The sequence below is a fragment of the Zeus faber genome (assembly GCF_960531495.2).
Source record: "Zeus faber genome assembly, chromosome: 5".
In the NCBI taxonomy this organism is placed as follows: Eukaryota; Metazoa; Chordata; class Actinopteri; order Zeiformes; family Zeidae; genus Zeus; species Zeus faber.
This window is the reverse complement of record NC_137192.1, coordinates 14738863-14810951: the sequence shown is the minus strand read 5'-3', so window position 1 is coordinate 14810951 and position 72089 is coordinate 14738863. Positions and strand designations below refer to the sequence as shown.

The 72089-nt window shown below is 43.2% G+C and overlaps 3 protein-coding genes and 1 pseudogene across 4 annotated transcripts; 3 read left to right on the top strand and 1 right to left on the bottom strand.

Annotated features, from left to right (window-relative positions):
• Window positions 1-12130: 12130 nt before the first annotated feature.
• On the top strand, window positions 12131-16095 carry synprb (synaptoporin b; the record flags this gene model as incomplete). Its single annotated transcript, XM_080000990.1, has 5 exons — window positions 12131-12154; window positions 13611-13735; window positions 15046-15244; window positions 15404-15595; window positions 15718-16095. The coding sequence occupies 5 exons, from the start codon at window positions 12131-12133 to the stop codon at window positions 16093-16095; spliced, it is 918 nt and encodes a 305-aa protein (XP_079857116.1).
• A 21598-nt stretch (window positions 16096-37693) lies between these two features.
• On the top strand, window positions 37694-39493 carry LOC307230553 (green-sensitive opsin-like; the record flags this gene model as incomplete). The annotated part of the gene is made up of 5 exons (XM_080000989.1): window positions 37694-38081; window positions 38235-38403; window positions 38674-38839; window positions 39050-39289; window positions 39386-39493. 5 exons carry the CDS (start codon window positions 37694-37696, stop codon window positions 39491-39493), a joined length of 1071 nt encoding a protein of 356 aa, XP_079857115.1.
• Window positions 39494-46680: 7187 nt separating this feature from the next.
• On the bottom strand, window positions 46681-55656 carry LOC307230552 (green-sensitive opsin-like; annotated as a pseudogene). Its single transcript has 7 exons — window positions 55645-55656; window positions 55284-55525; window positions 54457-54528; window positions 53958-54300; window positions 53710-53863; window positions 51964-52050; window positions 46681-47036 (listed from the first exon to the last, which is right to left on the bottom strand). The product of its transcript is annotated as a green-sensitive opsin-like (transcript).
• A 3268-nt stretch (window positions 55657-58924) lies between these two features.
• Window positions 58925-60702, top strand: LOC307230551 (green-sensitive opsin-like; the record flags this gene model as incomplete). Its single annotated transcript, XM_080000988.1, has 5 exons — window positions 58925-59312; window positions 59469-59637; window positions 59883-60048; window positions 60259-60498; window positions 60595-60702. The coding sequence occupies 5 exons, from the start codon at window positions 58925-58927 to the stop codon at window positions 60700-60702; spliced, it is 1071 nt and encodes a 356-aa protein (XP_079857114.1).
• Between the last annotated feature and the right edge of the window lie 11387 nt (window positions 60703-72089).

Here is a 72089-nt window from a genome sequence, read left to right as displayed (position 1 = left end):
TTACATTCATTCCATTTTTTTTTTTTTATCTCAGACTTTATAAGGAACCGCCATTCAGTGTGTTAAAGGTTAGAAATCCCATTGGCTCCACAAATGATTTCATCATTGAACCACTTATTGTCACACAAACATAACTATAATGTCCACTGAACGGAGGGTAGATGTTTTTTTCTTTTCCTTTTCACTTTTTGAAAGGCAGGATTTTATTATTAATGGAGTTGGAATTAGCTGAGGTTCAGGAGCGGAGACCACACCCACTACTAATCAACAGTATAAGTATACTGTATATACCCATTAGAACCACCCGTCACTGGGCTGTCTTAGCTTCCACAACCCATCACCTGCCCGGCCTCCACCTCTCTCGCGCTCTGTCCTATCTTCCCTCCCTTAGGAACCGCCAGGGGGATCCGGAGGCACGGGTGAGGCCTGATGCCCTTTAGATGCATTTCCCCATCCGGAGCTCCTGGTGTTCCATCCTCCATCAAGCTCACCATCCATCATCCCACCCATCAGCATGCCGAATCACGAATTCACCAAAATCCTACCCTCCCTCTATCTCTTTTCTCATCATAAAGACTGCAGCAAAAACATCACAGTTGCTCAAACAGCTCTTGATATAATAGCGACAGCGTGTTGAGCTTCCAAGCAGCATCTGTTTTGATGGTATTTTTAGGACAAAACCCACTTGAACGCACAGAACATTGTGCTTCCCCTCCCCAGCTCGTGAGTAGGACCACACAACAACTTCAACACAGCATACACAAGTAGAAGACAACTGTAGTGTTCGAGAGTGTAAATCACTGAGCTTATTCTGATCTTTAGGTAGTGAACAGAACTGTGTGGGTTCCTTCTTTCATAAGGTTAATAGTAATAACTGAGTCACCCTTCAATTCAAACAACAGATTGTGGCATGAATAATTCCAGTCCTAAAGATTACAACCAACAAACTTACCTCATACTATTTTCTTAATACTCTTTGTGTTTTTATTGTATATAAAATGGTGCAGTGCAAATATGATGACTTGGGTATAGAGTATAGAGTATAGACTTGGGTATAGACTGATGAAAGTTAAAGGATATTTTCACTAATTTTCAACTCAGGCTTTATTAAAATTGGTTGAAGATGGTTTCCCTCATTTATGACTGCTCATCACACAACGTTGAATGATTTGCTAATGAATAACTTACCACTCTGCTGCAGGTTGTCACTGAACTTAGATTAAGTCCAACAAGGCAAACACTCCAGCCTTAAAATTAAGGTCAAATCTCCTGGGTTGAAAAATGGTGAACCTGTCATTTTTGAGTTCTGGCAACTGACGATGTAGAGATGAATCCAGCAGTCGACTTTGCTGTTGATAGGTCGTAGCGAAACAACGCACCGTATGGAGGATAGGATGGCTTCTGACAGGGGGCTCTGGTAAATTGGGAATTATTGATGACACTGGCCTTGGGAGAACAAGATAACATTTGACCGATAGCTTCATGATGCATATCATTAGCAACAGAGGAACAGGGGTATTTAATGTTTTGTTGTGCTCCAAACAATTCAATTGTATAATGAAAATGGAAAATTTGATTTATGACTTAATAGCTCAATAATATTCGATAACTAATATCACAATATGACTATCAACTAAACCCACTCAGAGTGCATGGACAGGGGCATACTTATATTTATCCACTTATATTCTATATTTTATATATATTATATATTTTTTCTTTAATCCATGTTCTTTTGAATACACACTGTGCTGTAAAGCACAGAGTGGGTAGTAATGGAGTATGGAGAGAAGCTCCACACTCCATCAGAAGTAGCAGAGGCACCCCAGCCTATAAACAAAGAGTGTTTTGGTACCAAAACCCCAATAATCTTGGGGCATTAACTCAGGAGATAGAGTGGGTCGTCTAGTGGTCGAAAGTTTGCGGGTTTGATCCCCGGCTACTCCTGGTAGCGTGCTGAAGTGTCCTTGAGCAAGACACTTCACCCCCTGACTGCTCTCGATGAGCAGGTGTAAGCCTTGCACTGCTGCCGCCGCCATCAATGTGAGAATAGGTGTGTGACGGGGTGAATGTGAGGCACGTACTTTATAGCAACAGTAGTCGCAAGATTAGGATAGACCTATATAAATGCATTCCATATACCAGTAAGAGGAGATCACTGTGTGCTCCTGTCAATACTATGGCGCTACAACAACTTTGTATACACACAATCCATCCCCACTGATCAAAAGCTGTTTAAAAATTCCAACACGGTTGCAAAGTTCAGTTTCATAATGCTTCATTTCGTTCATACTTCAAAAGCTAACAGGTTAATATTTCATAAACATTGACGTATAATTGATCAATCTTTAGCAAACCATTTCAACCTTGAGTAATTCTTAACTATTTAAACGTTAGAGTATTGGTACCTCACACATCTACAATGCATAAACAAACTACATAAATTAGCCATTTACATGGGATGGTCGTTTCAACGTGTTATCTTCTCCCCCCACCTCCACCCCGAGCTCCGCCGACAGAGCTCTGCCAAACTTGTGAGCTCAGCATGTAGGGCGGGCGAGCACCCTTGTGCGCCTTTCGACCCCGGGGACGAAATTGTTGGGCAGCCGAGGCGAGGAGTTGTTGTCCAGACTCCCCTCACCTCTCAACAGCAAGCAGCACTACAGCGGGTAATGCCGCCTTTAAGGGCCCCGCCCCCATCCCGACCCCCTATTCTGCGTCCCACCGCCCCACTCCTCTCCGTCCGCACTGCAACCCCCCCGGCGTACCCTCTTCCACTCTCCTGGCACCCCATGTGCGGAGCGCGTCCCCGGGCTGACCTCTCATCGCTTCCGTTCCCGCGGAGAGGCCGAGCGCCAGCCCCTGCAGCAAGTTCCCAACAGCCTTTACGAACATTAATAATTGACTGACGTCCTCTCCGCCGCGCTCCCACTTTTAACCGGAGCGTGTGCTCACATTAAATGTTGATGTGCTTAAAGGTAGCACAATACGGGGGCCGCCGCAGAGGATGCGCTGGAGTCGACGAGATCTGTCGATTCGGGTCATTGAAGACGCTGGATTTGGTTTGATTTTGGTGTTGCTTTTTGAAGAGAATGCGGTTTGAAACGTTTTTTCTTCACACTTCTTATTTTCATATCCACTGTCCCTTTAACAAAAGGTCACATCACATGACTCCTGGTCACATGACCATTTGAAATCCCAGGCAGCGCTAATTACTTGAGCTATAATTAGAAGAAGAAACATCATCTATGCAACGACATCATTAAATTCAGTGATTTTGGAGTATTTGTTCAGACCGTGCATGAACTTGACGCCGGTTTCGTACATTTTCCCTAAATCTCAGATCAGCGCAATCACAGTTTACTTCACACTGGTCATTTTAACATAGGCCCACATGAAGAAATCCCACATGTCCTCCACTACAGTTTAATTAAGGAACAATTAAGAGAAGGGTGTGTCCGAATGAAAATGATACACACACACACACACACAGAGAGAGAGAGAGAGAGAGAGAGAGAGCGAGAGAGAGAGTGAGCTCCTCCGGAGTTAGCCAAGGAGCTCTTTGAAATATTAAAATGCTGGGAGTGTTTTAATGTGAGATTGATGGAATAGGGTCAGTGTTGGCAACACAGCAACTATATCCATCTGACAGAATGCGTCGCACCAAGTGGACCGACGACAACACCCAAATTCCTCACAAGGAAATCATTTTCACATCCCGTTTAAATTGGGTATTTTAAGACATGGGCGCGGCCACAGAAGATTCATTTTATTTGTAGCGCTGCTTCGGATTGTTCATTTCAGACGGAAGACATAGGTTCAACGTTTCCAGGGCGGAGGAGTACTGTTTCTATCTCTCAGGGCTGATTCACCTTCTGTCTTTCTTTCCAGCAGCAATAACTTCCAATAAGAGGTACAGGTGCCGGATGCGTGCAATGGACACAGTTCCCTGGCGACCGTGTTATCAGTGAACTCCACATACTTCCTGCAAATCAAGAGACACCTTTTTACTTCAGATTAACCCGAGGCCTCGGCAGACGCTCTGCATCAAATCGAAACGACAGCATCCAGCCCTGAGACAGAGTCGTTTCCATCACGTTTCTGCGTCACAGAGGGAACAGAACACACTGGATTCTGCTGGTTCCTTCCTCCAACACATTTTTTCGGGGCGGAGAGGGGAGATGGCGCCAGGAAAAGATTCATTAATAATGCAAGGAGTGGCTGAAGCCTCCCAGCTTCACCGGTGCACAAGCCTCCGATGGAGACCAGGACTTTCTCACGAGCTGCCCGGTTATAAGGGGGCTGAAATAAGGGAGAAGCGGCGGCGTCCTGCGCATCGTTTGCGGTCAGAAAAAAAGCAGTGGAGGCTACATCTAGGGAACCGGAAGATAGGAAGGCTTCAAGGAAACGTTGCGCTCGTCACTGCAGCATCGTGTGGTTTAGTACTGCCCTCTCTTGACGGTAAAAGCAAAGGTGGTATTGCATTGTATTGCTTGACGGGGGATTCATTTCCTCGTCTCAAAATAATAAAAATGCAAATCAAGATGAGCGTCCATAAAGCATGTCGAGCACCTGAGAACGGAAATGCTTAAGGGTTGAGTTCACATATTTGCAGGAGGATTTCATATATTTATTTTTTTTCCACCTGTGCTGTCAGCATGCTGGGCATACAACACAGAGTATTTGTGCCATTGCATTTATGACAGTTAGTCTGCAAGTGGAGTTCAACTTCTCAACCTGCAATGCAACTCTTTATTCATTCTTTAATCATCAAGAACTGCTGCAATAACTGTCCTGTGGACGACCTGTGGGATGACAAGAGCACAGCTTTTTGGTCACTTTGGAGAACAATTTTACCATGTTGGGGTCTATGAACAACTAACCACTACCCCAAGAGGGGGAGAATCACCACGGGTGAGACAAATAAACACTAAACCAAACAACAACATGTACATGGAAAAACATAAACATAGAAACAACATGTACACGGAAAAACATATACATCGGACGACAACATGTATTGAAAATCAGAGTTAATTAGGTCCAGGAAAACTGGAACAGTACTTCGGCATGTGGCCTCTTCCTGTCATAGTTATGGCGGTAAATGAGGGAGAAAAAGAGAGGGATGCAACCAGGAGGATGCCGGGGTGTGTTCAAAGCAGGTGCTGGTGGTGTGAGCGCACCTGTATGTGTGTGCGTGTGTGTGTGTGTGTGTGTGTGTGTATGCAGGAGGATTTCAGGTGTAAATCTTCCTGCAAACATGCTCTTACTGAAAAGCATGATATCCTGAAGCCCACCAATTCAATTGAAACCACAATTATTATAATTATTTCATAGAGCTCAAAGCTTCTGTTAGCTAGTTATCTAGTGTGTCTGGAAATGGTTTTAAACGGCAGTTGAATTGATTCAAACACTTTTCAGATATTGTCAAATATGAAGAGCACCATCCGCACTTCTGATATTCTTCTTACAGAATGTCCCAGATTGACTTAGATTCTGTAGGTCCAATATTTTTCTATTAATGCAACGTTTGCTTCTTATGTGCTGGCATTTTTCCTGTCTTGTAAACATCAGCTCCAACCAGGTTATACTCCCCTCTGTTGTGCCTTGTGACCTTTCCTGTAAATGTTGTTTGAAAGTTTGGTCGACCTGGAGATTTGAGTTTCTCAGATGTGTTTTAAAGTCTCTCTCTCTCCCTCTCTCTCTCTCTGTATATATATATATATATATATATATATATATATATATATATATATTGTTTTTACCCAATGTGTTTGTTATATGGAGCCTTCTGACATGGCTGCTGGGTTCAGAATCGCTTTAACTGACAAGAAATTGTCGAATTTCACACCAGTTTATGTTGCTTGATTTTCTATGAAGTAATTGAACGCTGAGCAAGCGGCGTTAGTCGGTCTTTAACGACGATGTCAGCCAATTGTCCTTTTTACATAATTCCAAAAGTCTTAATAATTGTGTGACATTATCAGTTCTCTTTATGCCTATAATAATGGCTGGTATTACTAATAGGAGGATTATTAGTATTAGCTGTGGTATTTTACTGCTACTAATAGTGTTTGTTGTTGTTTCTCATGACCATTAGTGTAATAAACACTGATTTAAAGGTTCTTTATACTGCAATTGCATGACCTTCAGCTTGTCGACGTCTTTGAAATACTTTACAATCTACCGGTCTGTACAATGAGGTCGCAGTTTCCGTACTGGTGCACTGGCACGGTGTGTGTATGTGTGTGTGTGTGTGTGTGTGTGTGTGTGTGTGTGTGTGTGTGTGTGTGTGCGTGCGTGCGTACGTGCGTGTGTGCGTGCATGCGTGCATGTGTGTCAGTGTGTGTGTGTGTGTGTGTGTGTGTGTGTGTGTATGTGTGTTTGTGCGTGCGTGTGTGTGTGTGGGTGTCTGTTGGACTATCTGACCGCCTGATTTCCTCTGGGGCTCTGTGTGCGTCACACCTGGAGAAGGCCATTCTAATGTATGTAATGCTTTCCACTCTATGAACGTTCTACAGTCATCCCGTCACAGGAGGTGAGCGACAGACTTTTCCTCAGGTGATTCCATGAGCAGAAGGACCCGAGCCCTCACATGGATGCACACACCTTCAAACACACAGGAGTACAAAAATATGTAGAGGTACACACTTGCATGCACAGACACACAAACGATACCTCACAGACATTACTTGCAGCCTCTCTCGCTCTCTCTCTCTCTCACACACACACACACACACAACCACACACACACACACACCAATGCACCAGTACGCAAACTGCAACCTCATTGTACAGACACACAAGAGAGATAACTGATAAAAAAAAAATGCAGTTAAAAAGAATTTATTTGTGAGTCTGTGTGATCCATCATCGTTCAAAGGCTTGATGTTTCTTTTAATGCTTTTTTTTCTCAAATGTACACTTCAAAATCCAATAGAAGAAAAGTGTGTCTTGTTAATGGTCATAGCAAGGCAAAAACATGGCAGTTCAGTAGAACAGAGTGCATTCTCTACATCATACCATGAATAAATAATGTAGATAAAATAAGTTGTAAATCAACTTCACTTGGTCACTGAGACTGTAATACAGCATTCTGGCCAGCAGAGGGCAGTGGAAGTCTTTAAATAAACATCCATGCCGTTAGATTAAAATGGTGACGAAGAAATCTGCTTATATTTGGAAGGTTGTATTAATCTTTAAATTGATGGCTGACTTGTTTTTTAATTTATTTATTTAACCTTTATTTAGACAGGTAATCAAAAAAAATCCTACATTTTCATTAGCAGCATACATATTAGTTCTTGCTGTTAAATATGAGATACACAATATTTATCAGGTTATTATAACAATATTCGATTAACACATACATTTGAAATATTTCATTTTGTCGAACTAAAGCCCGTCGCTTATTTCCTCTCATGCAACCTTGACTACAGGTACTCCTCACTCAACGACCTCTCTGTTTAACGACCGTTCGGACTTACAACCAGCTCTCTAAACAGTCTGTGTGGTGCGCTGCGCTGCGTGCAATACCACGGCGTGCGTGCGGAGTCTCAGCGTCAAGCATCTCATTGCGCATCACCCTTTATATACTACATTGCATACACTATATACTGTGCACTATATATGGTATATACACTATGTATAGTATGTACGCTATATGCACTATATATACGATATACACTATATATACTATATAAACAATATACACTATGTACACTGTATACATCTCATCTCATCACCGTTCTCGGTCTCAGTGTCATTCCCGTAGTCTGTCAGTATTCACTACTCTAGCGTTCACAATGGCCGCGCCCCCTAACCGTGAAATAATGCTTACCGCTCAGCTCGCTCATGGCTTATTAGCTTATCGCTAATAATACCCTCGCTTATCGACCAATCCGCTTAACGACCTGGTCCTAGGAAACGGAACTGGTCGTTTAGTGAGGAGTACCTGTATTAATTGAAGAGATTCTTAGAAACCCTAACGTTCCTCAATAACACATTTGATTGAATTAACCCTGAAAGGGCCACGGTGGCAAAATGACATACATCACTTTAAGTCATCCTTAAAAATTCTGTAAATCTTTTTTTTTTTTTTTTTTTTTTTTTGTTAAGATCGCGGGTGCTATAGTTTATCCTCACAATGCTATTGGATAGTAAATGTGTTCATGGATCCGGCCACATGGCCATGAACTCACACAACCTGCAAACTTTCCTTCAAGCTCACCTCTTTGTTTTATTGGGCTGGATTTGTCAAGATTCAATCACGTAAAATGCCACTGCCACTGGACGCACACAAGGACGTAATCGCACATTTCCCAGTGAAGAAGAAGAGAGGACGCTGCAAACACTGCAATAGAGGATACACCAACACGCTATGCAGCAAGTGCAATGTTCATCTTTGGGACTATCATTGCAAATGAAAATGGCTGAACACTGGGTTTAAGACGAAATTCAGTTTTCTAAATACAATTTAATCCTGTTTTTTTTTTTTTTTTTGTTGTTTTTTAATCATTTAATGAGTATTCATAAGAATTATGACCGTTGTGTGATTATAATTCATGAAATAAAAACTACTAAAACGTAAAAAAAAAAAAAAAAAAATCAAAAACCCTGCAATTTCTGCATCAGAGGCCTCCTACAACATCTGTAAGATGAAAAACTATGTTCGCTCACGTTTTTTTTATATTTGGGATTTTCAGGGTTAAAATCAAACAGACATCAGGTAATATTGGCAATTTGTTGAAATTGCCATGTACCAAAACTACAAAGAAATTGGAATTGGAATTAGAATCATTCTGGATCAGTGATTCCCAATCTGGGGTGTTTGACACCCCTGGGAGATCGCAGGGGGGCCGCGATAAGTTCAAGTTCAGTACAGTAATGTAAACGGTTTAGTTATATTAATACAGCTGCAGGCAGCAATACACAGGGTCCAGTTTGGTCATGTTAGGTATGTATTACAGGTTTTGGCGGTTCCGAGGTTCCCCAATCTGCGCTCTATGATAGTGTGCTGGGATGTTTGGAGCAGAACGAGGGACTCTCCCAATCTACAGCGATTCTGTCTTTCATCGCTCCCCTTTAGTGGGGATGGGGGCTGTGTTGGGCTCAGGTTGGGAGTGCGAGTTCCAGTTCAAATTGGCGCTTTAGGAAGACCCGCCGCGTCAGCTCTGAAGGCCTCATGCCCGCTGAGTGCTGGCAAGCGGAGGAAGCACCGGCGCTCCTGCTGTACGATCGGCTGTTTGTGTCACATTGTTGTTTCCCTGTTGTTTCCCATTTTCTATAAGTTACATTTCCATGGACTACTGTTTTTCTGTTTTTCATGAATCTGGAAAAAGTAATAGGGACCAAAGAGATAAAACATCAATAGAACAGATCCACAGACACCTGCCAGGTAAGAAAGTACATAAATACACACGTAAACGCATATTTTTTAATGTTGAACCAGAGTCTACGCCGTCCAATGGACATTCTGAATCAGAATCTGCAAATAAGAACAAATATGAACCTGCAAACCTGTAAATAGTATGATGACATCATAAAGCCCCTGTTACAGCAAATCTCATCTTGTTCAATTGCTTACAAATGACGTGTCAGTAAACACGACCAGCTGAATATTTGGGATCAAAGTTGTTTGCTTCTTCACTAATATCTGCTCCTTATGTTGATCGATTTGGATGAAATTTAAACCACAAAATCCCAGTGACATACCAGTTTAAACGACACCTTAACCCTGTTCCTGGTGTTACAGAAATGAAAGGGTCGCTTTAATCTGCAGTTTGTCAATCGGTGGGTTTAAATAAAGAGGCAGACAGACGCTGGTTTTTACTTGTACAAGAGCAAGAACAGTTTATTTTCAGGGAGTCTGAGAATATACGGTCAGTTTGGCGTCACAGATTCATACGCGTTCAAGATAAGGTCAACTCTGTGATGCGCAAAGGACAACGAGGTGTTGTTCCTGCTCTCGCAGCTGCATCGCGGTGAGGCCGAAAACAATGATAGCAGTGGCTAGACTCCCAAGGTTGTAATGTCTGTGAATTAACACCGTGTGCTGAAATAAAGATATGTGACTGCGGACAATATGAATATTGTGTTCTTCATTATGTGTGTGCATATATATAGATTATGTGATTTCATAGATTTAGATATTTTGTTATGTCATTGTTGTGTTCCATAGTTTTAGCCGGGTTCAACATATTTCGGTGTGAAATGCATTGGACCACGTCAGTGATATAGATCAAATTTGGTCGGTTTTTCACAAATTTCTGCTCCGTATATGGATCAATTTGGATGAAACTTCAACCACAAGGTGTTTGTCACATACCGGTTCAAACAAGACGTAAACCGTGTTCGTAGGTTCTGCCAATTTTGTGTTCCAGATAGTTTTTGAATTCAAAATTCCAAGAAGTTTTCCGGAACAATAACAAAATAAAAACAGCCCCATGGGCTGGACCCCTAATAATAACAATAATAATAATAATAATAATAATTCAACTTTCTCCATCAATATGTTACAAATGGTCTGCATGATCCAAATGGAATTAACACACCTTACAATATTCACCAACAATGGCTGCTTTATAAAGGGGCTGCTTTAATTCCTCAGTTGCCATGATCACACAACATGGTATAGCAGCTATTTATTTCCAGTATAATGTTATTACAGCACAACAGTACAGTAGGAGGCTAAAATGATTTTATTTCTCACCATATTCTTGCTATGCTTTTTTTTTTAAACATGCTGTGGTGTTTCTCTGCATATCTCGCTATGACTTTAGTATTGATTTGGCCTCCATGAACTCCATGACCTGTTGATAAAACAATTATCTGTAATGTCCAAATTCTCTGCGATTCAAATGGTGGATGTTTTAGAAGCCCAAAGAGACCTTTTACTACCCAGCTGGGCGGAAACAGGAAGATGCCAAAAGGCCTCATTACTCTCTAATTACTGTGATTAAGACGCCCCAATGTCGATCAATTGCCTAGATGCAAGAGAACAGATAATCCAACATGATCCAGATTCCAGAAGCACATTATAGTCTGTTTGAAACAATAACTACTTCACATCTCTAGAAAATGTTACTGTTTTAAAGTTGAAGATCAAGATCAAGGATAATTTGTCCAACATGCATTCAAAAGTGTATACTGGTACATTGACATGGAGACAGACAGACAGACAGACAGATAGCTAGATAGATAGATAGATAGATAGATAGATAGATAGATAGATAGATAGATAGATAGATAGATAGATATATAGATAGATAGATAGATAACATTGTCCTTTATCAAATTTATATATCTAAATTGCTTCCTACCGTTCAGGTATGGAGCTTTACTGAATTTGTATATTATGATAAACCCTTGCTGTCACATTTACCATAATCAAATAGGGAAATATATATTAGTTGTATCATTATACAGCAAATGTTTTATTTGTATTAGATATTTAATTCGATCATCTTCTGTAGTTGCAGCATCATTTCAATCCAAATGAACAGTGCATTTGCACTGAATGATAAAAACTTTGGGTGGGTGAAAGCTATAGTGGGTCAGGTCAACATACTTTCCATTCCTTTATGCACTAACCGGTGCTACTCAGTACTGTAAACATGTGTAAGAGTACACACAATTAATGTAAGAAAAGTATTGCTCAAAGATGCTGTTATAAAGTAATATATATTGCTGACAAAGATAAACTTAAGCTTAAAGAGTTCCCATGGCATTTTCAGAGGAAATACATGGATAATTATTGCACAATTGTATGGATACTTTAATTATTAACACTAAAGTCAAAATGTTATTATTATATAATTTATACAAAATGATGAAACTCCAAAGTGAACGGTTACTATACACAGAAAGGGTCCAGGTCAAAATTCGGTGTTGCTTCATGTAAACGACACAGTATTTAAAAGAAGACAGAGAAGGAGAGAGAGGGAAAATGATAGCAGTGATCTTGAGAAAGAAAGAAAGGGTACAATTACGTCAGGACTCAGTCTCCTCCCCAAAACACTGTCTCCCCTCTCTCTATCTGAGTTCCACGTACATCAGGGACGTGGCCACAGTGGGGTGAGACGCTGCTGTCAGACTGCGTGGAGTCGCACTCGAGCTCTGTGATTTTTAAATGTGCATGGTCATATTTGCACCGGTAAGTTAGGCTTCTTAAACTCTCTTTTGTTATTTATTTTTGTTGAAGTATTTCAGATTTCTTTAGGGACGTCGCATTGTTACTAAGCTTGTGTTGTAGTAATTGATCGACTAAAAGGTGATCTGAACTGTGACGATGACTCCATGCTGATCATTATAGCCTGACTTACATGTTGTAATTGTTTCTGTCCTTTTCTATCAACACAAATTGAAAAAAGTATCAAATGCTATGTCGGTATAAACGATAAACGTAAAGTAGCCCAACTAATGTAATATTTATAAAGTAATGTGTATCTGACGAACTAAAAGTAAATGTAATATGTATCAATACAAATATACTGTGTGTGTGACTATATCAGTCTCAAAATTGACTATTTATTTTGTTAAGATGTGCAAATGGAACAGGGGTCCCCACTAACCAAGTTTGATTACTCGGACCTTACTATGATACCAGTACAACAATGTGTGTGTGTGTGTGTGTGTGTGTGTGTGTGTGTGTGTGTGTGCGTGCGTGCGTGCGTGCGTGTCTGTGCTGGAAATAGGGGGACAGGCAGACAGACAGATAGCCGACAGCTGTGTGTGCCTGTACCAGTGAAGTCGCAGTGTAGCACTGAAGCCCCCTCCAGTGCACAGCGAGCCGCTCTGTTTGCCGTCATCCTATCTTTTAATAATTCAGATGTTTTGTTTTTCTGAAAATCACTCACAAACCTTGATCCTCCGCCTGGTATTTTATTGATGCCTTTATTGATGCATTTGAAGCACTAACGAACGACACAACATCCTCCCCTCTCTGGATAAGTGCAAATATGTTTCCATTTAGGTAATACTGATCAATTCACTCAGACAGAAATGGACTTTATGTACTCAATGCGCTGGCGAGCGCTTTTTACTTTGGAAATACCATAGCAATACTGTAGGATACTGTAGGATATTCCATATAATATTTATATGGATAATTGTAGTGAGATAATTATAGTAAGAAAATAGTGAGAATATAGAATATAGTGAGAAAATACTATAATATCGTGCCATTCTAGATCTCATTCTAAATCTTATGATAATAACCTTTAATAATAACCTTTATTTGTATACAGTAGCATCATCCATACACAACATGCAGCCCAACGTGCTTTACAGATATAGAAGGCAATCAAATAGAAACAAAAAAAAAACAACAACCAAGCAAAATGATAATAAAAAAAGGTAAATACTACATCATTTTCAGATATTCAATTCTTCGTATCATTTTAACTCATGTTCAATTAATGTGAAAAAAATAAAAACATTAACAACCAAACTAAGTTACCTCAGTAAGTAACAGTCAGAAAATGAGGCAGTGACATAAAGATGTCTCAAACCCAGGTTTTACCTTGAAAAATGTATTTGGGCTGAGTATTTGGAAGATATCGTTGTTGGAAAAGCACAATGGGAGATGATGATGTGTTTTTCTTTCATAGATTTTTGCCATTTGTGCTTTTGCAACATGTGGAGGATATATCGGTCACCTGCAGGTTAAAGTGGAATGTGCAGACAGGAGGCAGAGCAACCTCAGCATCAACATTGATTTTGGTTATCCTTTCAGGTAACATTTATTCCGTTTTACTTACTTCCTGCAGGTTTCACCTGTATTGTTGAAAAGTAAGCATTGCAGTTGTTTTGCACAAAGTATCTATAAAAGAAGATAGATATGCATGCATCAAATGTTACTTCTGTGATTGAAAGGATATCAAATAAATACATAATATATAAATAAATGATCTAGAAAATACATTTGTGTAATTTAGTGTGGTTGGAAGTTGCCCATAGAATACCAAAAACACCAAATACCGAAGAAAGGCTTTCTGATGAACCAAAAGCAAACACAATACAACAACCAAAAAAGAATACAATGTTTATCAAAATAAAAAATAGGAACTTTTAAAGATCTTTTAAGTCGATAAAAGATGTTCGATATATCCAGGGAATTTTAAAAGCAAAGCTGCTATTCAGCCCAAAAGGGTTCCCTCTGCATAACAGCGTCCTACATTTGTACCACCCTATATCTAAGCTCTCCTGTCCAAAATGCTCGAATCACAGGATATTTGACAACGTTGTACCTTGCTGGCATCCTTCTCTGGCCACAGCAATCTTTAGATCCCGCCACAGTGCAATAACTGATGCAGCTCCAGACTCCCTGATCTGTTGCTCTGGATAACATTATTTAATGTTAATTATTTGGATGAACAACAACATTGTGCATACTTGGTACCGTTGACCATTTTGTTAAATAAGTCGCTCTCCGTGGGGATGGTGATTCTGCTTAAATCTGCTTGGACTCATAACTCACTGGAAGACCTCAGACTATTGTCAGTGGTGTTAAATACAGCTTCCGATGATCTATTAGCGGAATATGTAAGTACTGTACTATACCCTAAATGTAGTCGCAATTGATACTAGCCGGTGATGTATCAGATGCCACCTTGGCATTTTGTTTATTTTCTATCCTGAATTTCCCTCTGGGATTAATAAAGCTTTATTTCATTGTATCTGTATTTGTTATTAATTTAAATCATACTTTTGATTCACCAAATAGCCTAAGAGTGAATCATGTCGTCTTTAGGACTCCACGGTCGTACCTCAGAATAGACTCAAAATGTGTCCTGTACAAGGTGAAGATCTGTATTCCAAATAAAAGGAAAATTATTACGTTTGGATAAGAGGCAGTCAACATTCTGTCAAACGTTAGCCTTCATTTCGCAACACCAAATGTACAATACGTCGCCACCGCTTGACAAGCAAGCAGTTTAGTCGTATTATCTTTTGGATTGATGCCCCCCCCCCATACACCGCAATTATTAATTTCCTTAAGAAAAACAAAAAAACCCTGCTGAACACGATTTGTCTGTCTTGTAGACTACAACAGGTGCATTTCAAAGCTCCATTGTGTGAGAAGAAAAGACAAGAGATCCTCTTCCTGGAGGGGGATTTTTCAGCCGCAGCTCAGTTTTATTTGACTGTAGGTGTGCTGGCCTTCCTCTACTCTCTGCTGGCCACTGTTGTGTACATCTTCTACCAGAAGAAGTACCGAGAGAACAACAGAGGCCCGTTGGCGGTCAGTGAGCTGTTATCCGTTTCATACACTGCTTCACTATTTCCCAAGCCCTGTGAAACTTTGCAGAATTTACCGTGCGAAACATGCAGAATTGATCTGTTTTCATCGAGGTAATAACAGTATGTCGACCGCTTCCCTTCCGTTTTCTCTCCTGAACAGGATTTTGTTATCACGCTGATCTTCTCCTTCATGTGGCTTGTCAGCACTTGCTTCTGGGCCAAAGTTCTGTCTGATATCAAGGCGGCCACGGAACCAACCCAAGTACTTCTGCTCATTGCTGCCTGCCGAGCCAAGGAAAACAGCTGTGCCGTTACCCAGGAGCCTCTCTGGTCGCATCTTAACACCTCGGTGGTATGTAGTCAGAACTTTAGTCAGCGCATGGCCAGTCAAAGGTCATTTATTGTCAAGAAAATCATGTATATATACATATATACAATTTATACATATATACAACTGTGGCCTTTTCTTTTTAGGTTTTCGGTTTTGTTAATTTAACCCTCTGGGCTGGAAATATTTGGTTTGTCTACAAAGAGACAGGCTGGTACAAGACTGGTCAGCGATATCCAACCATAAGTGCTTCTGGGAAACGCGCCAGCGGGATGAGGCAGCGGCTTTACAGTGAGAGCAGCTTTGACCAACCGGGAGAAGGTTTTGGCCAACAGCTCTACAGACAAGAGAGTGTGACTCAGTCGGATGGAAACTTTGGTCAGCAACTCTACAGACAAGGCAGCTTCAATCGGTCCCTGCGAAATTTAAGCGTGCCGCAATCCCAACTAGGCGCCCCGGTAAACTACAGTCCAGAGAACAAACTTCACGCCAAAGGGCCCATGATATTTGTCAATGAGATCTAGATTTAGTGGTGGCGATACGTCATTTTTATGGAGCTAATTTGGAAGCAAACATGGATACAAACCTTCAGATGAAGAGTTTCATGTCAAGCTAAGATTAAGATAGCGTGTCAAATAAGATAGTGTGTCCTCCGCGCCAAATGAAGTTGACCGCACGTAAGGTACAGTCAGGTTCTCATTGCTCCAAAATGTGATCTTCTGTGAGTCTTCTGTGACGACCTTACTCAAAATGCTGTGTAAACTTATTGATTCAAGTCTGTAATTTGGAGTTAATTCTCAATTCTAATGGGTGGCTCTTTTCCTCTTTAATTCCGCGCATGCACAGGTAAATGATAGAATTTTTGGCAGTAAGGAGTGTGCGTTGGAGCTGGGAGTGGAATAAAGATGCAATGAGGTACAGAAACACCCCTCATAACTATAAACCCCATGACCTCAACCTTTACCTCATCGTCATCTCATAGTATCACCATCTCAGCCAATTTATTAGTATGTACATTTGGCGAGGCTATCCAAGAAGATCAATACATGAACAAAAACCATGGTGTCAGTAACACGATTGTCCATGATTGTCGGGCTAACAATCATTTTACTGTAGTTTTAACATTAAAGTCCCCATCATATGGATCACATCTTTGACCGGACCCAGGCTGACCCCACCAAACCCAACTGTGATCAAAACACACATATTCTAGGGATTAAATGGCAGGTCATAATCGTACGGCCACAAGTCAACAACCAACACTAGAATTTACTTTTTTAAATGAGATTCTTGTGAGACGTGATGTCAGGATAAAGTGTCATAGAAGAAATGCAGAACCGTTGCCTTTCATCCCACCTTGAAAACCCTTTTTTATCATTAAAATACACAATTTGCTTGATAACTTCAGGCACTACTCTGTTGCTCTAGCAACCCGCAGGAGAGGTTGCTGTTGGGAAGTCATTTCAGACAGTAATTTAGATTATTATGATTCAATAACCATGCCAGAAATTGTACAATATCTATGAAAGATAATGCCTATACAAAAGTGTCCAACACCTTGACTTCTCCCTTTCAAGCAGTTGCTGCCGCCCAAAGTCATCCATGCGGAGGGAAATTCAAACTTGTGTGTCAAGTCAGTGACACCGGAACCCTTATTGAAAATACATTTCTAGTGAAAATATGTAGTTGACTGAATAAAAAAAAAGCCTGTCCCTCATATAATATAATAATAATTGGAAATATTATACAGTATCTGCAACGATTGGCTGCCTTTAACTGCACAGCCTTGTGGCTTTGGGTGACCAATTCGATATGTTACATACACATACTGCATGAATAAAATCTTCACTCTTAGTGCTTGGATTTGAGGTTATGGACAGAGACCATCTGATTTATTTCAGCATTTCACTATTTACATGTGATTTACCCTATCTCTAGGAACAGTGAAAATTATAAATTGTAGCTCTTCTATAAGAGCTTTATGCATGTATCCAAGTTGGAATTTTGACCACATTTTTAGGGGATCTACTTTCAATGGTACCTCCATTACTGCATTTGACCAAATCTTCCCTCTTTTTTTGGTTCATTCTGCATTCTGCATTTGCTCATTTTTTGACACTGTAGTTTTCCAGGAGTGGTAATATGCATAATATGCCAAATCTACTGTATATTCCTCTGTGTTACCCATATTTCCTGTCAACTCCTTGAATTCAGCCAATATGTTGACTCTACTCTCTCTCTACTCCATGGATCATGGACAATCACATTCTTTCACGATATGCTCCAGGTTTTTTCCTCAAGGTTTTTCTTTCCCTTTGCCATTGTCTCTTGACTGCAGCACTGATGCCATCTACTAAATATGCTACTTAGGCTCTGTAAATTTGGTCTCGAAACTTTCTCTTCCTTTTACATCCCACCAAGGAACTCTATGTATTGTAAGATCAACTATTTTAAACCTAGATGTATATATAACAATATATAATATATACAATTAGCAGTTGAGGCCTCTAGAGTTATTTATAGCACTCTACTCAAATAGGGATAGTTATTTTTTAATGGCCTTTTATCATACAGTATATTCTCAAAATGTTCACCCGAATTAGGGACAAATAGATTGGCTAAAACTATTCATCGGTGTACTTTATATCCTTCAAGTATATCATGCTTGAGGAATGTGTGTAGTATAAAATGAGAACTGGACACTTTTAAAAGAGCTCTGAATTAGAACACACAGGGGGGCTGTTAAACTGTAATTATCCCATAAAAGGGATTCATGACAATAAAATAATTTCCAGTTGTATTGTTTTCTCAGTAATGCAATACCAAATCATAAAAGGTAACATAAAAAAAATGATTACCACGTGAAAAAAAATATTTGAGTTCAGAGATTAACCTCAGAAGTCTAAGTGAAAAAAGTCAGTATTCTCAAACTAAAGTCCAAACCCTCAGTTAATTCTCAGAATTTCTGAATTCCGACTTTTTTTTGATAAAAAGTGAATAGTAAACCTAATTCCCCTTATGTTTGTTCATTGTAAAGTACCATAACTCACATATCAACACATAACTGTCATTATTTAAAATTCCAGCTGCTCAGAGTAATCATTATATTGTAAAACTTTTCAAGCATGCATTTTAACTTAACCTCACAAACTAGTATCAAGTCATCACAGTATTAATAACCTTTTTGCGAGATATTTTCTTCAGGAAAATATTTTGTTGTTGTTTTTGAGGATGTTAACTCATCACATACTGTGAAGTGTTATTGAGTTAAAAATCATTGACAAGTTGTTATATATAGCTGGAAAAAACATATTTTTCCCCATGCAGATGTAATTTAGTTTTGATGTCACCAATGATGATGCTATAGTTTTCTCTAATTCTAAAATGTCGTGGTGGTTGATATTGTTAGAATTACCACAGTATTGTAAAGTATCTTTGTCATGTATTATATTTGTGTTATTTATAAATGATATTGCATTAATTGTTTTATTTCACAGGTATTGAGAAACTGGCACATTTACCGAATTAATAAAACCATTTGTGTCGTAAGTTTGCAACTTAACAATTGCCCTTGGTGTCAATATAGTATAAGTTAATAAATATTGAAACTTAGTGTGTGAAAATAAAAAAAAAGTTTAAACATATATACACATATAAACACATAATAGTTGCTGAAAAGCTTCGAAGACAGCTTTTTAATTTAAGTTTGTTCATTGAAGATTAAGTGTGAGTGTAATTTTACCTGAAGACCTATGTTGCATGTCTTGCTCTATCTCTATTCCACATTTTGTGTTACTAGACAAATTATATTCTACATTAAAGTGTTTTGACGAAAAAAGTTATGTATGACGGCATTATCATGATGGTCCATGTGACCCATTAATGAAGGTGTTTCTTTGAAAGGGTTGATTAAGAAATGGATTGTCTTGTTTCAATTAGAATTGGGACATTCTAAAAGAGTGAATGTAAAAACAGCTTGACCAGGAAAAAAAACAACATTTTGAAGAATATTTCTGATAGTTTATACCCTTGTTAGGGCTTTGTTTTTTGATAAATAATTGTATTATATATTTTCATCTTTGAAAGAGAACTCTCTTGGCAGCAACTTTGAAATGTATTCCAGACATGTCAAAGTTTTTCCCCACGCCGTTACAATTAAATTCATTAAAGAATTTAATTGCTGTAAAATCGAGTATGCTTTACCCAATTGCTATCCCAGTGTTTCGTGCATGTGGGAGTATTATCGTTTTTTATGGTTAAATCATTTTTGCCTCATTAAGCTGTTTTCACAGCCAGCCTTTCTGTCTGTCCCTGATAATATTGTCTCTGAGTTTTCATTTTGAATACATAATTTCACTGACAGGTGATTTCATTTTCCCGCAATTGAATAAAATATCAACGCAATCATTTCTATTGTGAAACTGATAACATGACAATGCATACCTTATTAGTTCAGGGGGGTTTAGGGGGGCAGTGGCTCAGGTGGTAGAGCAGGTCGTCTAGTCATCGGATGATTGCCAGTTCCATCCTCGGCTCCTCCTGGTAGCGTGCTGATGTGTCCTTGAGCAAGACGCTTAACCCCCTAACTGCTCGAAAGGCACCACTATATGGCGGCCCACTGCTTCTAGATATGTCAGTTCCAAGACTTTAGGATGGCAAATTAAACTCAAGACCAACCAGGTTGAAATTTAAAAAAAGAATGACACACTGACTGTACCATACTGTACAAACCTGACCAAAGTACCCATAACTGTGTGTCTCACAGTGAGATTTGTGTTCAATGATGAGACTTGAACCGCAACCTTGACCCTGAAATAATATCTGCATATGTACTTATCTGAATATCTGCATATCCTTTTCATACCAGTATAATGGATGACATCAGTTGTGTCTGTCAGTGAGTCCCTTTTATCACCTGAGACAAGTTCAATCTTATTGATCTCATTAGAAGCTCAGCTGGACTAAATACTATTTTAAATTACACTGTTGAAATTTACACAAGTGGAATTAGTTCAATGTAAATGTATCTTACATGTACAGAAATCTAATACATTGACACTCAAGATTTTGTTTATATCAATAAAACACTCCTCATAATACTTTTAGCATGCCAATAAAATGCAGAGATGAAACAAGCATGTTTGAAATTGATGTAATCGAAAAATACAGTAAATGTAAATTTAATGCATGGAATAAACCTAATAATATACCCAAAATGTAATCTTTTCTTGTTTATAGAAACCCTATAGGCCTAGATAAATAAATAAAAACTCCTGTAGTGTTATTAAAACATATGTACAATTCTGTACATGGTTTTGAGTATAACATTATCTTATTTGTTATGGTTTGGTTGGTGACGGCTACTGTATATATCTGCATATAACCCCAAATACATACAGTATGAGCTCCTTCCATGTATTCAGGGCTGGCCCGTGGGTCTGTTGTGCCCTAGGCAAGATCTCAAAAATAAGCTCCCCTCCCCAAACATAATCCAACCCCTACCCAGCAAAATCTGCCCCGGCAGTCAAAACTTCTGACTTCTAAATGATAACCCCAACACACACACACACACACACACTGATGGGGGAACAATAGTGTTTTTACTGTAATGATAACAAACCAACATAGGCCTTTTCCCTATTTAACTTAATAGCAGGCTAACAAATAATAACAATGGACAGTTGAAGAAAGATAACGCTGGTATTGGCAGGGCCACCATTTAGTAACCATTTTCATTCAAGGCTTAAGCACAAAAACGCACAACATGGTGTAAGGATTGTGAGTCAGGTTTTATTTATATTTTATATTTAAGCTATAATTTACTTTGAACATCAGCACACGTCAGCCTACAATGAGTGGCTGTGAAGTAGGCCTACAATTAGAACACATCCTGAGCTTGAAAGGGCCTGGTGTTTTATTGATGCTTATAATTCAAAAAACACTAAAGGCATCACAGGCAAACTATAAAAGGGCTCCAGCAACATAATCAACTCTATTCACTCAATGGAGATTTTGAGTGAATAGAGTTGATTACTTTCACCCTTCGATTTTAAAAGGAGAAGGAGGATAAATACCGGGAAAAATACTTTTATTATAATCATCTAGACCCCTAACAATTTGAACTTGAACATTATGAACTGTACCAGTGTTTTTTTATTTTACTGATTGCGTTGTTTCGTCCCAGACTCCATCTGTTCTCTGTCCATACAAAAACGATATGAATGATAGTACATAAATAAATTAATGTAATGTAAACTGTAGTATACACACATATAGTTTTGCTATCGAGGATAAATTCAATCTGTAATGTTACAGTTATAGTAGTATAGTTATATGTAGTATGTTATAGTTATAGTATATGTATATATTTATATATTTTTTTCTCACATTACTCACAGAAACAATACTTTTTTCATGTTTCATGGAAACGTAACTTATTGAAAGTGTGATCCAGGAAAAAAGTCACCACTAAAATACATAAGTTCGACTACAATTGTAAATCTCCATAAATACGTAAACCCGCATAAATACGTCATCATTGACCCAGACGAGACCCAACGTCACCTGCTGTCACTGAGACTCCACATGTACGTACATACAACAAGGTTAGTTATAACAATGACAAGATGGTTTCAAGTAAAAAATAACCTTTTTTTTTATTTTATAAATGTCATGTATAAACAGTTTCATACAGCAAAACACAGCAGATTTAAATGAAAAGCCAGAAAGTGTTAAGTATTGACAAGTTGTTCGATAATAATTCTAATGATAAATTAATGTTAAAGTTCCCTAAATGTTGTCTGCATTAAAATATAGACAAGTAATCTATCCAACTGAATTTTCTAATTGTACATTGTTAACAAGAAAAATACAATAAAGTAGTAATAACAACTAACATATATTTATTATATTTATAGCTTAAAATTGTATTTATTGTTATTGTTATGAAAAGTAAATACAAAGTTTGTTTTTGTCATTGTACAGATGGTGAAAAAATTGCCGAAAAACGAAGACAATAGAGAAGTCATTGTCCAAAAATCCAGTCCTCAAGGTCAGTCACAATATCCAAAAAAAAAAGCACTATGGATGTAACTGCCCTGAAAACGCATGGGCCCCTCACCATTCCATGGCCCTAGACGATTGCCTATATTGCCTAATGAACGCTTCGGCTCTGCATGTAAATGTATTTTTTATACAGTGGTACCTTGCTTCGTTATGTTAGTGCACTAACATAACATAACCTCGTATGTTAGTGCACTAACATACAAGTTTTTCGAGTTACGAGCCGTTTTTTTCTAACCATGGGTATAAAGACAGTAAGTGCTGAGAAGAAGTGGGTGATGTTGATTGAATTAAAGCATGAAATCATGGAAAAACATGAGCGATTCTCTTCGACATTCTCTTTTATTATGTTTTATTATTTTTTTATACAATATTTGTTATTTTTAAATACATTTTTCTTATTTCAAAACACGTAACAAACACTAATTGTGGTGGTTTTTGGGGGGCTGGAACGGATTAATGGCATTTCAATTTATTTCAATGGGGAAAATTGATTTGCTACACGAGCAGATTGAATTACGAGCTCTGTCACGGAACGAATTAAACTCGTAAGTCGAAGTACCACTGTATATCAAATTACATTACTTAATATAAGCATCTAGAGATAATATAAGCATAAAATAAAGCACCCATAAAATCCATAAAATGAATATGCATTCATTTACTTTACGCCATTACTTGTCTGCAGCATTTCAGATAATGCAATCTCTGTGTAATCCAGAGCTTCTCAATTATTTTCTGTTACGCCCCCCCCCCCCCCCCCCCCCCTTTTTAACATTGTTTTTTAGTCTGTAACAGAAGAAGACCTCAAGTGCATCAATTTGCCTGAAATGTAAAAAAAAATGTCAATACTTATTTAAACTGTAAACATTTTTTGACCATTTTATACTGAAAAATAAAGTTAAATATAATCAATAAATAATAATAAATTCAAATTGATCAGCAACATGAACTCAGGAGCACAGTATATGAAACACTTTGAACCATCTGATACTGAAAAATAAAATAAAATTTAATCAATAAATAATAATAAATTCAAATTGATCAGGAACATTAACTCAGGAGCACAATATATAAAACACTTTGACCTATAAAACAAAAATGAACAAAACAATTTGTGCTGATTTTTTTTTTATCAAAATGATGAAGTCAGGATTAATGGCTACAAGGAGCACGTTTTGCAGTGCACAGCTTTTCAAAGCGGGGTTTGAAGCATGATACTGCAACTCTCAGCTCCTGCTCAATGTTTAGCTGGGACCTGTTCTTGGTCTTCAGTGCAGCAACAGCAGGGAAGCCAGTCTCACAAAGATAAGATGTTGCAAAAGGAAGAAGAATGCCCATGGCCCTCTGCCCTAACAGTGGATACTGCCTCTCTACACACCAGAATTCACTCAGTGTGACGTGAACCTCAGTCTCAATGTGGAGTCAGACGTCATATCAATGAACTGGTCCTCCTCTGCAGAGCTGAAACCAGTTGGAGCTGGTGCATTGAAAGGATCTCCCACCCAGTCATATTGGGAACTGTTTTCAGGGAAGTACTTTTTAAAGAATCCCATCAGTGATGTAATATGCTCCTTAATATATAGAATCACTGAGGTGGCATCATAGTCAGTAGGGTCAACAAATTCAGGTTCTCGAATTAATCAGTATTTCCTTCATCGAGTCGCCCGCCCCACATTGCAAGCTTTCGAGTGAAAGAGCTGATCTTGTCTGTGACCTGAGGTGTTTATCTTTCCCTTGAAGCTGTAGATTTAGTTCATTTAGCTTTCCAAATATGTCACTCAGGTAGGCCAGTTTTGCCAGGAAGTTCTCATCACTAAATTTTTCTGCGAGCTCATACTTGTGCTCCTGCTCCAAAAACATTCTTATCTGCTCTCTGAGCTCAAAAACTCGGGACAAGACTTTTCCTGGTGACAGCCACCTCGCTTCACTGTGAAACAGCGCAGCTTGATGTTCAGCTCCCATCTCCTCACAGATAGCAGAGAAGACTCTTGTTTTTAGTGGTCTGGTCTTTAGCATTAGGTGAAGCCTTCTTGATAAGTGCCCAAAGTCCTTTTCTCATCCCTGCCACGGTCTGTGCACCATCAATGCAAACACCAATGCAGTTCTCCCACTTTAGCCCATTCTCAGTCAGGAAGCAGTCCAGCCTTTTGAATAGCTCTTCAGCTGTGGCTCTACCTCTGACATATTTACAAAAAAGTAGATCCTCACACAGGGAGTTTGTCATGTCATTTATATGTCTGGCGACAATAATTTATTTGGCTTCATGCTGTCCGCTGCCAACATTTTTAGACACAGTAAATATACCGGTCTTTCCTCGTCTCCTACCGTAGTCACAGTGAAGCCAAGTGCTACATTCGCTTCGTCATATTTCCTTGTCTTAGCTTTCGGGAGACATACGTTTGCCTCATTATCTCCATCTCTCTCCGCCTTTCTTTTCATCCCTGTTAAATATTTTTCCATGGTGTCTGTTAAGGGTTTGTTATCTGCACTTCATATCTCCTGCTCTGTGCTGTGTGCTCTTGTTCGGTGCAAAAAATCCCCACTCCCTGCGGCAAAAAAAAGCATGTTCCCCGGGGTCACACGCGCCTCCCCTGGCATCGCTCCGAGCCCCCCCAGGGGGGCACGCCCCACTATTTGAGAAACACTGGTGAAGTCTAACCTATAGGCTCAATTAACATTCATTCTAATTAATTCACTGTCATTTCACCTCTTTTCATTCTCAGAAGTCAAGCTGTAGGTTGAACCTATAAATTGAAAGAGTGAAGTATTATACCACAAAGTTAGTTTGTTATTCAGATTGAAAGTTCTGAGCATATATAATCTCTGCAGCATGTATTTAACCGATGCAAGGAAGTTTAACAACTAAACAAAGGCCCTATGGTTGTCTTTGTTTGCCAGACCCCCAATAAAAGGCTAAATGCCTGCAGGTGTCCAGTGCAAGCTCAATGAAGGAAATTACAGTGGGTGCGTTTAGAACACAACAATTACTGTCAGGTTATGGAAAAGGGGCTGACCTTGCTTTTCAGCTTCTATTTGGAATGAAATCCCTTTTATGATACAGCACATCACAGGCTTGTATACTATGCAATGCTTGTTAACGCCCCCACTACAGACACCCTCTTATCACCACACAGGCGCCCAAGCACACACACGCACCCACGCACACATTTATACACACACACACACACACACACACACACACACACACACACACACACACACACACACACACACACACACTTACAACAAAATTTGCACACGCATATCAACCATCTACAAATAAAATGTACAAAAGTTGTATGACCATCAAGCCAATTTTTTCACTACATGTTGAATTAACTTAAGATTCCAGCAAGGGGCACCATCTACATTTACAATTTAGTCATTCAGCAGACGCTTTTGTCCAAAGCCACTTACGGGACTTGCTAGAAATTATCAGCGCATAGATACATACAGTACATACATTGACCATTGGAGCAACTTCAAACTTAAGTGCATGAGGTAAATGTGTGCACAACCTGAAAGCTTGGAGAATAGGATGTGAGAGCCTGTAGAATTGTTGTAATCACATATTTGTGCTTGTAATAAAAAGGTGAGAGGTTGTAATCACAGATTTGTGCTTGCAATAAAAATGTGAGAGGTTGTGATCGATTTGTAGTTGTACTGGAAGACGGCTTAAGGTAAAAAATAGAATTAAAAAAAGGAGAAATATAAGTTTATTCCTCCAAATATCAAACTAAATATTTGTGAATTTTCTCTGTCACTTCAGATTCAGAACACAGGTGTGTGAATATTTTATGTGGGTGAAAATTCAATATACAAGTTTAAATTCAATATACAAGTTCAGATTTTTGTTCTTCAGGTTCTCACATCCTGTTCTGCAAGTTCTCTGGTTTGGCAACACCTTTACCTTCATACTCCTGCTTCTAAATTCAAACATCTACCAGTATGAAGCATGGTTCCTTTCATTGTTCAGCTTTATTAAAAATGTCCCTTTATTCAGGGGCGTAAATTATGCTCGCACAAATGAGCTTTGCACAAATGATTGTCTCTGCAGTCCTGACAATCCGTTGTCGTCTGTTCCTGTCCTGATTGGTAGACGAACCAAACCAACAGTGATGGAGGTGCAGAGGACAGAGTGAGTGATTGCAGAGTAGAACTGGATCAGCACCTCCTGAGACAGGTTGAACTTCCTGAGCTGGCCCTGGAAGTACATCCTCTGCTGGGCTTTTTTGATGACTGTGTTGATGTTGGGTGTCCACTTTAGGTCTTGGGAGATTGTGGATCCCAGAAACCTGGAGGATTCCACAGCAGACACAGTGCTGTTGAGTATGGTGAGTGAAGGCAGTGTTGGAGTGCTTCTCCTCAAGTCCACTGTCATCTCCACAGTTTTAAGCTTGTTCATCCCCAGGTTGTTCTGAACCCACTAGAGGGCCAGCTGTTGAACCTTTTGTGTCGTCTGCACACTTCAGGAGTCTAACAGACGGGTCTCCTGAGGTGCAGTCGTTGGTGTAGAGGGAGAAGAGCAGAGGGGAGAGCACACAACCCTGGGGGGTGCCAGTGCTGGTGGTCCGGGTGCTGGATGTGGTTTTCCCCAGCCTCACCTGCTGCCTCCTGTCCGTCAGGAAGTTAGTGATCACAGTGAGGTCGGTGAGTTTGGAGCGGAGTTCCAAAGTTTATATAAAGAGACTGTTCTTTCTCTACAATGTCAATTTTAACATTGAAGAACAAGATTACATTTCTTCCTGTTTAACCTTGTATGGAGATAAAGATAACCCAAGGGGAGCTTGAAAGATCATTGTAAGGGTCTATGTCTGCCATCAAAGTTTGCAAGTACCTGTGAATTCACTGTTTAAAGGTAACACCCGGGGAGACAATTGAGGGGCACAGTCTTGTAAATGACTTCTAAAAAATGGCCACGACCTCTCTATGGTATAAAGCCGTCTTCATTAGAAAGAGGGGCAGACTGGTCAGAACACTGCTTTGGAGCAGTACTGAATCTTTCTCTTTATGCTGCAGAAAGAATATATAGAACATTACTGGAGGCTCTGCATAACTTCAACAACATGTTAAGCAATCAGAGAGGCTGAGGAAAAATAATGTAACATACTAAAACATTTTTAAATTGAACATTCAATACTATATTACTACGTGATTTATTTAATTTTACTTATACCCTTAAAGGTACAAATATTAACAGCAACAATGAGCCTGAGATCTCAGCAGTCATTGTAGTATCATTTTAAGCTTATTTTTAAGGAAATCAATCAATACGTATACATGTCTTTGTGTTGGGTATGCCACAATTAGAAGCAGATGTGGAAGGCAGGAAGGAGGCTCCTTCCATCAGTCACCTATAGACAAGGAATGCAGACGTTTGGGGTATCAAATCAACCTCATGAAATATATGTTTGCATTTAGACATAATATGAACAATGTATTCAGACTATATAAGAGTGAAAGCATGTCTCAACAGAGAGGCCTCTGAAAAGCCAGAGGGGTGGTGGGGGTCATTTTTAGTGACCAATGGCCTTTCTGGGAGTTGGACTAACCAGATAATCGCAAACTTCTTGGGTTGGTTTTCCAGACAGATTTCAACTAGACCTGGACCAAATTTCCATTCAAGATTCTGTTGAATTTTTGAAGTAGCCTTTTCATATCCAGGCAGCCAACTTGATCATACATATGCTACCTTGGACAGGGCAATCTTCTCAATCCCTTCAAAGCAGGTATTCCCAACCTACAAAAGACATTTCTGTTACTAATTATGAAATAACACATTATCAAATGCATTCATACAACCATAGCAAAACCTACTCACAGTGAACTCCATCTGCTGCGTCAAGCCAAGTGACAAGAAGTCAGATCAGTTCAGGCAAGTTTTGGATGTACATACAATAAATTAATTAGGTTGTCTGCTGGTGACCGGAACATACTTAAGCTGAAATAAACAAGTCAAGTGTTAACACAAATAAACACAAAGAAATAACACCCCACCTAAAGACATTAGTAAGATCCCCCAATGCACACACACACGAAAAAGAAAGAACGAAATAACACTGTGGGAGTTTCTTCCCACTGGTAGGGGTTTAGGGAGGGACTTGGAGTCTTTCTGGTGGTGAATTTCCAACATGGCGGGAACCTTTATTAATAAATTGAATAAACAGGAAAGCTCGCTGGCTGAAAGGATAGAAAATTAATCAACAATGATTTTGGGCGTGGGAGGAATGACGCTTCGCTCTGGCTGCTGGTTGGCTGACAGGCCCGTGCGCCGATCTCTGTGTGCAAACATGAAACAAGAAAGCTCCCTGCCCCGAGTCGCACCAATTAGTGCCGCCCCGGCATTGATTCCGTTGACTTGAGGCAGTTATACTGCCTCGCAAAGGGAGCCATGCTACCATCTGCAGCTGTAGCTTGACCACGGGCCTTGGTCTGCCACATACCCCCACCGCCCGACTTAGGCTGGGAAGCTGTCTGGCCGGCCCTGCAAAGAGCGGAAGGGAAAGTCAGCCCAACCATCAGCGCCACAGGCCTATGGACCACAGAGGGAACCAATGGCCCACTTGATCGACAGTCCTTCTCCGCTGTGCTTCCACTCCCGCTCTGAGAGTTTGCGGCTGAGGTACAGCACCGGACTCTCGGTCCCCTCCACCTGCTTGCCAAGACCGCGCCCAGCCCTCTGTCTGACGCGTCAGTCTGCAGACAGAAAGGGAAAAATAAGTTTGGGTTAAACATCACTGGCTTCTGACAGGGAGCTGACTTTACCCTCACAAACATCTGCTGGCACTTCTCTGACCACTGGACCAGATCTGGAGCACCCTTTCGAGTTAGGTTGGACAAGGGGCTGGTTAGCTCTGAAAAGTCGGTAACAAACCTCCTACAGTAGCCAGCCAGCCCAAAGAACTGCTTTATCTTCTTCTTGATCTTGGGTTGCGCGTGTTCGCAACCGCAGTGGTTTTATCAAGCTGGGGTCGGATCAGGCCTCTACCCAAGTGGTGCCCCAGCTGCGTACCTCCCTCCGTCCCACGGCACACTTCTTTAGGTTGGCGGTGAGCCCTGGCCGCCTCACGTACTGAAGCACTGCGCCCACATGCTGCATATGCCCCTCCCAGCTGTCGCTGTGAATGATTACATCGTCTAGGTAGGCTGTGGCATATGCTACATGCGGATGCAGGACACGGTCCATGAGTCTCTGAAAGGTGTCTGGGGCACCAAACAACCCAAAAGGAAGTGTGCGAAAGTGGTACAACCCGAACAGAGTGGAGAACGCAGATTTTTCCTTGGACCCCTCGACAAGGGAATCTGCCAGTAGCGAGCCTTACCTAACCAGTAGAGAAGTTCATCGGGTAGGCATCAAACTTTGACAATGGACACTGGTAGGTAGTCTATGCAGAACAGCACCGACCCATCTGGCTTAGCCACAAGCACGATAGGACTAGACAGGTCATTCGTGGACTGGTCCATCAGCCCCATGTCCAGCATGACCTTCCACCTGCACGATCTTGTGTTAATGTTCGGGCAGGTGAGACAGCAAAGAGCACACCTTCACCCCCGGGGTCGTCGCCACATGATGGTGTATGAGGGACGTAAGGCATGGCAGGGAGTAGAAAACATCAGAGAAGCGACGCTGAAGTGCGTCCTCCCAATCCAATCCGCCCAACTCTCATAAGACGGTTGGAGAAGATTTTGGATTCGATGAAGAGTTTGCATCAAAACAAAGAATTCCAAAGGTAATGAAATATCTAAAACAGTTAATTCTGGTGAGGTGCAGTCACAACATCCCATGGGACTTGTTGTATTTGTTGTACTTGTACTTGTGCTCACTGTGGTGTGGGGATAGTGTGATGAGCAGCCACACCTGACCTGGATCTAGATGATTCGGATCAGGGTGGCTGCATACCTGTTGCTTGTTGGTTGGTCTAACGAGCAACAGGTTAATACCCCCATTCCCACACATCCTCGGGATAGGAGCCCAAGTCATGACATGTTCTATCTGATCCTGGGCTAATCCCAGCTAGCCCACTCCTACAAAAAACTAGTGTTTACAATCCCCCCGTCGTCTGTGTTTCTGTGCCGGAGGGCCCTTACAACGTCACTTGACTGGAGTGTGGTGGCAAACTGCCTCACTGCCTGTACAGGGACTCTCCGGCACGGGAAGGGACACGGAAGGGCCGTCAGAAGATGCCCTGGAGCGACCAGCTGTTCAACAGGCGGCCGCAGCACCAATCCTCTCCCGACTGGCAGCAGCAGCACCTAGAGGGCCCGGCAGAGAAGCAGGCACAGCAATCACCACAGGTAACCGCTGGCAGGGAGCTTCTCCACCCGGCAGCCTGCCATGCTTTCACCAGCCAACACAGCAGCTTGAGGTCCTACACTCCGTAAGAGAGGAGGGGAGTCTGCATCGTCGCTCTGGGGGAAGGAAGCCGGTCGACCGTGGTGTTCCGGGGAACCAGGTCCTCTCGAAGGGGACCAGTTAATTATTTTTGGGAACCCTGTTTCGGAGTCGACTTGATTATAAATCATACGACTTTTTATGAATCATTTTCAGCATCAGTTTTAAATTAATCAAGTGAAACAGCCTATCGCTTGCCTCTGAAGGAGTGGAAGTGCAGGGCATCGACCTTGCACACAGATTTAAAAATCTAATTTCGAAGTTTAAATGTCAACAGATTCTCTGTGTAGCACTAATATAAATTTCCTTTGGCATGAGGTTTGGTTATTATCACAAAAAGTATCAAAGGTCTGGGATAAAACTTGATTTATTTTCTTAATATCTGTGTTCTATTTATTTGTACTTATATCAGTGTATCATTTGTTTGGTCCCATAAGGTAGGTGCTACTTCACATTGGGTGAGCTTTTGGAATCTACCATTGGAGGGCAGTATATAACTGACTGAAGCCTCGAATACTGTGTGGATCTCTGTATGAGCTGATGAGCAAATGTGCGTTGCTGTGGCACAGACACAACTGACAGCACTCTGAGCAAGAACTCCATGAAAGAATCATATCTTAGATGTGACATCAAGTAAAGGTTATTTTTTTTATAAGTTTGGTTACAATAGGATGAAATTATGGAGAGGTGCGTGTGAGTAAAATCTAAATAGCAATATTATACATTTCAGTTCACCTAGAGAATAATGTATTTGCTTTGACATACTTCAATTTTTTTTTTAAAGGATGAGTATATCAATATAGCACTAAGAATGGCAAATTGATTTAAGCTAAATGATTATCTTTAAGATATAATGATTGTCAATCGTGCTGTGATTGATATTACAGTAACTAAGCAATATTGTAAACTTAAACATTATAGCAGAAACATTATTTCCTGCTTATTAAAAAAAAACAATTTATTCTCTGTACTCCTTGAAATGCCAAGTAACAGTCCAACTCAGAAAAAGGGAGGTTTTTTTCTTTCAGAAGCCACCCACATGCAAGACATTTCAGGAGCTGAACCTAGAAAAGGGCAAGACAGAAAATGAAAAGACCCAGTCGACATTGTAGAACCTCTCCAATGTCTATTGTGCAGCCCAGTCATAATCAGCAAAGCCTTGAGTAATGGCAAATTAATATTACTTTTATCATACAAGTTGTCATGATCTCCGCCTTCTTCTACTTTCCCCTCCCTCTCCTTACCTGTCCCATTAGTCCAACTCCATTCACCTGCGCACACAGCTGTTCTGTAATCTAACTACTATATATGACTCTCTCACCAGTCACCCATTGCCAGATTGTCTTCGATGCTTGCACCAAACTCTCCAGCGTTCTCCGGACTGATTCCCCGCTACCGACTCTGCCTCGCTCCGACCACGTACCCTGCCTGCCCCCCCGCCTGTCTTCTGTCTGCACTCCTCGTTATCGAACCTGCCTGTCCCCGACGACGTATCCTGCCTGCTCCCTGCCTGTCTTCCGTCTGCTCTACAAATAAAAGACATTACCAAATATCCCTGCCTGTCTTTGTGCTGCAATTGGGTCCTAACCACACCCGTTACAGTACAATCTGGCCAACAATGAACCCAGCACACAACCCCGAGTTGCTGGCACGCCTGGGAAGGGTGGAGTCACAGCTCCAACACCAGGAGGCTGTCCTAGCCTCCACCTCAGCGGACGCTCGGCTAGCAGCAGCTAGCCGGGAGCAAGGGCTCGCCACGCTAGCCGCCCAGGTCCAGCAGCTCGCCATCGCTCTCGGTCAGTTCATCCTGCCGCCCGCTTCCCCGGACCCACCTCCACCAGCACCTGCCCAGCCTGGGTATCCCCTGGAGCCCCGAGTGGGGGTTCCAGAACGCTACGCTGGAGACGCAGACGGCTGTAGTCCGTTCATCACGAACTGTTCCATCCTCTTCGCTCTGCAGCCCCACACCTTCGCCTCCGAGGATGCCAGGGTGGCGTTCGCCGTAAATCACCTGACGGGCCGCGCTCAGCTATGGGGAACGGCCGAGTGGGAACGACGCACACCAGCCTGCTCCTCCTTCACCGCCGAGCTCCGCAAGGTGTTCGGGGTTGCATCACGTGGTCCCGAGCTTGACCTACGCAAGCCTACCTTCTGGTCCGGGTTCGAGAGGGGGAAGAATGGAAGACGGCGTTCAACACTCCCTCCGGTTGCTACGAATATCTGGTGATGCCCTTTGGTCTCACCAACGCCCCCGCCGTCTTCCAGGCCCTGGTCAATGACGTGCTCAGGGACATGCTCAACAAATTCGTCTTTGTGTACCTCGACGACATCCTGATCTTCTCCCAATCCCAAGCTGAGCACGTCCACCACGTCCAGACGGTCCTGCAGCGCCTCCTAGAGAACTCACTCTGAAGGCGGAGAAGTGTGAGTTTCACGTCCCGTCCGTCTCCTTCCTGGGGTATGTCGTGGAGAGGGGGACCATCCAGATGGACTCCACCAAGGTCTCCGCCGTCACCACCTGGCCCGCCCCGGTCACCTGCAAACAACTCCAACGCTTCCTCGGTTTTGCCAACTTCTATCGGAGGTTCATCCGAGGCTGCCCCCCTCACAGCCCTAACCTCCTCCAAGGTGCCATTTCTGTGGTCCGCCGCCGCCAACGATGCCTTCCTGGCCCTGAAGGCACGGTTCACTTCAGCCACCATTCTGGTATTGCCTGACCCCGTGCGGCAGTTCGTGGTTGTAATGGACGACTCCGACCAGAAGCTTCATCCCTGCGCCTTCTTCTCCAGGCGTTTGACCCCGGCCGAGATGAACTACGACATCGGGAATAGGGAGCTTCTCGCCGTCAAATTGACCCTGGAGGAGTGGTGACACTGGCTAGGGGGAACCCAGCTGCCGTTCCTGGTGTGGACTGACCACAAGAACCTGGAGTATATTCAGTGCGCCAGGAGACTGAACTCCCATCAGGCCCGTTGGGTGCTCTTCCTTACCAGGTTCAATTTCTCCCTCTCCTATTGGCCGGGGTCACGCAATGTCAAACCTGACGGTTTGACATTGCGTGGATGAACGGCAGGATGAACTTTTAGTGGCACGGTGGCGCAGTGCATTGGACTGCTGCCTCACAGCAAGAAGGTCCTGGGTTCGATTCCCGCCTGGGGCGCTGTTGGCACCGTGCTCCGACGGGTTATCTTCCAAAACAGGAGCCTTTCTGTGTGGAGTTTGCATGTTCTCCCCGTGCTCACATGGGGTTTCCTCCACCTCACGTCAGTAAGGACCCCCACCAAAAACATGCACCCATGATCGTCTGACCAGCGATGGACACTTATCACCTGGTCCCCGGGCGCGTCCACGTATGCTGCCCACTGCTCCTGGCTGTGCCCCCAGAGGAAGGACAAGCCAGGATAGGTCAAAAGCAGAGGAGCTATTTCACCGGCCACCATCAAGCATGTGTGTGTGTGTGCAAGCATGTGTTGTGGAGTGTCGTGTGACAATTAAAGACTGTTTCTTTCTTCTGTTTCTTTCTCTTCTGACGCCCTGTCCCGGCAGTTCCAGGAGGAGGCGGAAGACCCTGCTGACCCTGACACCATTCTACCATCCTCCTGTCTAGTTGCCACACTCACCTGGGAGGTGGAAGAGAAGGTCAGAGCCGCCGCCCAGGACCAACCTGGACCCAGCGCATGTCCGCCCGACAGTCTGTTCGTCCTGCCTGACCTCCGGTCCGAGGTTCTTCAGTGGGCCCACAACTCCGACTCACCTGCCACCCGGGGATCCAGCGGACGAAGGAGGTCATCCAGCGTCGCTTCTGGTGGCCCTCCCTGGGTGAGGACGTCCGAGGGTTCGTCAATGCCTGCCCCACCTGTAACCAGCACAAACCCTCCCTTCTTGCTCCTGCCGGTCTCCTACACCCACTGCCGGTTCCTCATCGCCCCTGGTCTCACATCTCCTTGGACTTCGTCACCGGTCTGCCACCGTCTAGCGGCAACACTACTAATCTGACTGTGGTGGACCGGTTCAGCAAAATGGCTCACTTCGTGCCTCTACCGAAGCTCCCGTCGGCCAAGGGCACCGCCAAGCTACTGTTGTATCACGTCTTCTGCCTCCAGTTCGCCTCGGTCTTCTGGAGGGAGTTCTGTTCGCTCCTGGGGGCCACCGTCAGCCTGTCCTCAGGGTACCACCCCCAGTCCAACGGCCAAACGGAGCGGTAGAACCAGGAGATGAAGACGGCCCTGCGCTGCATGACGTCTAAACACCCGTCGTCCTGGTCTGAGCAGCTTTTGTGGGTGGAATATGCCCACAACACCCTGACCAGTTCGGCCACAGGCCTCTCCCCCTTCCAGTGTGCCTACGGCTTCCAACCGCCTCTGTTACCGGCCCTTGAGAGGGAGGCTTCCTGCCCGTCCGTCCAGGCCTTCATTCGCCGCTGTCGCAGGACCTGGACCCGGGCCCAGGCCGCCCTCCTCCGAGCCGCTGGCCGCAAAGCCTCTGCCGCCACCCGTCTCCGCTCCCAGGCCGCGGAGTACCAGCCAGACCAGAAGGTCTGGCTCTCCACCCGGGACCTCCCCCTGAAGGTGGACTCTAAGAAGCTGGCTCCTCGGTTCATCGTCCATTCAAGATCGAGAAGGTCGTCATCCCGGTGGCAGTGCGGCTCAAGCTCTCCAGGTCCATGCGCGTCCATCCCACCTTCCACGTGTCCAAGGTCAAGCCAGTCCGGGAGAGTGCTCTGGTCCCCTTGGCGCCTCCTCCGCGCTTCATTGACGGGGGTCCTGCCTTCTCTGTCCGTCTCCTACGTTCCTGCCGGCGTGGGAGAGGCCTGCAGTACCTGGTGGATTGGAAGGGTTACGGCCCGGAGGAGAGGTCCTGGGTCCCTGCGAGGCACATTCTGGACCACACCCTCATCAGGAGGTTCCATCAGCGCCATCCTGACCAGACCTCCAGAACAGGTCAACCCTCCCGACCGCAGACCCCACCACCTCTATTGTCTGCGTCCTCCAGCGATGTTTCAGAGGCGGAGGATGTCGACCCTGGGGGTCCCTGCTCTGATGAGGACGTGGCCCATTTAGCGGAGGACGTGGAGATGGACGGGGTCTCCGACGAGTACCAGCCCTCCTCCGGACCCCCTCCTCCCACCCTGCATGGACTTTTGGTGTTATTTTCTTTTTCCTCGTTCGTTTGGGATGTCAGGAGCCGTCCCTTGAGGGGGGGGTTCTGTCATGATCTCCGCCTTCTTCTACTTTCCCCTCCCTCTCCTTACCTGTCCCATTAGTCCAACTACTATATATGCCTCTCTCACCAGTCACCCATTGCCAGATTGTCTTCGATGCTTGCACCAGACTCTCCAGCGTTCTCCGGACTGATTCCCCGCTACCGACTCTGCCTCGCTCCGACCACGTACCCTGCCTGCCCCCCCGCCTGTCTTCTGTCTGCACTCCTCGTTATCGAACCTGCCTGTCCCCGACGACGTATCCTGCCTGCCCCCTGCCTGTCTTCCGTCTGTTCTACAAATAAAAGACATTACCAAATATCCCTGCCTGTCTTTGTGCTGCAATTGGGTCCTAACCACACCCGTTACACAAGTAGCAGAAAAGAGAGGTTAGAAAGCAGGTGGTGAGTGTAGTTGGTACTGTGATCCTTCGAATGGGAGTTCAAGTACTATTTAGGCTGGAAAGATCCTAATGTAGAGGAAAAATTGTCTTCTATTTGATAATATCTTCTTAGAGTGGTGGAAAAGCCATGGGCATAGAAAGGCAAATGCAAAAGCAAATGTGACTAATTGCCTTGAGATTTGGATCAGGGGATTGGATCACCATTTTTACAGCTTGATTTACACCTTGATTTTCAAACAGCTGAGATACAATACAAATGACATGCAAACATGCAACACTAATGCAAGTTGAAAGGTGAGGTCAGTGTCCAAGGCACTGGCTCAAGGATAAGCTTAAATGAGATAAGTGCTTAGCTAGTATTTTCCTGCCAACGAAAGCACTGGAATAGGCAGGCTTTATTATACTGTGGTCATTACAGGTGAAACCAAATCCAATCGGGGCAGAACACGATTGTTTAAGCTTTGACCATATGCCAAGGGAAGCGAACAATGTTCAGCTTATCGGCAAAAGATTTATAACTTTTTGTGTTGATTTGGTGTACCAATTAAGAGACAAAAGATTGTTTGATGGGGGGGAAAACTGATAATTTTAAAGATGTTAAATTCATTTACCACTTCAATCTACTTTTAAAAAAGATTCTCAACATCTGAGTTGTTAATTAATTAATATTTAATTAAATTACATCCACAGTGTCATGTGATAATTCTTTCTTAATTTTTTTTCCGACAAACAACGATGATGAGAATTCTGTGATGTTTTCTTTTAATAAGTTGCAGAATAATGATTACATTCATATGAATACATTCTGATTCTTAATCAGGATTAAGTTAATTCCTTCAACACCAGAAAGTAGAGCAAATGGCTCCATGGCCATGGCCTACCTACTGTTGAGAGCAATTATCGACCTGTATTAAACTGCTTTCTATCTCACAATCCTCCCGTAATCAACTTTTGCCAATTAACGGCATTAGAAAGGTATAAATTCTCACTCCCCCGGTTGTAATTCTGCTGTACTTGTGGAGTAGACCTACAAGACTGACATCCTCAGACAACACTACTGGAATGGGGTGGGAAGGTGGAAATAACGAGCCTAATGGCACAGAGGGAAAAAACTTCTACATCCCCATGTCCAACAGGACTGGGCTTGTAAGAAGTCCCTTTGAATATCCACAGTATTATTTGGCGGATCCCATCATGTTCAAGATGCTAGCAGCCTATATGTTTTTTCTGATCTGCACTGGAACTCCCATCAACGCTCTCACACTGCTGGTCACAATCCAAAACAAGAAGCTCCGGCAACCTCTCAACTTCATCCTGGTCAACCTGGCTGTGGCTGGACTGATCATGTGCTGCTTTGGATTCACCATCACCATCACATCTGCTCTTAGCGGCTACTTCGTTCTTGGAGCTACAGCATGTGCAGCGGAAGGATTCATGGCTACACTAGGAGGTATTTATGGATCACTGTCTTTATAATGGCAGCTTGCTTACAAATATTTCCAAGAACATAGTCCTTGGACGAATCAGCTTAATTGTGGAAGCTTCTGACTCCTGGCTCTCAAGCTTATCAATAACCATCATTTGTCTTTCCATTTGATTACAGGAGAGGTTGCGCTTTGGTCACTGGTCGTGTTGGCTGTTGAGAGATACATTGTTGTCTGCAAACCCATGGGAAGCTTCAAGTTCACTGCAACTCATGCTGGAGTTGGAGTCGGTTTCACCTGGATCATGGCTTTAGCATGTGCCGCACCCCCACTCCTAGGCTGGTCCAGGTATGATAGTCTTATTAAACACTCACTGGCAACACAAGCCATGGTCATGGCCATAATTAGTGCTGTTCCCCCACTTTTGGGATGGTCCAGGTACTTAATAGGCATTGATGTTCTTAACCTGAGGAAAAAATATTAAAAAATAGAACTTAAACATACAGTATAAGCATCTAAACATATAACTAAATAATATTAGCTTGATATTACATAACAGCATGATAATGCAAGATCAACAAGAATCTTAATGTATCTTTAATGTTTTTTATTGTAAAGGTACATTCCTGAGGGCATGCAGTGCTCCTGCGGACCAGACTACTACACTCTGGCCCCCGGCTATAACAACGAATCATATGTCATCTACATGTTCGTCTGCCACTTTGGTTTTCCAGTCTTCATCATCTTCTTTACCTATGGAAGTCTTGTGCTGACAGTCAAAGCTGTAAGTCTGTTGTTCCTACTTCTGCTACTTCACAGAAACATTAAATACCCATGATTTGCAGTTTTGTTTCCACAACAATCTATTGATATTTATTCAACACTAATATTTCATATGGACACACAACAAATTGCTGTCACACAACATGTAATGCACTGTAGCCTGAGAAATCCTGCAGAAGTCTAATTATCCTGCCTTCTCAACCCATTTTAGGCAGCAGCCCAGCAGCAGGAGTCAGCATCCACTCAGAAAGCTGAGAAGGAAGTGACACGTATGTGCATCCTCATGGTCTTTGGCTTCCTGGTGGCTTGGACCCCATACGCCTCTTTGGCTGCCTGGATCTTCATGAATAAGGGAATTTCTTTCACCGCTGTGTCCATGGCCATCCCTGCCTTCTTTGCAAAGAGTTCAGCTCTGTACAACGCTATCATCTATGTACTGTTGAACAAGCAGGTCAGTTCAATACAATAACTAAACTTTATTTTCATTTGTTTTCCCAAACCTCCTCCTCACATTATATCTTCATCTTCTATGTCTTCTTATTTCCAGTTCCGTAACTGCATGCTGAGCACCATTGGAATGGGTGGCATGGTGGAGGATGAGAGCTCAGTGTCTGCCAGCAAGACAGAAGTCTCCTCTGTGTCCACAGCAGGATAAAACCATTTTCACACCTCTGGAAAATCTACTTCCTTCCCAGTTTTTATTTCTACACAACTCTTCGCTGATTAAAGTTTTTTTTCCTACAAGTGAACGGGCATATGAAATACAAATTTCATCATGAGCGGTCCCTGTTTCCTAACCATAGAGACCTTTTCATATCTCTGGACATTCTCCTTTATGTGTACCACTTAATTTGGAATAACTATCCACATGAACTCAATAGATTTGACCTTCTCTGAGAAAATGGAACCAGGAAAATCACTCTGGAAACCAATGGCTCCAAGAGTAAACTCATGAACTGCATTTGCCCTGTTATTTGAATTCTTGCTGTTATCTGAGGATGTTGCTGTGTGTTTGGATGGTATTGTGAAATTGGTACAGTGGATGTAAGGTGTGTGCATGTGAATTGGCACTAATGTCACACGTTCTGAGAGAGGGTTATTCATAACGCAGGAGTTTAATATCTGGAAATTGCTAAGTTGATGAGGACAAAGGTTTGTACTGAGTGTGTAATCATACTATATACTGTATCATACCTTCAGAAAGATAAAAATTTATATTTTTTTGTTGTGACAAAAACAGCTATCATTTGTTGGACTTTGTCATCATGGATTGTAAACATTTTTTTAAAGCTAGACATTGGTAAATAAATGCATGCATACATTTCTTTGTCATCTTCCATTATTTTCTCCAAGTGTGCTACTTCTCATTATATGAACAACACAACTCCATATTCACCTTCTTATAGAGATAATACATTGAAATGATTCGCCATATTACCTTCAACTGAAACCCCATAAAGGAGGTATATTTAAAAAAATATTTATATTAATAGAACAACAGCCAATGAACCACACACACAAATATACTGTATATATAAATAAATATACTGTATGTGTATATATATTTATATTTATTATTATTATTATTTTTTATTATTATTTTTTTTTTAATGCACCCAATGCTAACTCCTGCATACTGACTATCTATTGTAGGGAAATAATAATTTCTAAGGGTAGACGGAAGAAGGATTACGCCCGTTCATATACTTTACATTATCCAGTACAAACCAATTAGCCACCATTACTTTTCAAGACGGTGATAGCCAGTACTGTGGTAAAGCAAGATCAGATTAGAAAGTAGTTGCTGAAAACACGTGAAAAGACTGTGAACGATGTAGTACTGAATTGTGGAGTAAACTTCAGTTAAACTTCTCCCCCTCCCTGTCCCTCTCTCTCTCTCTCTCTCTCTCCCCCTCTCCCTCTCCATCTCCCCCTCTCTGTCCATCCCCCCTCTCTCTCTCTCTCTCTCTCTCTCTCTCTCTCTCGCTCTCCCTCTCGATGTCTGCAACTCTGTAACTTTCGGTTCGATATTGTACAACTCTGTACTTTTCACTCATTCTGTGTGCCATCCTTCCAGTAGTTTTCCACTCGAGGGGGGTCAATTAAAGTAAAGACAGAACCGCGTCTCATGGCTCATACCTTGGTATCAGACCAGAGTGCACCATTGCTCTACCTGTTGCTATACAAACTTTACTGACTTTGTTTGTTCTTTCCTCAGTCATATAGGCAGTAAATTACAGGCCGTCATCTGGCGAGCTAAGCCAGGAGGTGCCGCCATCCTCGGACACACATTGGTCTTCGGTCTGGTCAACCAGTGACAAAACTAGGAAAAATCCGTGAGCAGAGCCTTTTTCATAATAATCTGTTTTAGAAACATTTGACTGTCAGGAGCTGTTGACTGTGTGTTGTTTTGGGGATCATGTGCCTCCTGTACAAACCTAAATTCTGAATTTGTTCAGATTGTCAAATTTGTTATTCATAATTGATGACAAGATAAATGGTTTTTGATAAAACGACTGTGGATTTAATTAAAAAAGACAATAATTAATAGAAAACGGGCACCTTAGCAGAAAACCATTGTGATCCAACGCTGGTCAGGAGAAGCCAACAATTATAAAGGACAGTAGTGTTAAAGATAGAATTGTTACTACTATTGGTATAGTGGATGAACAACCAGAACCTGGGGCCACGTTGCCATTCGTGTAAGTCAAAGGCTAGGAGGCCTTAGTCTGTGTCCCTCTAGCGTCGGTGATAGAAGGCCAAGCAGTAAATTGTGTGGAAACAGCTGTCATTAAGAAATGTTTATGGTACCAAACTGCGATTGATTGTGTATGTTGTGATCAATAACAACTAAGAAATATAACGGACATTGGATTGTGGGGGCCCCAGAAAATTGTTGAGCTAATCAGAGAATTGTAGTTTGAGTTAAATATATGGTTGTGGTGAAAGCGCTAAGGGTAAACAGAAGTTTGTGAACTAGAGCAATAAAAGAGTTTGAAACATTGTTGTGTTGGTTTGCTCTGCCGTGAGCACTGTGAGTGAAGGAGATTAGGGAGTGTCAACGCTGAGAGCGAGAGCAATATAGTTGCCGTATAGTTTATGTGTGGTGGTGACGTCAATTCCCCTGTGTGTGTGTGTGTGTGTGACTTAGTCCGCCTCAAAGGGAGCTATGTGTCTTTTACCCACAGCTTAGAGAAAAAATAACTGAGTTATTGTCAAAACCAGCCACATAGTCACAAGCCTCAAAATCGGCGCCATTGCAAACCACGGTACGGTCCTGGACATAGACCATGACGACCACCCCATTCCAACAGTCATTAGACACCAGCCATTGCAAATATATCCCATAGGGACTCTAGTTGTTCCCATCCGGCAGAAAAGTAACCCTGAGCATTTTCTATTGGTATATTTATACGTATATTACATTATAATTTAGATATATAGATGTATTACATTGTTATATTTATTATCATATACACATTATCAAAAGTACAACATGTAGTGAAATGCTTTTCTGCAAACTCCAGTTACTGTGCTGGGCATAAATGTAGAAAGATTAAATAAAAGTAAAGATTAAAATATAAATACAAATAGGAATACAAATTGGATAAAAAAATTGTGCTGTCAAAACCAACGCATTGATTTTATAATTAATTTTAAATATTCCTTAAAAAATTACCGCAATTTAAGCCAGTTTCCCCAAGCGTATTGCAGGCTTAAGTTGCCCCTCCAGCGAGCCTAAAGATCGGCATTCTGTTGTTTTTTTATGTATAGCATTTTTATTATTATTATTTTATCCGTCAAAGAGATTCGATCCATCTCTCTCTCTCTTGCACGCTCAAAGCAGGGAGTGATATGTTGCATTCAAAGGAGCTCAGAAAACGAAGTGATGCTGTGTTCATTGGATATATGAAAAATTGGCTATCGTCCAAAATGTTATTTCAAACACATAAAAACATTGTGGTATTATTTGAGATTTATATTTTATTGTACACAATTGAGTTATTGAATGAAACTAAAACAGCACCGTGCATAACTGGGCCACTCTATCAGTCTCTCTTGTGTCCCCTTTTGTTATAAATTATTTGTGGTTTTATTATTAAATGAAGAAAAACTTGCAATGGACATATTCTAAAACGATTGATGAAAACATATTAATAGCTTAATACCTTAATTATCATTTATGAATATAATAAATGATGACCATCTAAATTCAACTGGCATTTTAACATATAAGCCTGGGTTTTGTTGTTATTTTCTCTTATGAATATAAGAAATATTCCTTTCAAGCTGACAGTCAATTTTAATGGCCTTGATTGTTTTACTGGAAATCTGTAGCTTGCATGAGATAATTTGTTTAAAGTGAAAAATATGATTTTAAACAATAGTATTTGAATAAAAATATAGTTCCTTTGTGTTGATTCTACATTAATTCTGCGTTTTTACATACATTACAAACTTCAGTCTCTCTAAAAAAAAGTAATTACTCGCAATTAATCACAGCAAATTCTGCAACACATTAGCTTTTTATTTTTTAATCAATCAACAGGCCTAATAAACATAAAAATAAACGATGAAATACCGAGAGGGGCAGCGAAAATTGATAGATCTGCAGCCAAGTAAAAGGTTTAACTCTTATTGAGATTTTTTCTCCAATCACTGTTGTTTTAAAAGTTGATTATTTTTCTGTATATCAAGCACTTGGATAGAATTTGAAAAAAATAGTTCGGAAAAAAGTAAAAATAGTTACTACTAGATGAAGCTGAATGTAACCTTGTGTTGATAACCCCCCTGCACAATATGAGTATTAGGACAGCTCAAGCTGTTTTTTATGGATTAAGATGCGATTGAACAAAATTTGTTTGACAAAGTATTTGTTTATTTTTTGATAAGGTCTGTCATTTCTCTGTCTTGTTGGGTTATTGGATTTTCATTTGATTTATCTTTTTGGCATTTTCAGTTTTTTGTTTTTTTTTGTTTGTTTTGTTTGATTGATGTTGTGGCATTTAGAAATGTTCTGCCGGTAAATTGTTTAAAATTGTAGTTAAAATGACACCCAGTACCTTTATCCACTTTGAGTTTTGGTTCGTGAGTGTTTGTGTGAGTGTGTAATAGTATAGTATTATTTGTTTTTACATCAAATTGATATTACAAATTGTTATTACTACAGACACGACAAAGGAAAGACACCCCCAAAGGTGCCCGAGAGGGGGGGAGGATGAGCACCCCAACAGGACGGATCTAAGAACGACAACCCAGGACAATGGAACAACGACGAAGACAGTACAGTGCATCTGCGGTAAAACCTGCAAGAATCAGAAGGGTTTAAAGATACATCAAGGCAGAATGAAGTGTTTGGCAGCGGCAACGACGACACAACGCACAGAAGTCTCTTCTGGTCAGACGCAGGAGGAGCCAGGCCTGGAGGCAACCCACAGTGCCCAGAGCCTCCTAGTGTCGCCTGCACCCGCTGCCAACAGCTCACATGCCACCCTAAGCCCCCAAGAAACAGAATCATCTCCCAACAACCCACAGAGCCTACAAAGCCAGCAAGCTATAACAACTGGCTGCGCACCTTCAGCCAGGATCCAGGGGCCCCAATCCTCGAAGAGAACTGAGTGGCAGCAGTTTGATGAGGATGTAGATCGGGTCCTGGAAGCGACAGGCAAGGGGGATGTGGACCGTCGGCTGAAAACGATGACCACCCTCATAGTGAACATCGCGGCTGAGCGATTTGGAACCGAGGCACCCAAGCACATGCCTTCGGCCTATGCGCCGAACACAGAGCGAGGAAAATCTAGAGCCTCAGGGAAAAGCTCAAGCTGCTAAAGAGGCAGTACAAGACAGCAGGGGACGTTGAGAGAGCTGGCCTAGCGGACCTGAGAGCAGTTCTAAAGAAGCAACTCTTGACCCTGCGGAGGGCAGAGTTCCATAGGAAGAGGCGGAAAGAGAGAGACAGGAAGCGGGCTGCTTTCCTGGCCAATCCCTTCAAGTTGACCAAGCAGCTTCTTGGTCAAAAGAGGACTGGCCGCCTCACCTGCTCCAAGGAAATCATTAACAACCACATCAAGGCCACGTACAGTGACCCGATCAGAGAACAACCGCTAGGTCCATGCGAAGCACTGACAACACCACCAGAGCCTTCAGTGGACTTCAACCTGAAGGAGCCCTGCCTAAGTGAAGTGGAGGAAGTGGTGCAGAGTGCAAGATCAAGCTCAGCACCAGGCCCAAGCGGAGTGCCGTATAAGGTGTATAAGAACTGCCCGAAGCTACGGCATCAGCTTTGGAGGGCCCTGAAGGTGATCTGGAGAACAGGGAAGATTGCCCAGTCATGGAGGTATGCTGAGGGAGTGTACATACCGAAAGATGAGAAGTCTGAGAATATCGACCAGTTTCGTGTCATCTCCTTGCTCAGTGTGGAGAGCAAAATCTTCTTCAGCATCGTAGCCAAGAGACTCTCCAACTTCCTGTTGAGCAACAGGTACATCGACACGTCAGTGCAGAAGGGTGGAATACCAGGAGTTCCTGGCTGCCTGGAACACACAGGCGTGGTAACCCAGCTCGTCAAGGAGGCAAGAGAAGGCGGGGGGGACTGGCTGTGCTATGGCTGGATCTTTCCAACGCCTATGGCTCGATACCCCACAAGCTGGTGGAGGTCGCACTGGAGAAACACAATGTTCCCCAGAAGGTGAAACACCTCATCCTGGACTACTACAGCAGGTTCAGTTTGAGAGTCTCCCCTGGCCACACGACATCTGACTGGCACCAGCTGGAAGTGGGCATAATCACTGGATGCACAATCTCAGTGACCCTCTTCGCACTGGCAATGAACATGCTGGTCAAGGCAGCGGAACCAGAATGCAGAGGCCCCCTCAGCAAGTCCGGAGTAAGGCAACCTCCCATCAGAGCCTTCATGGATGACTTCACAGTGACAACAACAGCTCTACCAGGAGCCAGGTGGATCCTCCAGGGGTTGGAGCGCATCATGGCGTGGGCACGTATGAGCTTCAAACCTGCAAAGTCAAGGTCCTTGGTTCTAAAGAAGGGGAAGGTCATAGACAAATTCCGCTTCATGCTGGGAGTACATCAGATTCCATCAGTCACTGAGAAGCCGGTGAAGAGTCTTGGAAAGGTCTTCAACTGTAGCCTGAACGACAGAGATTCCATCAAGGCAACCAGTGCTGACCTGGAGGGCTGGTTAAGAACAGTGGACAAGTCAGGACTCCCTGGAAGATTCAGGGCCTGGGTTTACCATCATGGAATACTCCCAAGAATCCTCTGGCCTCTGCTCATCTACGAGGTCCCCATGACTGTGGTGGAAGGCTTTGAGCAAAAGGTGAGCAGTTATCTACGTAGATGGCTGGGATTGCCACGCAGCCTGAGCAACATTGGGCTGTATGGGAACACCAATAAGCTCAGGCTCCCCTTCAGCTCAGTCAGGGAGGAGTTCATTGTGGCACGGGCACGGGAACACGGGAGCCTTACAGCAACCCGATATGACTGTGCCAGCGGAAGGGAGAGGCAGAGGTTGGTGCAGGAGGAGGTGCGAACTTCAGTCGAGGAAGAGCAAGCCAGCATGGCAGTGGCCATGCAGCAGCAAGGCGCCTGGATGAAGTGGGAGCAGGCAATGGAGCGGAGTGTCACCTGGAAGGATATCTGGCAGTGGAACCCCCAGAGGATCAAGTTCTTGATCCAGGGGTTCTTGATCCTTGATCCTTGATCTATGATGTCCTCCCAAGCCCATCCAACCTGTGCATATGGTGCAAAAAAGAAACACGTGTATGTCCCCTGTGTTCCAAAACAGGGACACTGGAACACATCCTGAGCAGCTGCTCCAAGGCGCTAGGTGAGGGTCGGTATCGATGGAGGCATGACCAGGTCGTCAAATCCATCGCTGAAGAAATCAGCAAGGGGATCAAGGGCAGCCGATACACCCAAGCCAGAGCCAAGGCCATCCACTTTGTCAAGGAAGGACAAAGGCCTGAAAAGAACCAAAAGACCACCAAAGAACTGCCCTGCTGGTTTGCTCTCCACGGCCCGAGACTGGGTGATGACAGTTGACCTGGAGAGGCAGCTGAAAATTCCACCGCACATCACCCAGTCCAGATTGAGACCGGACATCATCTTGGTCTCAGAGGCCACAAAACAACTTTTCTTGCTGGAGCTGACGGTTCCCTGGGAGGAAAGGATGGAGGAGGCTAAGAAAGAAAGAGGGAGAAGTACCAGGAGCTGGTGGAGGACTGTCGGAGGAACGGCTGGAAGACCAGGTGCATGCCAGTGGAGGTGGGCAGTCGGGGATTCGCGAGCCACTCCCTGAGCAAAGCCTACGGCACACTAGGCATAACAGGTGCCAACCGGAGAAAGGCCATAGGCAACAACGTGGAGGCAGCAGAAAAAGCCTCCAGATGGCTCTGGTTGAAAAGGGGAGAGCAGTGGGTGCAGTGGGTGTAGCATGCCACTTGTACACAGGCCGGGATTTGATCACCCCGGTTGGGTCGCCTGGAGGAGGGTGTCTGTTGTAAGACCCGAAACACCCAGTGAATCCAGGAAACAACACTGAGGATGTGTCCAAGTTTTGTGCATTAGTGGGTGTATTGTTAACATATTTAATGAATGGAATATTGAATGAAATGCCATTGTGGATAAAATTAAAAAAAAATCAGAATCTAGAATAACACCCAGGCTTGTTACTTCTGATTTGACTCAGGGATTTAGCTTGCCTCAAATCTTGCAGAGAGTTCCTCCTTTTTGGCTTTGGGGCCGACCAAAAACATTTCTGTCTTATCTTCATTTAGTTTTTAAAATTGGGATTAGCCACCAGGCAGGACCAAACGGCACTATAAAATCAAACATAAATTTTACATTTTGTTAGATTTAGACACAAGATTTTTACACACACAATTTTTTTTGTGCATGTATTTATTATTTTTTACTTATATTGTCTTATTCATAAAATATATACACATTTTGAAATTGGTAGAACCATCCAGCACACAACAAAGTATATTAGAATTCTCCACAGCAGTACCTTGTTCATTCATCAAAGAGAGAGAATAGTGTACTAGGAACTTGGAAGGCTTACCCGAGTTGTACAGCTACTGGCTAAGTTCCAAGTTCCAAGTTCCAAGTTCCAAGTTCCAAGTTCCTAGCTCCTAGCTCCTAGTGCTTGCTTCGAGCTCCTAGTGCTTGTTTCTAGTTCCTAGTTTATGTCTCGTTGTCTCGTGTTCCCCTTACCTGCTTGTCTCCTCTCGTCGACCCAGTCTGTCTGTCCAAGTCCAGCCAGCCCGGTTTACCGGCTTGTCTCCGCTCGTCGACCAAGGCTGCCCGTCCATCCAGCCTGGTTCCCCATCTCCCCACCCGGATCCTGGACCCCTCCACCTGGTCATCATCATCCCTGCCCAGTCTGGCTCCATCCCTACCTGACCGGGTCCCCCCGGCCAGCTCCACCGTCCGGGGTAATAAACATCCTTTGCCTGCGTCCTGGCTCCCCGTGTCGTGCGTTTGGGTCGTTTGGCTCGTTGGTTGGGCGAGCGAGCGGCAGGTTTAAAAACCCCATCCACACACGCACATATGATATGGGAGCCCTATGTCATGACATGTTCCAACTGCGCCCGGCTTATTCTACCTAGCATTCTCGCTACAATATACTGGTGTTAACAACCCCCCATCGTCTGTCTCTGGGCGGGAGGGCCCTGAAAACGTCACTTGAGTGGTGTGTGGTGGCGAAACTGGCGCCTGAGCAGGCACTCTCCAGCATGGGGAAGGAACACAGAAGGGTCCCCCGAAGACGCTCTGAAGCCACTAGTGGTTCAATGCGCGGCCCCAGCACTAATCCTCTCCCGACTGGCAGCAGCAGCACCTAGGAGGTCCGGCGGAGGACCGGGAGAGAAGCAGCGCAGCAACCACCACAGGTAACCGCTGGCAGCTAGCTCCGCCTAGCAGGCATCGCCAGGACCATCCAGCAGCCCAGCAGCCAGGCTACCCCTCCAAGCAGCCCCCGCAGCAGCCAAGTCCGGCCACGCAGCCACCAGTCAGCGCAGCAGCCCGAGGCCCCACGCTCTGGAAGGGAGGAGGTGGCAGTCTGTCTGCGCCATGGTGGAAGGAGGTCGGTCGACCGTGCGGCTCCGGGGAACTCATAGACATGTTAATTATTTTTGGACATTTGTTTGTATAAGGTATGGGAACCCTGTTCAGAGTCCGGTGTTTTTATGATTTCAGGTATAGCAGCACTCTGTCAGTCTGTTTCAAACTTTTTTTTTTTTTCATTTTGTGCTCTGCTTGGGGGGTGGGGTGAGTAGACTTCGGCCAGGAATTCTTCCTGGCCTCAGTTTGGTGTTGGGGGTATGTGCTGGATGGGATGGCCTAAGCAGCCACACCTGACGCTCGTTGGTTCAAAGTTCAAAGTGTTTTATTTGTCAAGTGTACAGTACAACACAAGGTCATTCGGTACAATTAAATTCTTGGGGCATGACAGACAACAACTGTGTAGTGGGCATAAAAAGATAAAGTAATAAGGCAACTATAAGGAGGACATTTTTTTTTTTTTAAATAAAACAAGAGGAGGAAAAAATATAAAAGTAAGAGTCGATGCTACAAATACGGGCAAGAGGTCACAGTGTATGTACATGAAATGAAAATAAGAAAAATAATGCTAAAACGGAAACTAAAATAATTGGAACACTGTAGCAGTTCCAACAGAAATAGGTCAGTCTTTTGCACAAGATATGGATATAAATATAAAGTGTGTGTGCCGGTGGATATGTACATGTAGTTGTGGTGATGTACATTTAATTTACATAGGTGACTACAGATGTTGCAGGTTGAGAAGCCTGATGGCCTGAGGGTAAAAACTGTTTGTGAGTCTGGTAGTCCGTGCCTGGATGCTCCGGTAATGTTTACCAGGCGCAGCAGCGTGAACAGTCCGTAGCCTGGGTGGCTGTAGTCCTATGATTTTCCATGCTTTCCTAAGGCATCGTGTGCGGTAGATGCCTTGCACAGAGGGGCGGTGGCAGCCAATGATGCGCTCCGCTGTCTTCACCACCCTCTGGAGCGCCTTGCGATCAGCAGCGGAGCACCTACCATACCAGGGGGTGACGCAGCCAGTGAGAATGCTCTCAATGGTGCATCGGTAGAAGCTGGTGAGTCCTGACAGACATGCCAAACTTCTTCAGTCTCCTCAGGAAGAATAGCGCTTTTGGCCAGATTTTTTTGCAGACCAGAAGAGGTCATCACTGATGGACACACCGAGGAACTTGAAGCAGGAAACTCTCTCCACTTCAGCTCCATCTATGTGGATGGGGGCGTGCTTTTGTTTACAGTAGTCCACGATCATCTCTTTAGTCTTTCAGCCGTTGAGAGAGAGGTTGTTATCCTGGCACCATGTTGCCAAGACGCTGACCTCCTCTCTGTAGGAGGACTCATCGTTGTTTGAGATGAGACTTAGGATGGTGGTGTCGTCCGCAAACTTCAGGATGGTGTTGGTGCTGTGCGTGGCCACACAGTCATGTGTGAACAGGGGGTACAGGAGGGGACTGAGTACGCAGCGCTGCGGGGCTCCGGGTCAGTGCAGAGGAGGAGAGATTTCCCATTCTCACCACCTGGGGTCTGCCCATCAGAAAGTCCAGGATCCAGTTACAGAGGGAGGTGTTAAGACCCAGGATCCCGAGCTTGGGGAGAAGCTTAGCGGGCACAATTGTGTTGAATGCCTAGCTGTAATCTACAAACAGTATCCTCACGTATGTGTTGCTCTTGTCCAGGTGGGAGAGGGTGGTGTGCACTGCCAGGGTGATGGTGTCATCCATAGATCTGTTCGGGCGATATGCAATTTGAAGGGGGTCCAGGGTGTCAGGAAGGGAGGAGCAGATGTGGGTTCTGACTAGCCACTCGAAGCACTTCATGATGGTAGAGGTCTGTGCTACAGAGCATGGTCATTGAGGCAGGTGATGGGTTGTTTCTTTGGTACCGGGACAATGGTTGTCTGTTTGAAGCAAGTGGGGACTGTAGACTGGATCAGGGAGAGGTTGAATATGGAGGTGAATACCTCCGCCAGCTGGTCGGCACACGCTCTGAGGACATGGCCTGGAATGCCATGAGGCCTCACGTCAGCCGTAGACAGGAAGAGAGTGCAGTCATCCTGGTCCTCCGCTAGCCTTGCAGCCGGGATGGTGTTGCTTGCCTCAAACCATGCGTGTGAGGTGTTGAGCTCATCGTGAAGAGAGGGGGCTGGCTGGGCATCACTCCTGTTTCTCCCTTCATGGTCTGTGATGGTGCCCAGTCCACACCACATGCTTCTGGGGTCGGAACTGTGGTAGTCCGACTCCAGCTTGTCCCTGTAGGCTCTTTTTGCATCTCTGATGGCTTTCCGAAGGTCATATCTGGACTTCCTCAAGGCCTCCATGTCCCCAGATCTATAGGCGGAGGACCAAGCTCTGAGCTTAGCACAGACGTCACCGTTAACCCAGGGCTTCTGGTTGGGGAAAGTCCTGACCTTGACTCTCGGGGCGATGTCGTCAATGCACTTGGAGATGTAGGCTGAGACAGTCTGTGTATGCATCGATGTCCCTATCACCTGCAACACAGTACATCTGCCAGTCCGTGTTTTCGAAACAGTCCTGGAGAGTGGCAGTGGATTCAGCATTGGACTGTTAGACATACCGGTTTTCCTTGCTTTAATTGTTGTCTGTAGGTTGGTAGGAGAAGAATGGAAGTTTGATCCAACTTACCAAAGGCAGGGCGGGGGAGGGGTTTGCAGCTGTCCCGTAGTTGTGAATAGCAATGGTCGAGAGTCTGATCACCTCTGGTAGGAAAGTTGATATGCTGGTGATATTTAGGCAAAACTTTCCTCATATTAGCCCTATTGAAGTTGCCACAAACAATAGAAGCTGCCTAAGGGTGAGCGTTCTCCAGTCCATTGATTACTCCGTAAAGGTCCTCTAACGTACATGTTTTATCCGCCTATGTAGACTGCCGTGATTATAGCGGAGCTGAATTCCGGCGGGAGGTAGAAGGGACAGACTAACATAGTTAAGAGCTCCAGGTTCGGAGAGCAGTGTTTTGAAAGTACTGATATATCCGAACCCCAGCGAGAGCTAACCATAATGCAGACCCCACCACTTCTGCGTTTACCTGACTCTGTGGTTCTGTCGTGCCTGTAGATGGAAAATCCAGCTGGAGTAACGGCAGAGTCTGGCACCATAGCGTCCAGCCAGGTTTCTGTGAACACCAGTACACAGCAGTATAATGCCAGCACACAGCAGTTCGCACACCAGCAGTTGGGCTAGCGAGTGGTTGGGCTATCGAACAGCAGGTTTAAAAACCCCATCCACACACGCACCAATGATATGGGAGCCCTGTGTCATAACATGTTCCATCTGCCTATGGCTAATATGGCCACCTAGCCTTCTCTCTACAATAAACTGGTGTTAACAACCCCCCCGTCATCTGTGTCTCTGTGCCGGAGTGCCCTGAAAACGCCATTTGTGTGGTGGAAAAACTGCCACAGGTCTTTTGGATGTAAACATGTGTTTCTTAATCACCCCACATGTTTAGAAATATCCCCACCCACATAACCTGTGATGTCTCATTCGACAGAGAATCCACCTGGCTCGGTTCTCTCCCGGACGTCCTAGGAAAGTCTGGTCTGATGCTGTACTTTTGTAATAAATCTATTATTTTACTCAAGTCAGCGTCAGCGGTCTCTCCTTCTTCATCAACACATCAAATTCATCAAGAAACTACAACCCCACGTGCTGTTTAAAAATACCCCCAGCCTCCACCCCATGTGATGACCTAATTAGAGTCCCACCTCACCCCCCATGATGTTTAAATGTGTCTCCCATGCTCCGCCTCCACCCCATGCTACCCAAATTCCCATCTGTAGGACAGAAAGTTTGAGAGAAGTGGATAGAAGAGAGAGAGAAGTGGATAGAAGGTCAAAAACAATAACATGGGGTCTGTACATGAAGTAAAAGATCATACCTATGGTTACCTCTGGTAATGTGTGAAGTGTGGCCATCAGAATGATTCAGAGTAGGAACCTGCTTGTTTATGGACAGGGCGGGGAAAGCGGATGAAAGCAGCTACCTTGTTAAAGAAGATCCAGGTAGTAAGATCAGCATATGGGGTCCAAGCCACCAGTAAGCAGATCACCATCAGGGAGCACATACATGTCACTTTCTTCTTAGTTTAGAATTAGAGTCCCACCTCACCCCCCATGATGTTTAAATGTGTCTCCCATGCTCCGCCTCCACCCCATGCTACCCAAATTCCCATCTGTAGGACAGAAAGTTTGAGAGAATTGGAGAGAAGAGAGAGAGAAGTGGATAGAAGGTCAAAAACAATAACATGGGGTCTGTACATGAAGTAAAAGATCATACCTATGGTTACCTCTGGTAATGTGTGAAGTGTGGCCATCAGAATGATTCAGAGTAGGAACCTGCTTGCTTATGGACAGGGCGGGGAAAGCGGATGAAAGCAGCTACCTTGTTAAAGAAGATCCAGGTAGTAAGATCAGCATATGGGGTCCAAGCCACCAGTAAGCAGATCACCATCAGGGAGCACATACATGTCACTTTCTTCTTAGTTTAGAATTAGAGTCCCACCTCACCCCCCATGATGTTTAAATGTGTCTCCCATGCTCCGCCTCCACCCCATGCTACCCAAATTCCCATCTGTAGGACAGAAAGTTTGAGAGAAGTGGATAGAAGAGAGAGAGAAGTGGATAGAAGGTCAAAAACAATAACATGGGGTCTGTACATGAAGTAAAAGATCATACCTATGGTTACCTCTGGTAATGTGTGGAGTGTGGCCATCAGAATGATTCAGAGTAGGAACCTGCTTGTTTATGGGCAGGGCGGGGAAAGCGGATGAAACCAGCTCCCTTGTTAAAGAAGATCCAGGTAGTAAGATCAGCATATGGGGTCCAAGCCACCAGTAAGCAGATCACCATCAGGGAGCACATACATGTTACTTCCTTCTTAGTTTTCTGGGTGTATGCTAATTTCTGCTGCCAAAAATGGGTTGTCATCTGGTTAGTAATACTTAATCTGAACGATAACAAATGTGGAAACTTTGATTGTCTGTTCAAAATGAATAAAAAGGATGTAAAGACATGTATTTACAGCTTTCACTGTTAGGACAAGGCTTCCGTAAGGGAAGAAGATGAAGAAAATTGGGAAAAGGAAGTGGACAGCAAACATGTAGACAATGTAAGATTCATTGTTGAAGCTGGAAGCCAAAGTGTAGTCTGATCCACTGAATTTGAATGCTTGAGTGTATAATAATTCCATCATACCTGGACCAGTAAAAAGAGTGAGGGTCCAGCAAATGAAAAAGCCATGATCCAGGTAAAAGTGACTCCAGCTCCAGCATGAGTTGCAGTGAACTTGAAGCTTCCCATTGGTTTGCAGATGACAACTTATCTCTCAACAGCCAGCACGACCAGTGACTAAAGTGCAACCTCTCCTGTAATCAAATGGAAAGACAGATGATGGTTATTGATAAGCTTTAAAAGAGCCAGGAGTCAGAAGCTTCTACTATTAAGCGGATACGTCCAAGGACTATGTTCTTGGAAATATTTGTAAGCAAGCTGCCATTATAAAGACAGTGATCCATAAATACCTCCTAGTGTAACCATGAATCCTTCCATTGCACATGCTGTAGCTCCAAGAATGAAGTAGCCATTCCCTTCACCTGGGAAAGAGAAAGAGAGAAAGGATAACTGACACAACGGAAGGTTTTCTCTTGCCAAGTATTGGATTCATACAAAGCTCATTCAAGGATTACCCTTGCACCCAGTTCCAGTTGAAGGGTACCGGTCAGATGGACCAGTGACACAGAATTTACTGGGCACCTGCGAAAGGTTCATCAGGTCCAGATCGTAATAGACAAATGGCAACGGCGATGACCAAGACGCCGCCGTCGCCATTTGTCTATTACGATTTGTGTGAAGTTTCCGCAGGATCCCTTACCCAGTCAGTGCTCAGTGTTCCGGACGAGCAAACTGAGGGAATATTTATTCACGGGCCTCTCAGTTTCTGACGTGTGCCCATGTTTGGTGTCTCACACTCTCCCTGTAGATACAGTGTGTGGGGCTTCCAATTGACCCTTTTAGTGGGGCACAATGGATTACCAGGGTCGCTGTGTGCGTCCATTACGTTCACCGCCAGCTTTGGCTGCTTTAGCCTGCACCCTGGAACATTCAGGAGTGGAGTAGTGGGCTGTCGGGGCTTATAATATAAGCCCCTGGTGGCTTACATATGGCTTTGCTGCTCCATCCTGATTGGCTGATCAGCTGATCAGCAGTCCGCTGATCAGGAGTCCGCATATATGGTTGGATGTATACCATTAGGAGCGTAGCCCCTAAGGGGTGCCTTCATAGAACTGTCGTTACATAATTGCAGTAACTCTTGTTTTCTAACATAGAGCTTCACAATGCTTCTTCATACAGTAGCGGGTCTTTATGCGCTCATGAGCAGCATATGACCAGTCCAGCCACAGCCAAGTTGACCAGGATAAAGGTAAGAGGTTGCCAGGGCTTCTTGTCTTGGAATGTGATCATCAGTGTGAGAGCGTTGATGAGAGTTCCAGTGCGGATCAGGAAAAGCATGTAGGCTCATAGCATCTTGACCATGATGCGATCTGCCAAATTATACTGTTGTTATTCAAAGACACTTCTTACAAGCACAGCCTATCTCTTGCCCCTAAAGGAGTGTAAGTGCAGGACATCGACAAGCTTTGATAGGAATTTTCTACTACATCAACCCTATGTTACCAAAGGACCCTGACATGCAATTCTGGCAATAGTACCAGTAGACACATTGTTGAAGTGGTGCAATAAGTCAATGATGTGCATTTACAATAAAAAATGAATTCACCTTATTACACAAACAACCAAAAAATTGGAAACCCTTAAACACAGATTTAAAAATCTAATTTGAAAGTTTGAATGTCAACAAATTCCGTTGTTCTCAGATTAAATTCTCCTTGCAGTTTTAATATAAACTTCCATTGGCTTGGGGTTTGGTTATTATCATTAAAGGTTTAAAAGAAGAATCTTTAATTATCACACAATACACATGCTTTTTGAATGGTGGCCGGTGAAATGAGGCCTCTGCATTTAACCCATCCTGGCTTGTCCTTCCTCCGGGGGGGCAGTCAGGAGCGGTGGGCAGCATACGTCAACGCACCAAGGGACCTGGTAACCAGTGTCCATCTCTGGTCAGATGATGAGTGCATGTTTTTGGTGGGGGTCCTTACTGACGTTAGGTGGCGGAAACCCCATGTGAGCATGGGGAGAACATGCAAACTCCACACAGAAAGGCTCCTATTTGGGAGATAACCCGCCCGGAGCACGGTGCCAACAGCGCCCCAGGCGGGAATCAAACCCAGGCCCTTCTTGCTGTGAGGCAGCAGTGCAATGCACTGCGCACCCTGCTTATGTTGAGTTTGTTTAGTCTCATAAGATAGGTGCTACTTCATATTGGTTGAAGCTTTTGGAATCTACCATTGGAGGACAGTATATCATTGACTGAAGCCTCAAAGACTGTGTGCATCACTGTGTGAGTTGATGAGCAAATGTGTGTTGCTGTGGAACAGACACAAATGACAGCATTCTGAACCAACTCCATGTAAGAATCATATCTTAGATGTGACATCAAGTAAAGGTTATTTTTTGTTAACTTTGTTTTCAATAGAATGTAATTATGGAGAGGTGTGTATGAGTAAAATCTAAATACCAATATTTAAAATTAATATTAAATATAAATTAAAAGCAAGAAGCAGAAACGAGGGGTTATAAAGCAGGTGGGGAGTGTAGTTGGTACTGTGATCCTTTGATGGGAGTTCAGGCTACAATTTAGGCTGGAAAGAGTCTGATGAAAGAGGAAAATGTAATTGTATTTGATAATATCTTGTTAGAGTGGTGGAAAAGCTACGGGTGTTTAAATGCAAATGCAAAAAGCAAATGTGACTCTAATCACCTCTATTTTCACCTCTATTTTCTATCTGAATGAAATACAAATGACATAAAACATGCAACACTAACGCAAGGTCAAAGGTGAGGTCCAATCCGGTATCACACCTTTAGTGCTTATAGTCAGGAAAATGTATCTATTGAATGAATGGGAAATTCAGTTCCCAAAACGGAGCGGTTCAAAAAGTGGGCGGTCACTGTTGAGCTCTATAAACAGACAATATTCTAATATTCATAATACAAAAACAAGGCTATACATGCAGAATATCCAAAACAAAAGCTGGCATTTATTGGCATTAATTTGAATTGATTTTGTGAAGGAAATTCACACGCTGAAATGAATTGGTTTGATTTTCGTCCTGTGTAAGATGAAAAAAATCGGACAATAGTTCAAGTTCAAGTTCAAGTTCAAAAGATAATTTGTCACATACATATACATACGGTCATACATATATGCAGTGAAATGTCATGACACCTGGTGATTACGCACAATAAGCTCTATAAGCTCTAAAAATACTAAAAAATACCAAAATGTGCGTAATCGACACAAGGTGCCCACGCAGGCAGCCGCAATGGAGGCACCACAATCTCGATTCTGGGTTCTATAATTATATAATAGAATTAATTGACTGTGTTGTATTAAATATACATTTAAATCCTCCTAAATGAAACTTACCTGAACTTACATACCTCCAGCACTTACCTCACAGAGTAGAAGTCCTGGCTATTAAAATTGCCAACCTTGCATCAGTAATAACATGAAAAATTACAATAAAAGTAAAAGGTGGACCGGAGGGAAAGGTACATGACTTCATAGTCTTGTAGTTTCACTACTGCATTGTGGTAAAAGCTGGCTACAGAGCTGAAAACTGGTGTAATGGAGTTAAACTACACCAGTATAGAGAGAAAATATATCTGAAATTGTTTAAGTTGAAAAGCTATGGAAGACCAAAATAAAGTTGTGAGTTTATAGTTATGTTTGGCTACAGTAATTTAAGAACTGTCTTGTACATATGTTGATCTTTAGCTAAACAAGTAAAAGAAGTAAACAAGCCCAATCTACAAAAACCCCAATGTTGCACTCACTGCTGTGGTGGACAAAGACTTACTTCCTTTTGAAAGAAAAAGTGTAATCACACTGACGCTGCAGAAATGCCGCTTCTCTGCTATTGACAGCAATTTAACCAAAACACAAGATACTCTTTGGAAAAAGCAAGAAGCATGTGGGGGGGGGGAAGAAAGAAAGAAAAGAAAAAAAAAAAAGAAAAAAAAAAAAACATGGGAAATGTTAACATTTTAATACAGATTGTTTAAAAAAAGGTATATAAAATAGGAACTACAAAAACCTTAAGCTCACCTATTTAAAACACTTTCTCTGTCAGCCAGTCTGCTTTTGATCTTGGTTGTTAAGAAATCCAAACAGGCAAAGTAACCTTCATGGTTGGGCTGGTTGAAGGTGTATAGTGTTCCGGGACATGATTCATTAGATTAATAATCCTGACGTATGGGCATGTAAATGCGTTATTCTGGGCTGTGAGGTCAATCTCCAAGGCACTGGCTCAAAGATAATCTCAAATGAGATAAGTGCATTTTCCCTCCCGCTTCATTTTACTTTGGTAATTACGGGTGAAACCAAATTCAATCAGGGTGAAACAAGATTGCTTAAACTAATTACCATATGGCAAGGGAAGTGAACAGTGTCCAGCTTAAAGGTGTGAAGGTGTGACAACTTTTTGTGTTGATTTGTTGAGAGACAAAAGATTGAGTGATGGGGGGAAAGAATACTGATCATTTGAAAGATGTTTTTCTGACAAAACAATAGTGATGAGAATTCTGTGATGTTATGTTAATAAGTTGCAGAGAAAAACGAATGTGTCCACCTAATCAGGATTAAGTGAATTGCCTCTATACCAGGAAGTAGAGCAAATGGCTCCATGGCCACAGCCCACAGTGTCAAGAGCAATTATCCACCTGTTTTTAACTGCTGTCTGCCTCACAATCCTCCACTAATCTACGGCATGAGAAAAGTATAAAATGTCACTCCCCCACTTGTACTTCAGCTTTACTTGTGGAGTAGAGCTACAAGACTGACATCCTCAGACAACGCTAATGGAAATGGGGTGGGAAGGTGGAAATAACGAGCCTAATGGCACAGAGGGAAAAAACTTCTACATCCCCATGTCCAACAGGACTGGGCTTGTAAGAAGTCCCTTTGAATATCCACAGTATTATTTGACGGATCCCATCATGTTCAAGATGCTAGCAGCCTATATGTTTTTTCTGATCTGCACTGGAACTCCCATCAACGCTCTCACACTGCTGGTCACAATCCAAAACAAGAAGCTCCGGCAACCTCTCAACTTCATCCTGGTCAACCTGGCTGTGGCTGGACTGATCATGTGCTGCTTTGGATTCACCATCACCATCACATCTGCTCTTAACGGCTACTTCGTTCTTGGAGCTACAGCATGTGCAGTGGAAGGATTCATGGCTACACTAGGAGGTATTTATGGATCACTGTCTTTATAATGGCATCTTGCTTACAAATATTTCCAAGAACATAGTTCTTGGACGTATCAGCTTAATTGTGGAAGCTTCTGACTCCTGGCTCTCCTAAAGCTTATCAATAACCATCTCTTGTCTTTCCATTTGATTACAGGACAGGTTGCGCTTTGGTCACTGGTCGTGTTGGCTGTTGAGAGATACATTGTTGTCTGCAAACCCATGGGAAGCTTCAAGTTCACTGCAACTCATGCTGGAGTTGGAGTCGGTTTCACCTGGATCATGGCTTTAGCATGTGCCGCACCCCCACTCGCAGGCTGGTCCAGGTATGATAGTCTTATTAAACACTCACTGGCCACACAGGCCATGGTCATGGCCATGATTAGTGCTGTTCCCCCACTTTTGGGATGGTCCAGGTACTTAATAGGCATTGATGTTCTTAACCTGATGAAAAAATATCAAAAAATAGAACTTAAACATACAGTGTTAGCAAGCTTGATATTACATAACAGCATAATAATGCAAGATCAACAAGAATCTTAATGTATCTTTAATGTTTTTTATTGTAAAGGTACATTCCTGAGGGCATGCAGTGCTCCTGCGGACCAGACTACTACACTCTGGCCCCCGGCTATAACAACGAATCATATGTCATCTACATGTTCGTCTGCCACTTTGCTTTTCCAGTCTTCATCATCTTCTTTACCTATGGAAGTCTTGTGCTGACAGTCAAAGCTGTAAGTCTGTTGTTCCTACTTCTGCTACTTCACAGAAAAATTAAATACCCATGATTTGCAGTTTTGTTTCCACAACAATCTATTGATATTTATTCAACACTAATATTTCATATGGACACACAACAAATTGCTGTCACACAACATGTAATGCACTGTAGCCTGAGAAATCCTGCAGAAGTCTCATTATCCTGCCTTCTCAACCCATTTTAGGCAGCAGCCCAGCAGCAAGAGTCAGCATCCACTCAGAAAGCTGAGAAGGAAGTGACACGTATGTGCGTCCTCATGGTCTTTGGCTTCCTGCTGGCTTGGACCCCATACGCCTCTTTGGCTGCCTGGATCTTCATGAATAAGGGAGCTTCTTTCACCGCTGTGTCCATGGCCATCCCTGCTTTCTTTGCAAAGAGTTCAGCTCTGTACAACGCTGTCATCTATGTACTGTTGAACAAGCAGGTCAGTTCAATACAATAACTAAACTTTATTTTCATTTGTTTTCCCAAACCTCCTCCTCACATTATATCTTCATCTTCTGTGTCGTCTTATTTCCAGTTCCGTAACTGCATGCTGAGCACCATTGGAATGGGTGGCATGGTGGAGGATGAGAGCTCAGTGTCTGCCAGCAAGACAGAAGTCTCCTCTGTGTCCACAGCAGGATAAAACCATTTTCACACCTCTGGAACATCTACTTCCTTCCCAGTTTTTATTTCTACACAACTCTCCGCTGATTAAAGTTATTTTCGTAATAGTGCCCGGGCATATGAAATATTAATTTCATCATTGGTGGTCTCCACTGTTTCCTAAATATAGAGACATTTTATGTCTCTGGACATTCTCCTTTATGCGTACCACCTAATTTGGAATAACCATACACATGAACTCAATAGATTTGACCTTCTCTGAGAAAATGGAACCAGGAAAATCACTCTGGAAACCAATGGCACCAAGAGTAAACTCATGAACTGCATTTGCCCTGTTATTTGAATTCTTGCTGTTATCTGAGGATGTTTCTGTGTGTTTGAGATGGTATTGTGAAATTGGTAGAGTGGATGTAAGGTGTGTGCATGTGAATTGGCACTAATGTCACATGTTGTGTTCTGAGAGACGGTTATTCATAACGCAGGAGTTGAATATCTGGAAATTGCTAAGTTGATGAGGACAAAGGTTTGTACTGAGTGTGTAATCATACTATATACTGTATCATACCTTCAGAAAGATAAAAATTTATATTTTTTTGTTGTGACAAAAACAGCTATCATTTGTTGGACTTTGTCATCATGGATTGTAAACGTTTTTTTAAAGCTAGACATTGGTAAATAAATGCATGCATACATTTCTTTGTCATCTTCCATTATTTTCTCCAGCTCCATATCCACTTTCTCATAGAGATAATACATTGAAATGATTCACCATTTACCCCATAAAGGAGGTATATTTAAAAAAAAATGATATTAATAGAACAACAGTCAGACAACAAACCATATATACTGTATATATATATATATATATATATATATATATATATATATATACACACACACACACACACACACACACACAGATCAGCCGGAACATTCAAAACCACTGACAGGTGAAGTGAATAATATGGCTCATCCCGTTCCGATAGAACCTGTTAATGGGTGGTATCTATTAGGCAGCAAGTGAAGAGTCAGTTCTTGAAGTTGATGTGTTGAAACACGGGGCCAAGACCCAACCCTGCAATCCGCAGCCCCTCCTCCCGACCTGAGCCCCAAACCCACAACTACGCCCTCAAACCAACATACAGACACCAGTTGGAGGTGTGGTTGTTCTTTCAAATATTCCTCCTCTCTCGACTACATGCCTGGGATGCTTCACCACTCAGCCGGTGGATGAGCTGCGTCCATATATCCGGTTTACTTCTAATGGTAGGATCCAATCTGATTGAGCATCTGTGGGATGTGCTGGAACAAGCCCGATCCACGGGGGGCCCACTTGGCAACTTGTGCCCCTTTCCCACTGCACCAAATACTTGGTAATACCCACTTACATCCAGCATTTGTCAGCAGTGGGAATAGAAAAACCAGGGTCAAAGTTGATCAAATGACCCCGCAATAGACACAAGTTTTAATCAGCTCCACCGCCAATCGACTCTGATGTGAACAGGAGACCCGGGTCGACCCGCAAATTCTGGCCCCTTTACCTGCGTGATGCAATGCGTGTTAAAATCCTTGATGCTGCCGCATAAATGGACCGCAATACCCATTTATCATTCCATCATTTCATATCCAATTTAGAATCCAAAATCAGAAGTTATTCATTTTTTTCCGCATGGGGGACCATGAAATGTTGTGAGTGTGGGGATCACACCGTGGGGACCACAGCAGAGAATCCCCCCTCACTCCAGCATTGCCCCCAGCCGGTCCCAGCTGCCAGCACTGGCCAGTGCACCCTTGCGCACCAGCAGCATGAAGTATCTATTGCTGTCACATCGCACAGGTAAAGGGGCCAAAAAATCCGGGTCAACCCGGGTGTCCGTTTGCATCAGACCATCATAATGATGTCCGAGCCACTTGAATTTTTCGATAATAAGCTCAAGGAGTATCAGGGCAAGAAGAAAGTCATTGAAACGTCACGTATGGGCACTGAGAACGCAAAGGCAGTGGAACCATCCTATCGGGTCACCCGACCCATAGCCAAGGCTGGTAAGCCGCACACAATCCATCGATGTCCACATATCCACCGATGATGAAATTAATATTTTATGTGCCCGTTCACTTGTAGGAAAATAACACTAATCAACAGAGAGTTTTGTGGAAATAGAAACTGCGCAGGAAGTCGATTTTCCAGATGAAAAAGAAAAAATGTGAAAATGCTTTTACCCTGCTGTGGACACAGAGGAGACTTCTGTCTTGCTGACAGACACTGAGCTCTCATCCTCCACCATGCCACCAATTCCAATGGTGCTCAGCATGCAGTTACAGAACTGTAAATAAACATACATGTACATTAATGAAGATATTATCCATGTTAGGTTTAGGATTTTCCAAACAAATGTAATTAAAATAATAAGGAAGGGTAATTAATCAACAAGCAGTTTGCTTGTTGTCGCAGCACATTCCATCTGGGAGTGAGTTTCCCCATCTGAGTTTTATACATCGAGTACAAAGATTAGTTTGCAGACATTTCAAGGTAGCTGGCTATTGTATTTTCGGACAGGACATAATATTTCGTGGTAATAACTCATACACTAGAAAAGGACACCACTCCAGCTGGCGAGTAGATTCACACTCTGTCTGTCCAGGTCACCTGCACACGTCAGCATTCTTCCATCAGCCCTTCAGGGTTAAAAAATCTATGGATCAATGTGACCCACACTCTGCCCCTTCTCTACTCTGCTAATTCCCCTCCCCTAGAACTCAAGTCAAGACAGACTTACGGAGGTGGAATTCTTTGCCTCTCTCATTGATAGGTAGGATTAAGGCTCCCAGGGTCAGGAAATCACTATCAAGAATTAAAATTCAGTGGTGGACTTGCCTTACCCAATTCTTTGCTCTACTATTGGTCAGCACATATTCACAAATTTTGCTATTGGCTTCTTTCGCCGGGATCGTTATGGTGTAGGTTGGAGGCCCAATCAAGTTCCTCCTCTTCCCCAATGGCCCTACTAACCTGCTCTCAACCAACCAATCCTTCCAATTTCATAAACAACCCGGTGGCCCTGTCTACCCTTAGGATTTGGTTTCAATTCAGACGTCACTTTAAATTTAAGTCCCCCTGATGCCTTTAGTGAAGAATCATTTGTTTCCCCCGTCATTAACTGACGCTAATAACATCCTCTGTCAGTGCAGAGGCATTAAGACTTTTAGAGGTCTCTACAAAGACGGCACTTTCTCTAGCTTCTCAAACCTGTCCTCTAATTTTAATTTGCCTGCATCTCACCTGTTTCGCTATTTTCAAGTTCGGCCCTGTCCCTCCTCCCTCTTTCCAGGCTATCCTTCCCTCCCCGCTAACCAACCATAGGATGAAATACTGACTTGAAAATTCCATAAAAAATCACTCATATCCAAGATATATGAACAACTCATAGCTTTTGGAAGTCATTCTGTTGCCAAAACAAGATCTGCTTGGAGCTGGGGGTAGACTTCACAGATCAGTGGTGGGATGAAGCAGTGAACAGAATATGCTCAAGTTTGCCTTGTGCAAGGCTAGAACTTATACAATTCAAGGTATTACATAGAGTTCATTTTTCAAAATCCCAAACTATCTGAAATATATCCAAGTATTGCAGACCAATATGTGACAGGTGTCACACCCCCTCTTGTGACTTGAGTCATGTGTTCTTATTTTGTCCCAATTGACACAAATTTGTGGTGACTATTTAACAATCTTAACAAAAGTTCTGCATATTGATGTAAAGATATGCTTCTATATAGCGATATTTGGTCTCCCAGTTGATCCCCCCAGATCATTTCTTCACAATCTGATACAGTATATTAGCCTTTACATCACTTTTAGCAAAACACCGCATTTGACTTCTATGGAAGTCTCCTAAAGCTCGGTCTGTATCTCATTGGCTTAGAGATGTTATATCCTATCTTAAGCTGAAAAAGATAAGAATCTCAATGAAAGGCAACACTGCAAATTTTTTTCATAAATGGAACTGTTTCATCGATTACTTTAACTCCTTACAAACGTTTCCCCCTGACTTATCCCCCTTCTCAACTGTTTCCCTCTTCTATTTTTTGGCATGTATTCATTCATTTATTTTTAAAAGTGGCCCAAATCCGATTTTTTGTTTTGCTCATATTTCACTCAGATCAAATTTTTTTCATGACAATGTGAACAGTGCAAATTCGGAATTCCGCCCCCAACTTCTGGATCGGTGGGCAGAGCGAAGAGCACCACGGCGACCGCACCCTGGCTGCCCCCACCGCGGCACCCACATCCCGGCACCCGCATCCCACCCCGGGGAGGGAAAATAAATAAAAGATGAATAAATGGACCATCCCGGTGAGGCGGCAAGGGAGAATAGGGGGGCCCGCCACCAAAATCGCCCAGGAAAGAGGGAATCCAGGAAAAACATGAGATGCATCCTTCACAGAAAATAATGTAGGCAGGACTCTCAAAGTAGTAGCAACAAATGTATAAACGATTTACGGCAATGCTCGGAAGAGAGATGTTATGCAGACCACCTCAGCTTTTGTTACTTGATAATAAAAGTCTACCGGAGAACTCAACTCTACCTTGACTGCTGCCTTTTTGATAAAGAATTGAAGACTTATTCTCCATGACAATCACTAGAGGAATATCATTACTAGACTGATCCTGGGTGTGAATGTCTGCCCAGCATTAATGAAAAACGGGCATCGACTCCACTAGACCTCTTAAGATGTCCTGTGGTATCTGGCACCAAGACGTGAGCAGCAGATCCTTTAAGTCCTGTAGGTTGCAAGGTGGGGCCCCCATGGATCAGCTTGTTGTTCCAGCACATCCCACAGATGCTCGATCAGATCGGACCCTAACCACAGCCATCCACATGATGTAAAAGAAAATGTGATTCATCAGACCAGGCCAACTTCTTCCATTGCTCCATGGTCCAGTTTTGACGCACACGTGCACATAGTAGGGGCTTTTGGCGATGGACAGGGGTTAGCATGGGCAGTCTGACTGGTATGTGGCTACGCAGGCCCATACGGAGCAAGCTGCGATGCACTGTGTGTTCTGACACCTTTCTATCATAGCCAGCATTAAATGATTCAGAAATTTGTGCGAGAATAGCTCTTCTACTAGCTCCCCTCACACATCAATGAGTCTGTTACTCCTTCGACCACTTTTGGTACGTACTAACCACTGCATAATTTTAACACCCCACAAGACCTGCTGTTTTAAAGACGCTCTGACCCACTATTTGGCCCTTGTCAAAATCGCTCAGATTCTTACGCTTGTCCATTTTTCCTGCTTCAAACTCATCACCTTCAAGAACTGACTGTTCAGTTAATGGAGCGAGATGAGCAATGTTATTCATTTCACCTGTCAATGGTTTTAAAGTTGTAGCTAATCTGGGTATTGTCAGTGACTTGCCGGCGAGGATAACCACTGGCTTTTGTCACCCTTTGTTAAGCTGCTTGCAAGATCTCTTTGACAGTCTTAGTTAGCAGCAGATTTGTTCCTATCAAGACTGACCTAAGCTCATCTAAATGTGATGAATGTAATGTTTTTGTCAACTTTCTGTCATGATCTCCGCCTTCTTCTACCTTCCCCTCCCTCTCCTTACCTGTCCCATTAGCCCAACTCTATTCACCTGCGCACACAGCTGTTCCAGATCTGCAATCTCATCACTATATATGCCTCTCTCACTAGTCACCCATTGCCGGATTGTCTTTGATGCTTGCACCAGACTCTCCAGCGTTCTCCGGACTGATTCCCCGCTACCGACTCTGCCTCGCTCCGACCACGTATCCTGCCTGCTCCCCCGCCTGTCTTCTGTCTGCACTCCTCGTTATCGAACCTGCCTGTCCCTGATGACGTATCCTGCCTGCTCCCTGCCTGTCTTCTGTCCGCTCCACAAATAAGACATTACCAAATATCCCTGCCTGTCTTTGTGCTGCAATTGGGTCCTAACCATACCCGTTACACTTTCTTTGACTTAATTTTTCACATCAGACTTACACTGACCAAAGGACTTGGGATTCAAAAGATACAATACAATAGCTCACTCACTGTAATTACTAAATAGATGGACAATAAATCACAGTTTAGCTTTCAAGCTACAACCCAGGAGCAGGTGCCTTGGCCTCCAGGAAGTAAAACTCATCTTAGTCCTCTATTGTACAATCAGGTAAAGAAACATTACAATTCAATGTAGAATTCTCTGGTAAAGCTACTTGTATATATGTTAATTTTCTGTGTAACGCAAACCCACTCTTGATTTTGGCTCCATGGCGGAATATAAGAGCTCAGTGTGTACCAGCAAAGAGTGTCATCGGCTTTGCATAGAGCATGGGTCTCAAACTTGCAGCCCGCGAGACAATGTTTTGTGGCCCCCTACTTGACATTGAAGTTGAGTGTTAATGCGGCCCGTGTTTTTTTTCTCACACGCACCTTTTTGCCTAGTAGTTGCGCGAGTTGTTGCCCTGGGCGTTTTATATTTTTTATCACTTATGGGCTACCATAGCTCAGGCTCGTGACAGCTTCCGATGGTGTTTGTTGACAAGTTAGCCAATGCGAATTAGCAACGTTAGTCACTTGGTTGAAACATGATTCCGGAGTGACGCCAAGTAGAAGGAAAATATATCCTGTCACCCAGTGCAAGGTACAGAGGACTTAGGAAGTGGGCGGACTCAACAAGAGTGATCAGTGACCTAATAAAGGCAGCAAGGGTGTTGCAATAGGAAAGGGAAAATAATTACATGGATAGCAAATAGCATGAGATGGCCGGCAAGAACAAAGCCAAATGGTGGTTAGAACCTGAATATTATAAAGAAGAAGTTATAGATTATTATTACAAGAGAAATAAAGAGAAGGGAAAAGGACAGATATGTGCGATCACGAAAGAAAACAAATTTACCAAGAAAAATTTAATCAAAAAGAGCAAGAAATTAAAAGATATAAAACATGAGACAATGCACTTGATGTTAAGAATTAAGACAGAGTATTAAGGTGGAGTAACATGGACACCAGAGTCAGCTCAATGGCATCCAGAGAGATTTGGTAGAGCAGAAGGATGTGTAGGATGTAAACAAAAATAAGGAAATCTAGATCACTTTATTTATGAATGTGAAAGGTATAAACACCTGAGAGAGAACACGATTAATACATTTAATAATGATAAGAAAAACAAAGTGCTCAAAAAATCTATGAACAATGATAAAGTTTTCAAATCTCTCTCAGGATATATAGAAAGGGCATACTAAATAAGATCCCAAATACTCAAGTATTGGGATAAAAACATGTAAATATATCACAATGGAAAGCCCGCCTTAAGGGTGACCAAAGCACTGTAAAAGTGTATGGTAGGCAGAAGCCAAAGCATTGATAGTAGTTTTTTTATTAACTTTTTTTCTATTATTATTAAATGCATTTTTTTTTGTGTCACCGAGCCCCAGTCATGTCTTTCTCAAAACCTGCCATGAAAGGAAAGGTTGGCGACAAGCACAGACAATTTCAGGAAAACTGGGAGACGGAATATTTTTTGTTGAGCACAGGGGCACCCCGACGTGTCTTATATGCACAGAGAAAGTTGCGGTGCACAAGGATTACAACATCAGACGTCATTACTCAACTAGACATGCTGAGGAGTATGCAAAATAACAGGGAGATGAGAGAGAGGACAGGGTCGCCAATCTTAAAACATGTCTACTGAGGCAACAAGATTTTTTCAAGAAAGCAAGCAAAGAGAGTGATGCGCCAGTTGAAGCTAGCTATGTGGTGAGTGAGATGATTGCTAAGGCGGGAAAGCCATTCAAAGACGGCAATTTCATCAAAAAGTGCATGTTACAGGCTGCAAGTATAGTCTGTCCGGAAAAGAAGGGTCAGTTTAGCAACATCAGCCTTTCAGCCAACACAGTGGCAGAGCGCATTTCTGACTTGTCAGGTAACATATACGATCAACTGCGTGAGAAAGCCAAACATTTCCGTGCATACTCAGTCGCTCTTGATGAGAGCACAGACATCACTGACACTGCGCAGCTCGCAATGTATGTCCGTGGTGTTGACGACAATTTTGAAGTGATGGAGGATTTGCTCACAGTGGTTCCAATGCACTGCCAGACCACCGCTCAGGAGATATTCCGCCAGCTGTGTGATGCCATTGTGGATGCCGGTTTACCATGGTAGAGGTTTGCTGGAATAACAACCGACGGAACGTCGTGGTGCTCTGCACTGCATTATCCATCAGCAGGCCCCAACAAATGCCTGAAGTTTGACAATGTGATGTCTGTCGTTGTGAAATGAATCAACCATAGCAGCAGTTCCACACCTTTTTGAAAGAAATAGAGCCGGCATATGAGGAAGTGCTCTACTTCACCAAGGTACGTTGGCTCAGCAGGGGAAACGCCTTGAAGAGGTTTTTTTAGTTGAGAGCAGAAGTGAAAGCCTTCATGGAGAAGGATGGGATGGCTGTTCCTGTGCCAAGGGATCCCAAATGGCTCATGGACTTAGCTTTTCTTGTTGACATCACACAGGAGCTGAATGTACTGAACAAGAATTTACAAGGCCAGGGGCAGCTTGTCAGTGCTGCCTATGACAACGTCAGAGCATTCTCCACAAAACTTGGGTTATGGAAAGCCCAGCTCTCTCAGACAAACCTCTGCCATTTCCCAGCATGCAAGGCACTCATGGATGCGGGCACACCATTTAGTGGTGAGAAGTATGCTGATGCCATTGTAAAGCTACAGGAGGAATTTCATCACAGGTTTGCAGACTTCAAGACACACAGAGCCACTTTTCAAATTTTTGCTGACCCCTTCTCCTTCGATGTGCAAGATGCCTCTCCTGTGCTTCAAATGGAGCCAATTGACCTGTAGTGCAATTCTGAACTCAAAGCCAAGCTCAGGGAGGTGAGTGGAAAAGCAAACAAGCTTGGACAATTTTTGAGATAATTGCCCCCCACCTTCCCTGAGCTTTCCAGGATATTCAAGCGGACCATGTGCCTTTTTGGGAGCACAAGCCATACTGAGGGTCTCAGTTGCTTCCTCCCTCAAGCCAAATGTGGCTCAGCTGTGTAAGAGGAAGTGCTTCCAGGTCTCTGGCAGAAAGGAGTAGGTAAGAGAGGCCTATGGTTTGAAGAACCGTTCATGTTCTGAACTGTTATTAATAAAGATTGAGAAGATTGGATCAGTTGTACTTTTTTTTGGAATACTTGATGAGGCCCAGCCTCACCCAGACTCTACCTTCAGCGGTAAGTTGAGTTTGAGACCCCTGGCATAGAGGATTCACAACAACACTACTGGATTTTTCAGATGGATGAGGAAAAAAGTAAATTGTTTTCATTATAATGGTACTTCTTTTGCTATTTCAAATTTTGACAAAATAATACTGTGCAATCAATGTAAACCTTTTTTTCACTCTAACTTCAGCCAGCAAATGCTGTAGTTTTCTTTTCTTTAAACCCCAATATGATGTTCAAGAATTTATTTTCAACTGAGATGCATTAAAGTATAAACATCGACATTGGTCCGAGATTGTATGAATTGTTTATCAAATCCTTGTAGGAACACAATACAGACTGGTACAAGAAGGGAAATTAGGGTAAACATAAATCACCCATGAGGGCTAAATAAAGCTCAAGGTCATATGAACAGTCCAATTTCTGGGTATTTGATGCTTTTTCCATTTCAAATCAGGAGTGACTAGATGGAAAAGCAGACATTTATTGACATGATTTCATGATAGGACTCCATGAAGCTGCGGAGCTTGAACAAAAATGAACATATTAACATTATGTTTGCTTAATAATGTGAAACGTCCTTCTTAAGTAGTTTTCCTTTACTTGGGCTCACCTGGCAAACTAATTGTCACAGGTGTCTGAGATTGATTTCAGTGATCCAGAGAGCCCTGAGACACAATACCATCCATGAGAAAAACAAAAAATTGAATGTTTATGACACTTAAATCAATTTGCATAATCATTTGGAACGCGGCGTAATTCTCAGTTTTGCCCTTACACATCTATGCTGAATTACTCATCTCTCGGACCCAAATCAGCCCCAGCGTCTCCCCTCTTAGTGATCCCAGGTAGTCAAGCCATGTCTAAGGCTTGGTTTACCCACATCAAAACCTAATTCTCACCAAATATAAAAATATCGACCCAGCGGTACTCAGGCCACTCATTCAGAATCTGTGCAGGAACTTCAGCTGCCTTGCAAGGAATCTCATCCACAGCCCTCCAGCAACTGGGCAGATGGTCATCATCAGCATAGTCCTCCTACATCCGACCCAACCAGGCCACTTTCCTCAGTGCCCAAAAATCTACTCGGCCCTGACCAAAGGTATGCCATGCATATACAGTAACTGGTGGTGATTCCGAGAGCAATCTAATGCTAATCTTGTATTCCTTCAAGCGCAATGTCATCCAGCCTGCCTTGCATCCTTGCAGCAACTGCCATTGGGGGTACTTACAACTGCCACTGTGCAGAAACCGCCATTGGGCGACCAGCAACTGCCACTATGCAACAACAGCCATTGAGCCACCAGCAACTGCCGCTGTTCAGCAACCGCCATTGGGTGACCAGCAACTGCCGCTGCACAGCAACAGCCATTGGGTGACCAAGAGCTGCCACTGTGCAGCAACTGCCATTAGGTTCCCAACAACTGCTGCTATGTAGCAACCGCCATTGGGTGACCAGCAACTGGCGCTGCTTAGCAACTGCCATAGGGCGACCAGCAACTAGCCATAAGGCCAGCTCTAGTTTGCTCGCGCTTGTTCAAGCTCCACAGCTTCATGGAGTCTGTGGCAGACTTGGGGGCGGGGTCGAGCGGGATCTGGTAGGCGAGGGGAAGGCAGTGTGGTAGGCTGACGCTCCCCGACTCGGTGCCAGCCGTGGCCAATTGAATGACTGGCCAATCACGACAGCTGGGAAGCTTCTTATGTCTGGTTTCTCTTGCAGTGAGAAAATGGCCGAGGGACCGCACGGGAGCTTGCGGCGGGACGACCCATTGGAGCCAGGCTATAACAGCACCTTGATTATTGTGTGGACGGGACTTAAACTGTCAAAACAGTGTGTGCAATAAAACCCCGCCGTGCCAGCGCTTCAACCCGAGAAACCCTGTGTCCCGCGCCGTTGGGGGAGCCGGGGGTAACGGCAGCGCTAGAGAGTCCTATCACCAAATCATGTCAATAAATCCAGTTGCGTTATTGTGAATCCTCTATGCGAAGTAAACCCATGACACTCTTTGCTGGTACACACTGAGCTCTCATCTTCTTCCATGGAACCGAAATACAAAACACAATATATGGTACAATCAGAAAATCAAGAGTGGGTTTACACTACACAGAAAGTTAACATATATTCAACTAGCTTTACCACAGAATTGTAAATTGAATTGTAATGTCTTCTATACCTGTT